Below are 70,490 nucleotides of genomic sequence, written 5' to 3'. Positions count from 1 at the left end.
AGGCAGGGAAGAGCCTGATCGGGGCTTAGGCCTCCCGCTGACCCCCACGGCCTGACACAGTCCCCTGTGCCTCCTTCTCCAGCCACCCAAGCTCAGTACGTGTGTGCTTGGAAAGGGCCATGGTGGCTGGGAAGCTTTTAAGAATTGGGAAACACATTTACTGTGCTCTCAGTGTGAGCTTGGGGACATAAGCAAGTCAGGCATCTGATGAAGAAAGAGAAGATGGAAAGATGTTCCCCAGGTCCCACTCACCTTCTTAGTCTAACACTTAAGGCCTTTTGTGATCTGGTCCAGCCCATGTGTCCATCTGCAAATCCTGCTATGCACTGACCCTTTCATATATTCATTCATTCATTCAGCAAGTATTGACTGAGGATGGCTATGTCCAGGTGCAGTATCAGACACTGGGGCCACGGCCACAGCTGTGCAGAAGACAAACATGCCCTTCTCGCCTGGAGTTCCTGAGCATGTGGTCCAGTGGCAAAACCCGACATTTAGCAAACACTCAGATGATGTGTAACCACAGGCAGCGTCCAGGGCTTTGAGGCAGAAGGCAGGGCCTCATGAGGGACTAAGAAGCAAGCTGGATTAAGATTGGGAGATGGAGGGGGCCTTCTTTAAGCGGTTGCTGAGCAGAGGGATGGACAGACCAGCCAGGCAAAGAGCTTCAGGAAGAGTGTCCTAGGCAGAGGGAACAGCATATGAAAGGGCCCAGAGGCACCTGGTGAGAGACTGGGGAACCTACCCGAGGTGAGGGAGCAGCAGCCATAGAGAGTGAGAGTGGGGGGCAACGGGGCTGAGGTCTGGACACACAAGACTCACCACCGGGGGCTGCTTACACAGGGTGACTAGAAGAGTTAGAAGGGGACAAGGAGAAGAGATTCCCCTAGGCTAGGGGGACAAAGGAGGGGTAGAATTACTGGAGTTTAAGGGCCTTGGAACCAGGCCGAGCATTTCCAGCAGCAGCTGGAGACTTGGAGGAGACACAGTCATGCCCAAGGCAGACAGAGAGGGAGAAATACCCCGACTTCTCCCTTCTTCCCATCCTCCAGGCTCCCAGCCATTGATCAAATCCAACTGGAAGCCAGCTGATATGGGACCCCAGGAAACACGGCCTGTGTGGGGTGTCACGAGTCATTTAATCTCTCTTTTTTGGCCTTGCCGCATGGCTTGTGGGGTCTCAGTTCCCCAAACAGGGATTGAACCCTGGCCACGGCAGTGAAAACCCGGAATCCTAACCATTAGGCCACCAGGGAACTCCTTCTCTTAATCTGTCTGAGCCTCAGTTTCTTCATCTGTGAAAGGGGCCCCTTAACACCTGCATTGTGGGTGTCGGCCTGGAGGGAGTGAGGCTGGAGACAGAGAGACTAGTGAGGGGGTTCTTTCTAGGGGATCCCCAGCCCGTCCCACACTGCCTTCCTGGGGCTGCTAGGTGATCCCTTCTCCCCTGCCCTGGAGCCCTGACAGATGCTGCTGCCTGGATTCTGGAAAGGTTCCCAGTTCCTGGACCAGCCCCACCCTGCTGTGGGTTGAGGCCACACTGCCACACCTCAGACTGGGCCCAGGTACTGATTACTTGTTGCCATTTCTGGGTACAATCTTGCCCGTATGGGAAGAGGAGAGGTGGAGGAGGCTGGGGAGGGGAGGGGAGGGGAGGGGGAGTCTGGCCATGAGAAGAGGGACAGCAAGTGGGCCAGGGGCTCTGCAGTGTGCAGCATGATGGGGTCCCCATGATGCTGTGAGAGGCTGGTGGGAGGCGCATCTGTCCCCTTCCCTTCCCCTGGCTCCACTGTCACACATCCCTGCTGCCCTCCACCCTCCAAGGAGATAGGCTACGGTGGGAGTGGGTGGGGTGGGCGGCAAGGTGCTTCTTCGGGGAGGAGAAGAGGAGGAGGGGAGGGAGACGAGAAGAGGCAGGGAGGAGGTGGGGGAGAAAAGGAGAACAGAAACTGAGAGCAGGCAAGAACTCTAGCGAGCCGGCAGTGACAATCAAAATAGGGACGGTTCACTGAAACATCCCTGTGTCTGTCTGCTTCACACACACACATCTCACAACACATTCAGGTACCAGTATTATTTCTAAAGTTCAATTTTGTAAATGTTTGCGTTTTATTTAATCTATTCATTGGAATTGCTAATGCATTTATATCTAAGTATTTAAAAGGTAAGTGTGTGTTAGCCAGGTCTCTGTCTTTCCGTCCCTTCCCTCGGAGGACCAGGCTTCTCTTCCTGGAGGCAGCCGGCTATGCCTGCGACTTTGCTTCCCTTCCAGGGTGTCTGCGCCGAGACAAGCAAACACGCAGAGGAAAGCAAATATATACACACACATTTCCCCTTTTCTTAACCCATTAAATGTTGGCATTCCATCACCGGTGTCTTCTAATTTTTTTTCCACTTAAATCTATACCGGAGGCCACTACTAAAGCTCAGAGAGGTTAAGACACTTATCTAAGGTCACACAGCAGGGACACAGAAGTGGGCCGAGACTGCGGTAAACCAGCCGGGTGGGGTTGGGGGCGGGGGAGAGGACCAGTTTCCGGAAAGAGACTGGGGAGGAGGAGGGGAGCTCTCCGTTAGCTGGGAGGCTGGCGGAGGCGCGCGAAGGGGGAGGGGTGGACAGCCGAGCGCGGAGGCGCTAGCTGGGGAGGGAGCGGCGGCGCTGGGGCAGGCGAGGCTCAGTCTCCCGCCGCCTCCGCTCTGGCGGGTGCTGGGGGCGCCTTCCTGGATGTCCTCCTACACCCGCTTCCAAACCCTCTTCTAAGTGCCGGTCGGGTCATTGCTTCCTCCCCTCATCCCTAGTCTCTCGATGAGGTCTGGCAACTGGGTGGAGAGCAACTTGGTTCTAGTCTTGCTGCCGCCCTAGGACGAACCACCTGTAAAATGGGTGTGTGGCGTGAGTGGGGGGACGCAGTAATGGGATGACGGAAAGTGGACGTTCTGGGGCTAGTCTCTGTGTTGGCACCGCACCCCGATTTGGTGTCCCCCCCATCCTCCTCCCCCAGTGCACTCGCGCCCTTCCCCCCGCCACCGCCGCCTGGCTTGGAGGAGGGGCGGTCCCCGAGTGTAGGGCACTCTGCCGCCCCGCCTCCTACCCCGCGCCCCCTTCCCAGCTGTTCTCCCGCCAACGCTGCGGGTCTGTGCCGGGAGCGCCTGGGCGGGGTCGCCGTCGGCAGCTTCCGCGTCGCTGAGCTTTAATGAAGGCCCCCGGGGCGCCCCGCTAACTAGCTTGGGGCCCGGGGTACGCGCCGCCCCGCCCCGTCTTCCGTGCACCGCCGGGTCCTAGAGCGCTGCCTCCACTGACTGAAACTGGGTTCGAATTTGGCCAGAGCCGATTCTCCCAGCTTGATCTGCTGTGAAAGATCCCTCCCTGAGCCTCACTTTGCTACTCTCTAAGGATTGGCGGGGGCAGGGGGAGGGTGGAGAAAAAGAGAACACCTCTTAGATGGTTGAAAGGATAGACAAATCCATGCCGATCGCTTAGTTCAGTGCCTGGACTTAGTAAATGCTCAATAAATGTCTGCCGGGGGGTGGGGGCGGGGGAGGAGGAGGAGGAGGAGGATGATTCCAGCTGGCCTGACTGCAGGACTCTGGAGCCAGAATGGACTTTGGAGAGACATCATGCGAATCCCCAGCCCCCTCTACATTCAGCGATGGAGGAGTGACTTGCTCAGGATCACAAACAACACTGGGGAGGGAAAGTGGTTCCAAGCGGAAATCTGAGTGTTCTCAGTTCTGGACCCCTTGGCAACACTTCCTCTCCCTGGCAGTGGGTGCCGCACCTGAGCCCCATTCACTCTGTCTTTGCCACCTTCTTTGAAGTGTTTAAACTGGAAGGGCTGTTAGGTCATCTGGCCTAACCCTCTGGTTTGCTGTGTGACCCTGAGCTAGACACTCACCCTCTCTGGGCCCACATTCACACCTGTCAACTGAGGGGGCTGGACTAGCCTGGCAGTTTCCAAATGCCCCAGCAGCATATTAGAGTCTTTTGGAGAACTTAAAAAAAAAAAAAAGTCAGCTCCTGGACCCCTTTTAAGACCTGGTGAGCCAGCATCTCCAGGATTTGAGCTAGTGAATGTGCAGCCAGCTGAATCCTGGTCCCTGATCTGTTCCTGGGAGGCACAGACCGAAGAGCCTTCTAGCTTTTGACTCTGCCCCTCCCCTGTCTCTTCTTGAGACAGATGAGGACCCTGAGACCCAGAGAGGGGAGGTTGGCTGCCCTCCTCCCAGTCTCTTCTCTCACTGGGCCCACTGTCCAGCCTTCTGCCCATTCTTTTGGGCTGAGCTGAAGCATCTAAGGACCAGACTGACCTGGTGGGAGTGGCGGGAGCATCTGCGACCCTGCCTGTGGCTGACCCTCCTTGTGCCCCTGTCATCTGGTTATTTCCTCAGCGCTGGGAGCCCTGCCTCACTTTCCTGAACCCCCAATTGTAGGAATCTCTTGGGTGGTACCTGGAAAGGACAGATGTGGTGCTGGTGGGGGAGGGGGAGGACAGGCATGTAGGAAGTAGGTTCATCTGTCTGTGGCCTTGAGGAGCTTGTGTTCTGGTCCTGGCTCCTCTTAGGAGGGATGGTTTGGGAGAGGAGCTGATTGAAATGTACTTTTCGTTTCGGGAAATTAAAGTCCTCAATTTGAGAGCATGGTGGCAATTAGCGTTTAATCATGGGACGGTAGAGCATAGGGGAACGTTCCCAGCACATGGATGGGTGGGCTGATTATCAGCCATGCTTCCTCCTGGGGGGGCTGAGGCTCATCCCTCCCCTTCCCCAGGACAGATTAAAGGTGTAATTTGATGAATCAATTTGTTTTCTGGAGGAGGGAAGAGGGAAGCAGAAACATGATAATAACTCGAATCACGTTGCTCCATCCTGCCCTACAGGAGTCATTAGGAAGGGGGGCAGGGAAAAGAGGCCGATCCAAAGGACGGGGCCCTGGGGTCTTCCTAGGTATTTGCACTGATGTGTCGGCCTTTGAAGTCTCACAGACCTGATTTCAAATCCTGGTTCTGGCCTATATCAGCTGTGTGACCTTGAGAAATCCACTTCACCTCTGTGTGCCTCCATTTCCTCATCTCCAAGAGAGGGACAGCTCAGCAGGGTGGCTGGACTAACATTTGTAAATGTGCCTCATGCAGTCTCTGGCACATATTAGGTGCTCAGGAAAGGTGACAAGAGAGAGATCACTGGGTTTGGAGTCCAGCTGGCAGGAAGGAGAAGGAAGCTGGAATCAGGTTGGGTGGGGCTGAGACAACTGGTGCCTACAGCTGGGCCTGCAGTGCTGGGCCAGATGGCTCTCTCTGCAGCACATTTTGGGTTCCAGCAGACAGAGCACAGTGATGGGGGACTTCTAGGCAGAGGGCAAAAAATCCAAACAGTGGGTAGCAGGAGCAGCTTGTGTGATGCTACTCCCAGCCTGAGGAGTGAAAATAACCTCTTCCTTCCTCCCAGAAGTCTCCCCATCACACTAAACCAGGTTTGGTCCCCCAGCGCATCTCAGCATCCCCTTGACTTCCCTTCTGTAGCCCTGTGAGTTGTGGTGGGCGCCTAGTGAGCTCGGCACACAGCAGGTCCTCAATCAGTGTTGAACACTGGGGAGAGCTGGGCAGCAGTGGCACAGGGTGATGGGCTCTGGCTGCAGGTGGACTGGCCAGGAGAGGCTGGGCTGCAGGAGAGAGGGCTCAGGTCTTAATCGGACAGACCTGGGTTCGAATCTTGCCTCTTCCTTGTTGCGTCGGGGGCGGGGCAAGTTGCTTCTCTTTTCTAAATCTCACTTGTAACTTACATTTTTCTGGGTTGGTTATTAATAACGGTAGCATTTGCCTCCTGTCTCCTCCTAGAGAGGGTACCCTAGAGGAGCCTTAGCTCAGCTCCAAGGGGCCCTCTCTCCACTTACTGAGTACAAGCCACATACCAGGCTCTGTCCTAAGGTCTATACACCCTTTGTTTGACTCCACCACTCCCCTGTAAGACAGGAATAATTATTCCCACTTTCCCAACAGAGAAACTGAGGCTCAGAGAGGTTACCTAGCTTGCTCAGGCTCACCAGCAAGGAGCCAGTTGTCAAACGTGGGGCTCACTCTGACTCAGAGTCTGGGCTCTGTCCAACCTGGCTGGCACTGTGTGGAAGATGGGAGATCGGGCTGGAGGCTGTAGCCGGGTGTGGGTGGGCAGCCCATAGATCTCGGCTAATGGTCCCTGATGGGCCTGGTGCTAATGGCTACTGCAAGTGTCAGGCATAGATTTAGTGGGAAGGTAGGTGCTGGCTGTAGTGGGGTCAAGAGCTCCTCTGCTTCCCCCTTTCCTGCTCCCACTCTTCTGGCCAGGAAGGAGAGGGTTGAAGGTAGGGTCTCAGGGAGGGAATATATGCCCAGTTTTGCCACCGACTCTCCAGCTGGGCCTCGGCTTCCCCTTCTGCCCAGGGGGCTAATGATCCCCACCCCTCAGGCCTGTTCTGAACACTGAGGGCAGTAACATATGGGAATGAAGCTTGTGGAAATCAGGTCAGAAGGAGTGGTCGCTCTGTCCCCCCACTTCCCCCCCCCCCGAAAATGCTCTCTCTTTTGGGATCCCTGCGTCTTGAGGATGCAGGCAGGTGCCCGCAGATTATGCCAGGGCCCCCTTGTCTCCCCCAGAGTAGTCCTAGGTGAGGGACCTGCACAGCCTGGCCTGAGTGGGTGGGTGGGTGGCTCTGGCTCAACCGTGAAGTGCCTGCTTCTGATTGGAGGGCTGGTTGCTATGGTGACCGATTGATTGCCTGAGCTGCAGAGACTCAAGGGGAATGAGCAATGGGCCTTTCTCCCAAGCTGGATAGCTCAGGCTTGGGCCGAGAGGCCAAGGCAGCGGAGACACCCACGACTCCTCTCAGGACTGAGGGATCCACTGGGAACAGAAAGGCACCTCAGCTCAGCCCAGGAGCCACTATTGGGCACATGCTGTGTCTGTGTGTGTGTGTGTCCTGAGCTACCAATGTGATGGAAGGAGGGGGAGGGACAGCATTTATGAAGCACCTACTGTGTAAAAATGAAGCTGCTGGACAAATGTCATATGATATCACTTATATGTGGAATCTAAAAAGAATGATACAAATGAACTTATTTACAAAACAGGAACAGACTTCGAAAACAAACTTATGGGTACCAAAGGGGAAACGTGGTGGGGGGAGGGATTAATCAGGAGTTTGGAGTTAACATATACACACTACTGTATATAAAGTAGATAATCAACAAGGACCTACTATATAGCACAGGGAACTCTACTCAATATTCTGTAATAACCTATATGGGAAAAGAATCTGAAAAAGAATGTATATATGCATATGCATAACTGAATCACTTTGCTGTGCACCTGAAACTAACACAACATTGTAAATCAACTACGCTCCAATATAAAATAAAAAATTCAAATTAAAAAATGAAGTTGCTGGGACTTGAGCCTGGCCCAGCAGAATCTCAAGCTGTTTGTGAGGACTAAGCACATTTATGGGGGCCCAGCATGTACCTTTGGTCCATCAGAATGTAATCCCAGTAGCATCAAGCTGTAAGGGTGAGGAAGAGACAGTCATTGCTGAGGGAGGTCAGGGCTGGAGTGTCTGAGGACCGGAAGAGTCAGGGCACACGGACTGGGGATGAGTTGAAGTGTTTGGAGTGGGGGAAATAAAGGCGTCCCTTACAGGGGGTGGGGGCACTGACTTAAGCAAAGGCAGGGAGGTGGGATGAGCAGGGCACGTGGCAGGAATCGGTCCCGCCACCTGTGATGCCGACTTGCATACGCTGAGAGGGATGGCATTGGTCTCTCTGGTTTGTTAGCCCCAGAAGTCTGTGCTGGTCCTACCCTGCCCCCTATCTTAGCCCCTCCCACTCCCCTCCTTCCAGCCTCCTCTCTGGATCTGGAGATAAGCTGGTCTCCACTGTGCTTCCCCTTTGCCAAGGCCCCGGTGAGTCCTTGGCCCTCTCTGGCTGCACTGGTCCCACCTGCCAAGGGAGGAGATTGGCACAGGTGAGACTGTCCCCAGGACTCAAGTGTCAGTGGCTTCCTCCTCTCCTCTCCCTGCTCTCACTCTCCTCTTAGATTCCTTTCCTCTCCACCTCTTTCTCAAACTGCTTCCTTCTCTCCCCTGACCTGGGAGGACCCCTAACTCTCTCACAGTCTCTGTTTCTGCCCCCCTGGTGGTGGCATGATTTTGTCCTGATCCCTGTACCAGCCCCATCTCCCCAGTGAACCCAAACCCTGCTCCAGCCCTTATGGTTCCTGCCCCAGCTCTGCCTCATCCCAGCCCCATTCTGCGCTTCTGCCAGCCCCTGCCCTGTCCTGCCCTGCTCTGCCCTCTCCTATGCAACCTCTGCCCCATCTTCATCCAGAACTCCTACCCCACCCGCTGCCCCTCTCCTACCCCTGCCTCAGTCCTGCCTCTCTCTGCCTCGTCTTCATTCTGAGGCCCTTTTCCAGCCTCGGGTTCCCAGATAGGCTTGCTTAGGTCTTGGCCTCATTGTCATTCTGTCCACCGCAGCATCAGTTGCTGGCTGCAGGCGCTGTCGGGGGTGAGGGAGAGAGGGGAAGAGAGAGGTTGGGGCTGCAGGCTGCGGGGACCTCTAGGTCTGCTCCCTGAGCCCTTTGTCTGGGCAAAAAAGCTCTGACCAGGACTGGAAGAGCTGCTGTTTATTGAACACCTACTATGTGCCAGAATTTTAGACCACAGCATCTCTAACCTCCCAGCAGCCCTATGAGGCAAGTGTTATTCTCCTTTTACTCCAAGAGGTGAAGTGATGTCCCCATAGTAGGTGGCAGGATTCACCCTGGACCCAGGTCCTCGTGGTCAGAGCCCCTGCTCACTGGCTTTTGCTGTGGGATCTGGGGAATGTGACAGTAGTTGGCTTCCCTACATCAGGTGCCCCTGGGTCCCTGAAGCCCTGTGAGGTCTCCAAGGTTGGCCTGGGCTCCCATAGGCACAAATGGGGGTGAGTGAAGAAGACGTACAGGGAGGGGGAAATGCATGGGCAAATGCTTGAAGGTTAGGGCTGTTTAGGAAAGACAGGCCTGGAGGACCCAGTTCTGTTCCTGCCCGTCCCCCCCCCCCCCCCAGGGGCGTATGTGATCAGAGCCACTTCATATAAGGCTTGAAGACCAGGCTGGGTGCCTGGCCTTTATATGGGAGAACTGGGGAGCCACTGAAAGTTGTTGAGCAAGGGAGGGACGAGATCCCATATGTATTAATCCCTTCCTTCCTTCATTGATGCATTTATTAAAAATTTTACTAAGAGTCTTCTCTGGGCCATGCCTTTGCTGGGATTGATGATACAGAAATACCAGTCACAATCTTGGTCCTCAAGGGGCTCAAGGGCTCACGAGGGGCATGCATATTCATGCTTTCATATTCATGCATATTCATAACGGCACTGAAATCCCACTGGTGCCAGGATAGCTTTGTATACTGGGGGCAGTGGAGGTGGGTGAGAGATCTGGAAAGTTTTCAGGAGGAGTTGGGGCCTGAACTGAGTCTTGGGGAGGGGTCAAGTAGGAGATGCCGGGCACATTGGATTGGAGGTAAGGAAGAAGATTCCAGGCAAGAGGGAAGAGCAGGAGCAACCGCCTGGAGGCTAGATCCAACCTTTTGCGTTCTGGGATGCGCTAGCGGTTCGGATATTTGGTAGGACTGAATAAGGGCGGTAGGTCAGCTCTTTGTGTGCTGCACTGGGGAGCAGGGCCTGAACAGAGACAGCAGTGAAGAGCCACGGGGGAGGTGTGACACAGGCCCGTCACCCTGTCTGTAGGGTCAGAGATGGAATGGAGAGAGCTCGACGGGGTCAGGGAGACTTGGCAGGAAATGACGGAGGTCAGAGCAGAGAGAATGGAGAAAAGAGAAAGACTGCAAAGTATCCACTCATCCATTTACCTAGACCGTGTTTGCTGAGCACCTACTGTGTGCCAGGGACTGTGCTGGGCGCTGATGGGGAGCCAGCCAGCCTTGGTCACTGATTGGATAGGGGGCTGGGGGCTCAGTTGATAAGGATGGAATGAGGACAAGCAGGATTAGGCAGTGGGAGGTGGATACTTTGAGTTCAAGGTGCATTCATCCAGGTGGCTGTGCTTGGGGATGGGAGAGGGAGCAAGTGGCAGGGGCTAGGAGAAAACGAAAGGTATTTCCAAGGTGGGGGGGGTGGGGAGAAAGGAGCTAACTTCCTGGTGCTTTGCTGGTCTTTTCATTTAATCCTCATTTAATGTTAGTCCCATTTGTTCAGTTGAGGAAACAGGCTCAGAGACTGCATCGCGTGTCCCGTTAGTGCAAGGGTGGGCAAACTTTTTCTGGAAAGGATTTAGGTTGTAAATGTCTTTAGCTTTGAGGGCCACGTCTCTCCGTCAAGACGTTTCAACTGGGCCCTTGTAGTGGAAAGCAGCGATTTCAGTAACCAATATTAAAAGGGTATAGCTGTGTTCTAATAAAACTATACGTATGAACATTGAAATTTGGATTTCGTATTATTTTCACATGTCAGGAAATCTTATTCTTCTTTTGATTTTTTTAAATATTAAAAAATGTAAAAACCATGCTTAGTTCCTGGCAGCTTGGTGGACAGGATTTGGCCGGTGGGCTGCAGTTTGCTTACCCCTGCTTGGCAGGTGGTAGAGCTGGGGTTCGAACTTGGTTCTGCAAGCCCGGTGGACTTCCAGACCAGATCAGCTCCAGGTGCCGTGCACAGCCTCGGCGTCCCTCCTGCGGGCTCTGCTCAGTCTGTCTCCAAGGTCAGCTCATCTTGGGATGCACGCGCGCAGCCGTGCTCTTGGGAGGAGGCCGCGAGCTCTGGATCTGCCAGCCGGGAAGGGGGTCCCTGCTCAGCCCTCATCAGCTGGGAAGACCCGAAACCTCTCCGGGCCCCCCTCTGTTAAGTGGGGCTTAGCAGAGAACCCACTCTCAGGGGCGCTGTGAGAACCTGCCTGGAGACGTGCCTCTGCCCTTATCTGCCTCAGTTTCTCTCCTCTGCTCCTGTCTCTGAGGCTGGTCTATAATCGAGCCTCGGCCTCTCCCGGCCTCCCCGCCCCCCCCCCCCTCGCCAACCCCCTTAATGGCGAGAGCGACGTCCCGGGTGTCTCGCAGCTGCCTCCCGAGCCCACTGTATCTCGAAAGCTTTTAAGAATGAGGCTCCCTCCGGGGTGGCGGGGTTGGTCGGGAGAGGGGCGCCCGCCCGCCGGAGCATCCTTGGCGGGCGGCGGCGGCCGCTCCCGGTCTTTTCGGAAGAACTGCGGCTGATTATTATGGAAATCAGGCCCCAGCGGCGCGCCTGGTGGCGGTGACGCGGGAGCGGGGAGGCGCGCGTGGCTTGTCTGCAGGCCGCTCGGCGCGGACTCAGCTGCCCTGGGGAGGTGGGGAGGGGCGCAGCCCCTCCGCCCTCCCGGCACTACTCTGGCCTCTCCGAGCCCCGGCGCCCGGGCGATGCAGTTCCCGGCCGGGGCTGATGGGCTGAGCTGTCCCTGGAGGGTCTGGGGTCGTGCTCGGAAGCCTGAACGCGCAAGGGCTCTTTGAGGCGTCGAGATTCACTTCTGCGGAGACCTGGGGACTTGGGACCCGCGGTGCTGGGTATTTTCAGTCCAAACAGAGGAAAAGGCTGTGGGACTCATGCCCCCGCCCTGGGAACAGAATTGGGCATAACGACAAGACCCATTTATTGAGTGCTTACTTTGCACCCAGCAGTGTGCTAAGCGCACTGTGGCTGGTGATCTATTTAAAATTTTCCATTCATGCGGGCATTATCACTCCCATTTTGTAGATGAGAAAATAGAGTCTCAGGCGAATTCACAGGGCAAACACTTGAGAGATCTGAACCCGAGGCTGTCTAAGGTCTATGGCCAGTTCTTACACCCTTGGTCATCCTGTCCCCTTGCATTTCCAGTGGCCCCATCCAACCCTGAACTGCCCAGTGCCTCTCTGGAGGGGGTCTCTGCAGATGGGGAGACAGACAACATGGCTGTGTCTGGGGCAGAGCAGAGGGTGCGGCGTGGTGGGTAGTGCTAAGAGGCCCTGGGTTTCAGCATGTACCCAATACTCTGAGAGAGGGTTTGAGGTGAGCCAGGAGGGCACCCGCTCCCCACTCCCCACCCCCACCCCCACCCCCAACTGTCAGGGCACACCAAATCCCATCATTTGAAATCCAGTTCCTTTATATTTTTTTCACATTCTGTGGAAGGGAGACAATCTCAGCTTAAAAGTGATAGAGGGAATAAAAATGGAAAAGTCAGATGGATTTGGCCACTCTGTAATATGACCAGAAAAATGAACTCAGTAGAAAGGCAGGCAGCAACCCTGGAAAATTTTTGTAGCAAACAAGACCAGCCATGGGGTGGGTCTGTCTGTTATCTTTGCTCTCTAACGAGCTTGGGTAGACCACGAGGAAAGACAGGGAAACCTGTGGGCAAAGGACAGGAGCTGACGATTCATATTTAAAAGGAAATACAAATGCTTCATCACCGCATGGAAAAAAAAATCATTCCCACTCAGAGACATAAAAGGCACGAAAACTTTAATAAATGCAATTCTATTCAAATTAACAAATATCTTAAAACATGAAGTTATTTAATCTACCGCTGAATAACTGTAACTATCTTTAACTGAGCTCTTGTGACACGCTTTTAAGAGCTCTCCAAATGTTAGCTGCGCTCATCCTCACAATGGCTCCAATTCACAGATGAGGCAACTGAGGCTGAGAGAGATCAGTTACGCAGTTTGCCCAAGGTTACACAGCTGGTGAGTAGTTGAGCAGAATCACCTGTCAAATTACAAAGCAGGGGCATTAAACCACTAGGCCAGTGGTTCTCAAAGTGTGGTCCCAGACCAGCATCATCATCACCTGGGAACTTGTTAGAAACACAAATTCTTGGGCCCACCTCAGGACTACCGAATCAGAAACTCTGGGGGTGGGGCCCAGCAGTCTGTTTCAACAAGCCCTCCAGGGGATTCTGCTGCTAAGATTGGAGAATGATTGCTCAGGGCTCTGGGTGAGTGTTCAGGAGTGGACCTTGCTTCTGCTGTCGAAGGCAGGTTGTGTTGTTCCAAACTCTTTTGAAATACGAAGGGACGGCGGGTATTCTGAGACTGAAAAATGGCCAGTAATTGCACTTCTGAGAAGCTATATGGACAAGGTTTTATTCATGAAGCTATTAAGATAGTGGATTTATAAACGTGTAAAACTGGAAACAATCTAAGTCTCCAACAATAGGGGATTAGGGAGGAAAACCATGACTCATCTGCTAGATGGACTGTTGTGCAGTCACTGAGAAATGAGTTTGTGAAGAATATATAACATGGTACAGGGTGGGTGAACAACTCATCCTGGTTTGCCCTGGACTTTCTCAGTTATGGCTCTGAGAGTGCATTCCAGGAAAGCCCTTGGTCCTGACAAGTGAGGACAATTGGTCATCCTAATTACAATGGGCATTAGTGCTGCAGTCCAAGTATTTCTATTCTCCCTTCTTGATAAGCACGTGGTAGAAGGGTAACTCTCTGGCTCCTTGACTTGCTTTGGCCAATGAAATGTGAGCAGAAGTGATAACATGTCCAGACAGTACTCCCAGTGGCCTGTGTCAGGGTGGCACCTCCCCAGCCTGGGTCCCTGAGTGACTGTGATAAACAGAGGCCCCTGTCCAACACCCCACTGAACATACAGTGTGAGCAAGGCGTAAACTCTTATGTGTGAAGCTGCTGAGATCTGGGGGTTATTTGTTACCACAGCATAAACTAGCCTGTGCAGACTGGTACACATGGGGAAATATCGATTCCATGGAGTTAAGGACTTGTTACAAACTTGTCTGTGCAGTAGAAGCATTGCAGAGATGTAACATATAGAGTGTATAGGTGTGCTGGAAATAATCTGAAATGTTTATGATATCAGGTAGAAGAACTCTTGATCTAAGTTTTTTTTTTTTCTTCTTGATCACTGCATTTTCCAATTTTCTCCAATGAACATGTTTTATTCTTTTTTAATAGAGGATATTTTATTCAAAAAATAATTTCTTTGGGTCAAAGCTGGGTCCTTTCTGGGCTCTTTCATTTTACTGAATGAAAATCTTTTGGAGGAAACAGGAAGAGAAGAGAGTTAAGCTTTAGTTTCAAGAGATCAAGGGGATTGTAAAGGTCATGGATTAATCCTCCACTTCTGCTGGAAACTCCCTGCAGGTTCCTGGCTCCTCCTGGCCTCAACAGCTCAACAAAAACAAGTTGATCAGATGCTGCTTCCTGGCCATGTAACTCTGGGCAAGTCACAAACTCACTGAGCCTCCACATCCTCATCTGTTAAATGGGAATAATCCTGTCTCCCTCGTGGGCTACTGGGAGGATAGATGAGATGAAGGATGCTCAATAAATGTTGGTACCTTCTGCCTCTGTCTTCCTCGCGGAGCCTCCGTGGTGGCTGACCCCTTAGCACATGTCCTTTGACCTCTGTGAGCCTCAGTTTCCTCATGAAGAAGGGGAAGGATGATTTTACAGGCCAAGGAATTCCTGGATGGAGCTGGAGGTCTCTTTGCGGAAGCAGAGAGATGGGGAGAACGAGGGGGCTTGTGGGCCTTGGAGTCCAGCAGCAGAATCAAATCTCACACCCTCCTTTGAGCCTGGCAGCCCCAGGCTATGAAGCCAGAAGGACTACCTGCAAACAGCCTCCAGCCCCGCCTGTCTCCTGCTGTGACCTCTTCCCCTTCCCCATCCAGATAGAGTGTAACTGCTCGCTGGCCAGCCTGGTCCCAGCTTCTGTTCAACTCCAACTGCTGCTGTTCTAGGCACAGGCCCCCTCTGTGCCCAGTGAACAGTTCACCGCTCCCCAGCCGTGCCACGCTGCTGTGTGAGGGCTCCAGGCATTTCCCTGCACAGTCCTTGCCATGTCCCCCCAACTGCCTGGCAGATGTCCCTCCTCACCCCCGACAGCCCCTCTTCCACTGGTCCTCCCAGGCGCTGCAGGCCCCCTTCCCACACCCCTACTGCAGCCCCCAGCCCTCTGCCCCGCGAGGAGATCATTCCTGCCTCCTCTGTCTGTCCTGCCTCCGGCCTCTGACTCTGATTCATTCTTGTTTCTCCTGGAGCCCAGTACCAGCCTGGAACCTGGTACCGGAAGAGCATGTTCTCTGGAAATGAGGCCCTGTGGAATCTGGCTTGTCTCCTGGAGGGAAGTTGGTAGATTTCAGGCAGAGGAGGCTGTGCTCACAGCTGTCTGGAAGAAGCCAAATTAGGTAGGAATGACACTGCCAGACAGGGAGAGGGAGGAAAGGCCCTGGCTTGGTGGGCATCTGTCCTCCCTGGTGAATGTGGGACCAGAGAGGGTCAGCCACTTGTCTAAGGCCACGCAGCAATTTGGGGCCAGGCCAGGACTTCGACCCAGATCTGTCTCACTCTGAAGCTTCGCTCTTCAGCCATTCTGGGGAGGTTTGGTGGGGTGGGGGGCGGGCAGGGGATGCTGGCTGGAGTGGCTAGGTCTCTGCTGACCCTTGAGGACCAGGCTCTCAGGACAGTTGGTGTGGTCCTTCCATTGCCGAAGGACGGCTCCAGGCTTGCAGAGCCCGGGTGGGAGGAGGCCTGTCTTTGATTCTTTGATGCTCACACTTTGTGGACCCCTGGGGAGCGCCTGAGTCATCGCTGAGCTGGCAAACATATTTAGCTCCTTTCATCGTCTCTAATAAATCAATTTCTCCAGGTCTCTCACACCTGCCGCTCGACTCCTGGCTGCCTGCCCCCCATTTCCTGGCCCTGGGCATCCGGGAGCAGGGTCCCAGGGCCAGCTCTGCGCTTCCAGGCCAGAAGCGCTCCTACTTCCCAGGCACTGGGCAGGGGTCCCCCTTGCCCCCTCCTGCTCCACCCCAGACCATCCAGTGCCAAGCTTGTTCTCCCTCCTTCTGTGATGGCCTAGTTCAGCAGCCATGTTACTGGATCCCCAGCCAGAGCTTCATGACAAGGGGCACGATGGCCTTGGAGACGCAAGGGACTGCAGCATCGTGCACACAGCTCAGCCCCTGGCAGGGCCCAGCCCCCCTCAACCTTTCTTCCTCTTGCTTTGGGGGCTTGTTTTGGGGGCTCAAGGCAGTTCCAGAAATACATTGCCTTATCAAGCATCTTTGTTTTGGCTCCTCCTGGCTGGAAGAGCCAGGCCTCCATTTATCTTACCTTTCATGGGCACTTCTGCCAAGAAGCCTACCCAGGGCTTCCCTGGTGGCGCAGTGGTTGAGAATCTGCCTGCCAATGCAGGGGACATGGGTTCGAGCCCTGGTCCGGGAAGATCCCACGTGCCGCGGAGCAACTAGGCCCGTGAGCCACAATTGCTGAGCCTGTGCATCTGGAGCCTGTGCTCCGCAACGAGAGGCTGTGATAGTGAGACGCCCGCGCACCACGATGAAGAGTGGCCCCCACTTGCCGCAACTAGAGAAAGCCCTCACACAGTAACGAAGACCCAACACAGCCATAAATAAATAAATAAAATAAAATAAAATAAAAATTAAAAAAATAATACAAGGTGTTATAGAAGCACTAGAAAAAAAAAAAAAAAAAAAGAAAAAGAAGCCTACCCAGATCTATGACCCCCCAACCCCTCCCAAATCTTTCCTCCTCCAGTGGTCCAGCCTGTTTTGTATCTCCATAAAAGCATGTACCTAGGGCTTCCCTGGTGGTGCAGTGGTTGAGAATCTGCCTGCTAATGCAGGGGACACGGGTTCGAGCCCTGGTCTGGGAAGATCCCACATGCCGCGGAGCGGCTGGGCCCGTGGGCCACAATTGCTGAGCCTGCGCGTCTGGAGCCTGTGCTCCGCAATGACAGAGGCTGCGATGGTGAGAGGCCCGCGCACTGCGATGAAGAGTGGCCCCCGCTTGCCGCAACTAGAGAAAGCCCTCGCACAGAAACGAAGACCCAACACAGCCATAAAAAAAAAAAAAAAAAAAAAAAAAAGTCAAATTCTCCAGAGAATTCCCCTCTCAATTGCTGTATTAGTTAGGGTAACACTAGCTGCAAAAACAAACAAACCCAAAATAATAAAAACAGCTCAAACACAATAGAATTTAAAAAAAAAAAAAAAAAAAAGCATGTACCTAGTTTGCCTTGTGATGGATAATAATAGTAGCATGTAACCCTGAGTAGGTACTCAACACTGTTCTAAGTATTTTGCATATATTCTATCATTATCATTTTATAGATGGGAAATCTGAGGCTCAGAGTGCTTAGGAAACTTGCTTAAGACACAGGGTAGAGTTGGGCCTTGAACCCAGGGCCTCCGGATGGCCTCACTACTGCCCCCTGTGGCCTATTACAGTACGTGGCTTTTGTGGCACCTTCTCACTTGACACCCACCCTGCCACACACAACAGTCTCAATTCATCCCAGGGCAGGCGCTGCCTGGTACCCATGTCTGAGACTCCCTTGCACAGAGAAGTCCCCGCTAAAGGTTTGTGTCCTAGAACTCACCTGTCCTAGAACCCTTCAAGGAGGAAGATCACATCTAGAGAGGGTAAGCTACTAGTTCAGGGTCCCACAGCCAGAAAGCCAGAGCCCAGGGTATCCCGACTCCTAGGCTGTGCAGGGCTGACTGCGCCTGGCATGAGGGGAGAGGGAAGGCCCATGCTTATCTGTGCCCGTGGGCGTCTGGGCCTGCTCGAGCCCGCAGGTCCTAGTCGACCAGGTGCATCCCTCTCCGGGAGGCCCAGTTCAAGGCTCTACTCTGGGTTGAGGCCTCATCCCTGAAAGGGGCAGCCGGTCCCATCTCCGGTCTGGCTGCGTCGTGGAACCTCTCATCCACGGGTGGTGGGAGCCCCCTGCTGCCCAGAGTGAAGAGTGGCAGAAGGGTGGGAAGGTGGGCAGAGGCCATGGGAGCAGGGGAGTCCTGGGCCAGCAAGTCAGAGCTGGACCAGATTGCGATGTGGCCCTGCCCGCCTCTCTAGCCACGCCCCCACCCCTCACCGCCGCACCACCGTTCCCACAGTTCCCTGCACCCCCAGATATTTGCATCTCCTGATGTGGAGCCCCAGAGGGCCTTTTCAGTTGACTTCAGTCTAATCAAGAATTCTTGTGCAACCTCCTGTGTGCCAGGCACGGAGCAGTGACAGTCTGGCGTGTGAGGAATTTGCAGTCAGTGTGTGTGTGGTGGGGAGGAGCAGACATGAGGTGAGCTCACTGCAACATCAAGTGTATGTCCTTTCTCCCACCTGATTGCCAACACTCAAGCACAGCTCCTTTGTGAAGCCCAGCCCAGCCCAGCCCTCCACCAACCCCTGTGCTCCACTCTATATAACAGGCAAGTGTTGGCCTGGGCTGTCACTGCTCGTTTGCACCTGTCTTCCCCAGCAGACCGAGCTCCCTTTGAGGGCAAGGGCTTTACCTTCATCATCTTTGGATCTCTGGTTCTGTGTGTGGAACCTGGTACATAGTAGGTGCTCCATAAGCCTGGGCCAAATGAAAGCATGTTGATCAGTCCAACACCTTAAGGTCTTCAAGGAGGGGCTCAACGGTGGAATTTCAGGCAGGGGGCTGGGTTAAGGTGTAGGGGCCACCTCAGTGCCTTACACATCTGAGGGTGCTGCCTAGAGTCCTAAAATTCAGGACCACCAAAATGTAAGCTCCATGCGGACAGGGATTCTGTCTTGTTCCACCAGTGCCTGGAACACTGTAGGTACTTAATAAACATTGTGGAAAGTACAAATAAATGAAGATGACCAAATTCAAGTCCCTCTGTAACACCCCAAGTGATCATTGGAGCCAATCTGTACTTGCATCCTTCTGCAGACAGGGAGCTTATTACCTATCTCCTGAGCAGCATTCTTTCTCTCTTTAGACAGCGCAGCCTATTGGGAAGTTCTTTTGCTTTCCCCCGGCCTTGGCAGAACCAGTGCACTCCTGCCCATGCTCGGAGGGACCTCTGACACAAATCCAGCCCCTGGAGATCTGCCCAATGTGGCAGCCCCAGTGCCCAGAGGATGAGGGTCCAGGGTCCTTGGAGTGTCCACTCTTCCCTGTCTGGCCCTCCTGCACTCCGGCTGGGAAAAGGATGAAGGTGAAGGGGCAGGGTGGGCTCAAGGATGGGAGATGTAGTCACAGGCAGGACAGAGCCCCACTCACGAGTTGAATCATGAGCTTTATTCTCTATTCTGAGTGATTCCCAGAACAGCCACTCATGCCCAGAAAATCCCCTGTTCCACCCTCTCAATGATGGGGGCGGGGGGAAGCTGAGGACCAGAGAGGGGAAGGAAGTGGACTAAGATCACACAGCCAGCGTATAACCAGGGGCAGGAGAGAACCTCAGAGCCCACGACGCCTGGCTGCCCCTTCAGGGGCCAAATGAGGCAGCAGGGGTGGCGCTCAGCTCCCGGGCTGACATGGAGTCTGTGGAAGGCCTCAAACGTCCTGTAAGGCTTCTTCCTGCAGGTGCCCCACCAGATCCTCCTCAGTGCAATATCATTACCAGGTTCTTGCACACCTCCAGAGACAGGGGTCTCACCACTGCAAGGCAGCTACTCTATCCTGACACCCTGGAGAGTGTGCATGTGTGTGGGAGGTGGAGGGGAGGAGAGGTTGCCTCCCTTCCCGGGGGGAATCCACCTTGCTCCGGCTTGCCCACGCAGGCTGGGAGTGGGGCAGAGGTAACCCCATATCCTGCTTTCCTGCCAGGGAACTTCCCTCCAGACACACCCCCAGGGCCTGTGCGACGGGGTGAGAAGTGCTACTGAGAAGAAACCTGTTCGTGGAATCCTCCTCCAGGCTGGAATCTCCCTGGAGAGCTGCCTGCCTGTGGGCTGGGAAGTCAGTTCCACTCTTGATGGTGCTACTCCCGAGGATCTCAGGATGCTGGAACCCTGCTCACCACCACGGGAGCCCTGGGCAGTGGTCCAGCAGGGAAGCTGTAGCTGAGACTCTGCTACAAGCTTCTGTGTCACTCACTGGCGTGGCCGCTGCCTCCAGGCAGCCCTCTTGGTAACCACAGCTCACAAAGCTCTCTTCTTGACTTCTTGGTTGTACCGCCAGTTCCGCCTGAGTACATCTGTCTGGGATGCTGTCTGCCATTTTCTTGAGGAGTCCCACCCGCCCCTTCTCTAAGATGGACATCCTTGAGGATGGAGCCCACTCTGCTCTCTGCCTCCCAGCAGCCTTCAGTCCAGAGCCCCCTCCAGCTCTGGTGCAGACATCTCCAGCCAGAAGCTCCTTGGGAGACCCAGTCCAATCCTGTCCTTCTACCGAGAGGAAGCAGTCTCAGAGGAGGGAGGTGGCCAGCTCACGCCCTACTGGGACCTACCTAAGGCCATTGCTGGCAGGTTGGAGGTTGCAGTGGGGGCGGTGCACAGAGCCAGAAGGGCCAAGACATTTTTCTCCAAACACCGCACTTTTCCAGGAACCAGAGAAGGAGGGTGACTTGGCCGAGGGCACACAGCAAGTTGGAGACAGAGCTGGGACTGAGACTGTGGCATCGGGGCTTCTAGTCCAGTGCTCTCGGGTCTCCCAGAGGTCTTATCGGTGGGTCTGAGATGTGTACGTGTGTCCCTTGGGCAGGGAAGGCCAAGCCCCAGCTGAGGACGGGGGAGGGGCTGGCCGAGAAACGCCCTAAGCAGAGGGAGGAGGCATCACCATGGCGGAGGGTAGGAAGCACGCAGGCCCCTCCTGCTCTGAGGGCTGACAGCATTTCAGAGGGCAAGGAGACATCTGACAGGAGAGGAAACTGAGCCCCAGAGAGAGGGCCGGGTGCCGGGTTCTGGGCTGCTTTCCTCACCCCTTACTGCGGTGGACTTGGGGCTGGGGCGGGGCCTTTCCTGGGTGTCCAAGGCCAGCGGCCTCATGGTTGGGCTTTGAGCCCTCGGTGGTTCCCACCCACCCTCTTTCTTGAGCCCTTCCTCCCCTCTGCTGTCAGTTTGAAGTGAAGGGGGTTGAGGGAGGATGTCTGCGGGCCAGGAAAGGGTGCCCTGGGGTGGGAGGTAGGTCTCCAGGTACCACAGGTCACGGGGTTCCCAGGACGCCGGGCACCACCTCCCAGGAAGCTCATTGCTTGCTGGCAATCTTCTTCTTCCGAGCAGAGACCAGGTCGTAGAAGGGGACACGGGTGATGCTGGCTCTGGAGTGAGAGTAGGTGAAGAGATTTCAGGGCTGGGCAGGCTGACTTAAAGAGTCTCATATCCCAGGGAGGGGTCGGCCTGCCCTGCCTCAGGGGAAAAGCCAGATGACCCCAGTAAGGACCAAGCCAGGGTGTGTCCAGCTTCGAGGGCCTAACCCAGAGTCCCACGGGCGGGGCCGGAGCGGGTGAGGCTTGAGGCCTGAGAGCCTTGGGAATTCTGCCCCCAAATGTCTTTGGACCCCTCTCCAGGCTCCCATCAGACTCTCAGAAGGAGGTGACAAGAGCCCAGGTGGAACCAGCAGAACTGCTTGCTGGTCCCAGCTCTGCCCCTCACTGGCTGTGTGGCCCTGGGCAAGTCCCTCCCCTCTCTGGGCCTCAGTCCTCATCCGTAAAACGGAGGTGAGCGTGGCTTTGGCCTGACGTGCCCCCTTGTTTTTGCCTGCACTGCTCGTTCCACCTAGAAAGGCCTCCTCTCCACCTCCATCAGGTCTTTCCAGGGCCACTTTGGATCCTGATGTTAACAGGCGCTGGGCAAAGAGCTTTACATGCAACATCTCCTGTGATCCTCCACCATCCCTATGAAGTTGGTGCCTCTCTCCCCTGTGTCCTGGACCTGGCACTGTGCCGGCCCGGAGGGTATGCTCACAGAATATGTGTGGAAGGGATTTGCATGCCAGAAACAGGAGGGAGATTCTAGAGTTAGCCCTCTTTACAGACAAGGAAACTGGGCTCCAAGAGAAGCAGGCGCTTCTGGAAGGTGACAGGAGACACCTCCCCACCAGTCCGGCCACCCATTACCGAATGGCCTTGATCCATTGGTCCCGCTCCTCAGCGCTGGAGGCTGAGATCCGGTAGGACTCGTGCTTGCCCTCCACCACTTTGCCGTCGCCATCTGTCTTGCAGGCCTTTATCTTCTGGCCCCGGCAGCTGGGGTTGTAGAGCTCCAGGCAGAACTGTGGGGAAGTGGCCAGGTGAAGGCAGGGCAGGGGTGGGAGGAAAGGGCTGCTATACTGGGCTCTCCGGGAGGCTCAGACAGGCCTAGACACTTGGGCAAGACCAGTGCTCGGATGAGCAGTAGGACATACCCGACCCCCGGGCCTTCCTGTGAGAGGCAAAGGGGCAGAAGCTGCAGCTCCTCACGTTGAGAACTTATTACGTGCCTGGCTCGACCTAAATCCATGATTCTTCTTAAAATCCCCAGTTGACAGATGGGGAAACTGAGGCTCAGAAATGAGCAGAGACTTACTGAACGTCCCTGAGCCAGCGTCAGGAGGAGGCTCTGAGAGTCAGCGAGGTCAGGCCCCCTTGATGCCATTGACCTGCCCCCAGGATCCACAGCCCCAGGAGGGAGACTGAGGCAACCCTGAGCCACCCGGAAGGTGTGATGGGCACGCCCTCTCCTCCCACCCTGATTTGGAAATTCCGCAGCCGCTCCGGCCTCGGGCCTGGGCCTCCGTACCGATACCTACTGGCTTCTTGGGGTCATCCACCTTCTGCACTGAGAGGTTCTCAAGGGGTATGATTCCCCGGGGCTCCTTGTCCTGCAGGGGGACGGGAGACAAGGTCAGGATCTGCAAATGGAGCTTCAAAGCCAAAGGCAGGGAGTGACCTTGGGGGCTCCCTAGACCCAGAGAGAAGTGTGCCCATCTCCCCAGACTCTGTGCAGTCCTGGAGAGGGCAGGGGAGCAGCACGGGAAGAGCCCCGGCTGGGAGTCAGGAGGCCAGACGTTAAGCCCCGGCTCTGCCTTGCACCTTGGCCCAGCCCCTTCCCTTCTTTGTAGCTCAGTTTTCCCCATCTGTAAAATGGGTATGGAGGAGATCCGAAAGATCTCAAGGGGCCCCAAGCTCTGTCAATGGACCGCTTAGTGGGAGTCTGGAAAGGGTTTGGGGGGAGGGGCGGGGCAGGGTAAGGCTCACAGTGGTGAACTCAAAGTAGTAGAGGCAGCTGTCCGTCAGGATGAACCAGCGTCGTTTCCACGTCTTCACGCGGCCGCCTGCGAAAGCCAATGGCGGAGTCAGTCAGCCCTCCTCTGCCCTGGGCCACCAGCACTTCCCTCCACGGAAGAGCAGGGCCTCAGATACTCTCCTCTGGGCCCCCACTTGAGCAGCAAGCCCCCAACCCCTTGCCTGCCGCATCTTCCCCCTTATCTATCCCTTCCCGACTTAAAACCTGAGTGGCTCTATCACCCCCGCACTGCCCCTGAGCTGCCTGACCCAGGCTCCTCCATGATCAGGCCCTGGGGCAGGCTGGTCATTCCCTGCACTTTCCTGCTGCCCTCACCCCTCCGTTCATGCCTTGGCCCGCTCCCTGCTTGGCACTGTGCTAAGCCTTTCATCTTTCATTTGCCAGGCAATGTTCTAGAGATTTAAAAAAACTTTCACTTTCTAATCCCTATAACCACCTATGAGGAGGGGACCATTATTAACCCCATTTCACAGATGAGGAGACTGAGGTACAGAGAGGCTACGTCATCTACTCGAGGTCTGGCTGCAGAGCTGGGATTCGAGCCCCAGTGTCCCAACCCCAGAGCCCAAGTACTTGGCTTCCCACACATTTAACTGTCCCAGGGATGATTATCCCCATTTTGCAGCTGTGGAAACTCAGGCTGAGGATGGGTGGAGGAGCAGGGATCTGTGACTTAGAGCCGCCCCGGGACTGAGGACAGTCAGTTGGGCAAGAAAGGAGGCTGCAGTCTGCAGGGGGGTCAACTGGGAGGTGGGTCTGGAGAGATGGAGGGCTTGGATGGGCACCCCAGGCCAGGGCCCCTGCTCCAACACGAGGCGTCTGTCCTCCCCTGCCCTGGAAGACCACTGTGCCTGGCTGGGCTGCTCCTGCTGGGGCGGCGCCCAGGAGTGTGTGGGGGTGGCAGGGGCATGCGGCCGGGCCCTGCAGTTCCCCTGCCAGATCCTCCAGCTGCAGCTGTGGCACCCGCCACAGCTCCCCTCTGCAGGCCCGAGGCCCTCCGTGTCCCCTAGTCCCATTGAGGGGAGGCTCCCCGAGCCACATCCTGTCACACTCCCTCCCTCTGTCTTTCAAGGACACCCAGCACTCTGCCCACCAAAATCCGCCACTGGCTGGCTGTGTGGCCCTGGTCAGATGCCCTAACCTCACTGGGTCTGGGCTTCCTCAGAATCGCTGCAGGAAGAATGACCTGCGGTTGAAGCGTTTATCTATGAATCAGTCAGCTTCCCGTCCCCACTTCCTGCTTATCGTTCCCCTCCTGCACTGTCCCCTCATCCCCAAGACAGACAGATGGACGGATGGGACAGGCAGACTGCTGCTCCAGGGGTCAGGAGACCTGGGGCTGACCTGACTGCACCCCCGAGGCTGCATGTCAAGTGCATGAGTGTGGCAGCCGCGTTGCGTGAGGGTGCAGGCACGTCGGTGCATGTCCCCCAGCGTGCATGAGCACGTTCTCACCCAGCTTGAGCAGCCAGCCCTCGCGGTCGGGGTTGAAGAAGGTGTGAGTGAGGTCGTTGCCATCGTCCTCGGGGATGGAGAAGGGCTCACTCTTGATGCTGTCGAAGAGGTTCTGCCCCGAGAGAAGGGAGGGAAAGACCCGCTGTGACATTCATCCCAGTCCAGGGCCTGGGTCCAGCCTGTGTGGCCTCGGGCAGGTCACTGGCCCTCTGGGCAAACTCTTTCCCCTCCTGTTAGCTCCTCGTTGGTCCCTGGCTTTCTTGGGGGAAACCCTCCCTGGTCCCCCCAGGCCCAATGGTGCTCCCCTGTCCCCAACCCCATGTCATGCCTCCCCCTGTGCTATTGTAGAATGGAGCCGGTGGGGTGAGCCCCGCAGAGAGACCGCGCTGGCTGCCTCACCCATGGTCCCCACGCTGTCAGTATTTTGCTGTCAGTCTGCTTGCTGAGGCTGACTTCCCCAAGTAGATGGGGAGCTCCTCCAGGAAAGGCCTGGGCGTCATAACCCCAGAGCCTCCCCCAGGGCCTGGCCTAAAGCAGGTTAGCAACTGTTTGCTGACCGAGTGGCTGATGGTTCCCATCCCCCACCTTCCCGCTGGAATCCCAGCCAGTGGCAGGAGAACGTGGCGGAACAAGAGCACCTGCTCAGTGTCAGGCCACCTGGGTTGAAATCCCAGCTCGGTCACTTGATGGCTGTGTGACCCTGGGCACATCCCTCAACCTCTCTGAGCTGCTCTGTCTTCATCTGAAAAGTGGACAATGCTGACCCCCAGTGCTCTAGGGAGAGTAAATGGACTACACTGGGGTCAGAGCCCCCCCCCTGCCCCCAAGTCAAGGGGAAGGTGATGATGAGAAGCCCCCACCTGCACCCTGACCACCCAGCACTGCTTAAGGGTCAGATGAGTGAGTCAGGGTCCATCGCCCCCACGTCTGAGAGTGTTGGAGACAGGATGCTTGGCTGGGATGTGTACACCCACACACAGGTTCACCAGTGTGCATGCATGTGCACGTGCGTGCGTGTGCGCGCACACACACACACACACTCACTCACTCTGGGGCACAGCAGCCAGATTCAGGGCCTCTTTGGACAACATCTAAGGGGGAAGGGGTCTCCTCTTCTCTTAGGTGCAGTAGCTAGACTTCCAGGTGTACCGTGGGTTAGGGGACACAGACGACCTGCTAGGGAGCTGGAGATTGGCTGCCCATGTTGTGACTCAAGATGGGATGCTGACCTAGGCTCTTAAAGCCCCCTCTCCTAGGCAGAGACCAGAGACCTGTTCTAGGGGGTAGGAATTTTCCAGAAAGCAGATTTTAGTTCTCTATGGAGGACTTTCTAGAAGTTGGAGCTGCTAAAATATGGAAGGAGCAACCTTGTAGGGGTAATGAGTTCCTTGTCACTGGAAGTATGCAAGCCAGGGCGAAGACCTCCCTGTGGGAGAGTTGTGGATATTGGCAACAGATCACCCCTGTGTGTTTTGAACCCCCTGCCGTGGGGCACTGCGTTCCATAGATGACCTGCCCAGATTTCCGAGTGTTTGGAAAAAACATTCTAAATTGTCTAATTCTGCTGATTAAAACCAGACACAATGCTGGGTCTCTATCGTTGAGATAATGAAATCATTTCCTTCTGTTGCGGTTGTCTGTGCTGCTGTTCAGATGGTTTCCTCGAAATTTTAAACGAAAATTTTCCCAAGTACTGTTCGACTCCCCAAAGTTTTAGAAATGGTGTTTTCTGGTTTTTAAAGGTCCTTTCTGATCCAGGAGCTTAGGGGTGGCGGAGGGGTAAGAGATGGGGGCAGGAGAGTGCCGGCTGGAAGCAGGTTGTCCTGGGTTTGATGGAGTGGGCTCTGCTGGCTGTGGTGGGGTGAGTGGGGAAGAGCGGGGACCACTTTCTCTGTTTGGAGCCCCTGCATCCCTAGAGCAGCCGGGAAGCCCCGCTTTACCCCTCCTGCCCTGGCCCAGCCTGGCCCTGGGATTCCCCAAGTGGCGGTGGCAGGTTGAACAAGGTCTGTGTTAGCAAGGCCTTGTCAGTAAAGCTGGCAGCACAGACAAATATTCCGAAGGCTCAAGGAGGTGAGCAGGGGGACAGAGAGGGCCTCATCCTTCATGACACCCACAGGGAGCCCCATGGCAGCTTTGGCGGGCGCCCTACAGCCTACACATTCTGCCCCCATAAGGGAAACAGCTCAGTTCACCCACATTTCCTGTACCTTGTACACCCCAGGCTCCCCCCGCCCCCGCCCCCTGTACTAAAACATCCTTGCACCTGGACTTTCTGTCCAGGTAGCTCCGGGGGGTTGACACTCACTGCCCACCTGACACGCCCCCAGGCTCCAGGAGACTGTGAATGACTCCCATCTGGCTAATCAGAGCATTTCATCCTACTGGTCATAGCAACGGGTTCAGAGAGGGACCTGTGACCCATGCCAGTCAATAAGCCTTAATTCAATAAGCCTTAATTCTGGGACTCTAGTTTAAAGTATAAAGCAAGATGGAAGCCTGGAGCTGCCCAGGCCATCTTTGCTGCAACTTGGGGAAAGTCCATTTAAGAGGGAAGCCGACTTGGAAGAGGAGGTTGCTCAGAGATGGAGAGACCAGACTGCGCTCTTCTGACCTCACTGAGCAACTGGATCTAGCCGAGCCTGAAGCCAACCATCAATCCCCCATCTTTTCCATGATATGAGCTGAGATTCCTCCAGCCAGGAAGAAACTGGAAGCTGGGAAACACGGCCAAGATCTCCATCCCCTAATCTTGCTTTCTGGTCTCTGCAGAGGGAAGGGCTTTGGAGTCAGACAGACATGGGTTTGAATCTGAACTCCTCACAGACTGAGACCCTTGGCCAGCTACCTCTGTTGGAGCTCAGTTTCCTTCGCTGTAAACTGGGGATGGTACCTGCTGCCTAAGGTTGTCGAGATGACTTAATGGGCCCAGTATATGGTCAGTTCTGATGGAGATGCTTGGACAGGAACCCAGGAAGTCCGGCCTTGCCTGCAGCAGAAGATGCCCTGAACTGGGGGACTGTTCCCTTGCCCGGACCTCGGTTTCTCCACCTGTGACACTGGAGAGTGGACAAGCCCTCCTTCTGTCCTCTCTGCTTCTTCCCCTCCTCCACCCTTGCTTCCTCTCTGGGCAACCCTGTCAAGGTGAGTGGTGCCAGGTGCTTGAAGTGCTTTGTCTGCTTCTCAGGAGAACAATGTGAGGTCAGTGTCATCAGCCCACTTTGCAGATGGAGAAACTGAGGCCCACACTCAAGGGCACACAACCATAAGGGCAGAGCTGGGATTTCATCTCCCATCTTCTGAGTCTACACCCTGTACCTTTGGGCTGAGTTTCTTAGGCACTCGCCCCGTCCCCATCGGGGTGGCCAGGGCAAGACCCGCTCAACATGCCTGAGCCCCAGCTCCCATCATGCACCTCTTTGAAGCCTTTCCCAGCTGCGCACCCTCATGGTCACGGGGTGACCTCTCTTTAGGTGATGTATCTGTGTCAATTTAATTTCATAAATCAGGTCACTTAAAAATGTTATGTGTCCTGGAGAATCCTTCTGCAAAGCTGCAAACTGAATACCTGAAGGTGCTTAAAGCTGAGTCCTTGCTTTGCACATGGGGAAGATGAGACCCCAAGAGAAAGCAAGAGGACCCCCGGTCCTGAGCAGCTTCCTGTGAAAGCCTTGAAGGGCAAGGACCAGGCCAGTGTGGTTCACTTTGTGTCCTGGGAAGCTTCTGGATTAATTAGCCAGTCCAACGACATAGGTGCTGTGCTAAACACCTTACTAATCCTATAAGCTTACCTACACTAATCCTATAAACCGGGAGCTCAGAGAGGTCAAGCCACTTACCTAAAGTCACACAACTTGAAAATGGGGGAGCCAGGACTTGGATGTGGCTGTGACTCCAATTCTTTTCCCTGCTCAGTGCCTGCCCCTCTCGGCTGCCCAGGAGGATAATAAACCCTTCCCAGACCTCCCAGGAAGAGCTTGAAGCTAAATTGAGATAATAGACCGGAAAGCCCTATGAGAAGAAAGTTACAAGCTCTATACAAATGCAGTGCATTGTTATTAACAAAAGGCTTGAATTGGGAAAAACACCTAAGGAGGGAGCTGCTGAAGGAGGCTCTTTGGGGGCTGAAGCAATAAAGTGGCACCTGGGAGATCCAACAGGACTGGTGCTGGCATGTCATTAACTCATTACCTGCTGGACAAGGTGCGCCCAGCTTCCTGCCCCAAGTACCACAGTGAGATGCGTTACCAGTTTTCAAATGCTTTTCACGTTTTAGGCATTTTACTAAGGGCTGGGGATTTTAAATTATTATTAATTACTCTTAATAGCGACCTAAGCTACCATTTAGAGCTTGTGCTATGTACCCGGCATGGGCTATGCCCTTTACATTTTTAAAAATTACTACTCACAGCGGCTCTGTGACGCAGACATCATTATCCCTGTTCTCCTGGTTGAGGAAATGGTGGCTCCGAGAGGGTGAGTCATTATTTAAGGTCACCCAGCAGGCAAACGGGGAGATGGGACTTGACCTGGGCTCTAACCTACTCTCAAGCCCTCATTTTATGTCGTGCCCCCCGCCCACCAGGATAAACTGTCTCTGGGGACCAAGGAGGGGGGTGGGCTAAGGGCGAGGCTGTTCTCAAACACCGAGGGGCACCAGAATCGCTCCAGACTCAGGCTCTCCCCCCACCGACCAGACTTCTGCTGTCGGAGGTACACAGGGTGCTGAGCTGCCAGGGTGGGGTTCACACCGTCTCCTCCCCTCCTGCCATGCTCTGACCTGGAGGGAACTGAAGCTGTATTGAGCTCTGGGGCGTCTCTGGTCCTAGAAATGAATCGTCAATTCATTTTTGCAGAGCCAGGCTTTGAATCTCACTCCTGTGTTTCTAAAACAGCTCCTGGCTCCACTTTGCCCATAGGAAGTAGGCAAGCTCCTAAGGCTGTCGTTCGAAGCTATGGTCTCTCTGGCCCAACCTTGGTGCCCATCACTGTCTGTATGTATCCAGCTGGCCACTCTGGAAGCCCCTCCCTTTACCAACCAGGTCAGGTGCTGGCCAGTTCCTCTTTCTGGAATGTCCTTTCCCTGCTTCTCCTCTGGGCAAACTCCCACTCAACGTTCAAGGCCCAGTTCAAAAGTCACCTCCTCTGTGGAGTCTTCCAGGATGGCACCCTTCCCCTGCTCCCAGGAGAGTGATAATAGTGTCCTCTGTGTCTCCATAGCTGTGTCTCCTACGGTCAGCGCAGCATGAATCACGCAGGGTTATAATTCACATGTGTATCATCCTCCCACCAGACCCTGAACGTGGGTGTACTCATCCCTGGGTGCCCCATGCCAGGCACAGGGCTCGGTGCAGTGTAGCAGGGGTGGCGGCTGTTTGAGGAGGGGATGGGAGGCCTGGGTTCTGCTCGACTCTCAAGCTGATGTGTAGCCTGTGGAAGACCTGTTCCTTCCTCTCTGAAAGAGGGAGGGGTTTGAGCAGAGTCTGGGGATTTTCAGCCCTGACCCACTGAGAGTCTAAGAATCTGGGATTCCAAAAAAGTAGACCTAGGCTGTGTGAGGCACCCTTTCTGGAAGGTGTGAATGATGGGTGCCCAGAGTTCCCCAAAGGCTGAGCTCTGGGAGGACCTCCTGGGTGTTCAGTCTTGGACCTCCTTCTTAAGATGGGCCCACTTGGGAAAGCCCTTCTGTGGACCAACCTCTTCTGTGATGGTCCCTCTCAAGACAGTTACCAACCTGGGAGGACCATCTCAGCAGCGCCCTCTCCTGGAGTGACCTATCTTAGAGGAGCCCCTCTTGGGCCATGGACCTAAGGACAGGCTCTTCCTGGATGCCTGGGGACGGGGCTGGGTGGGGCCACACCCTTCTTACCCGCAGCTGCTCCTCAGGCAGGTCACTGCCGTCATTGATGCCACGGTTCATGGACACAAAGCGCTCGAAGGGCGGCCTGTCCCGGACATTGGGGTTGTGGAGGCTGGTGTTGAGCATGATGATGGAGAAGGACAGGACGTAGCAGGTGTCTGCGGGACGGGACAGCGGTCACAGTCTTGGCCCTGGCCACTCCCCCCTCCCCTGCCCCAGTCCCTTCCAGGGGCCAAGAATGGGCCGTTTCAATGTCCTGAAGGTCCACTCTGTCCTCCCGGCTTGGCATTTGACGCCTGGCCTCGCCTCCCACGCTTATGGGGCTCCCTGCTCCAAACAAGCTTCAGTTGTCAGTTCCCGAGCCCCTGTGTGCCTTCCCACCCCCCGCTGGGCCCCCTGCCAGGCACTCCCTCCTCTTCCCTTTCTACCCACTTAAACCCTCCCGCTCTTTGGGCTCCAGCTCCAGCCCTCCTCCCCACCGAGCCCTTCCAGCTCCCCTGCCCACTCTGTTCTCTGCCTTCTTGGAACTCAGAGGATGCTTATTGCTGGCAACACTGTTCAGGGCTTTGTCACGTGCCACTTGGTAATCTTATTAGCATTGTGGGGCTCCCGGAGCCGTGCTCCTGTTCCATTATTCAGACTTTCATGTGCTCGGGAGCGAGGCTGGGCTGAGCGTTTGGGAAGGAGGTGATCGCTACTCTATGATGTTTTAAAGCCCTGGGTCCAGAGCCAGGGAAGTCCAGCTGTGTCCCCAACTCTCCGGTTGACCTTGGAAAGTACCTGAGTTCCCAGAGCCTCAGCTTCCCCATCTGCAATATTAGGAGGTTTAACTTTGAAGTAGCTTCATGTTCTAGAACATCGATGATTCTACCTCTGGTAGCAGTGGCACTAATGTTGGTGCTTGCCCTGTGCTAAGCTCTTTACAGCCCTTGACAACACTATGAGGTAGGCACTGTTACCACCACCATTTTACAGATTAGGAAACTGAGACACAGGGAGAGTGAGTTACACGTCCAAGGTCACAAAATTAAGTAGTGAGACTGTGATTCAAATCTGGTGCTTTAAAATTCCTTCCTTCCTACAAATATTTATTGGGTACTTCCTAAGTGCTACAGAATGGGGATTCACTGGTGAAAAAATCTGTATGGTCCCCACCCTTGTGAGACATTTAGACTTGTGGGGCTGACAGATAACAAACAAGCAAATCCCTAATTTGTATATAACTACAAGGTAGGCAAATGCTCTGTAGGACTTGCCCATGGATATACTGCTGAAAAGCTCCCTTCACGTCTCGGAGTCTGTGTTCTGCAGGGACGAGAACACTGATGACCTTGTAGAGTGGATGTAAGGATTACATGACTTTGCATGGGTAAAGCACTTAGCACATGGGGAGTGCTCAATATGTGGACTTGGTTATTGCTATGGTATCTTGAGACCCAGAGAAGAGGCCAGGACAAGCCTGCCATGATGACTTTTCGCCCACCATGTTGGGGGATGTGGAGGACTGAGCTTTGCTGATATCTTTCTATACCCCTTTGCGCCCTGCACTGCTCAGGCTGTTTCATGCTTCTGTGCCTTTGCTCAAACTAGAACTCCTGCCCAAAAGGCCATTTCTCCCCTTGACCTCCTGGAGAACTCCTATTCATCCTTCAAAACCCCATTCAGACCTCAGGACCTCTGGGAAGCCAGCCTGGACACGCTGAGTCCCCCATCCCTGCCCTCAGATGAGGCACTGATGCCTTAGCACCCTGTGCCATTATTTCCTGCCTTCTCTCCCAAGGATCATGCCCTGAGGCAGCTCTGCCTGACAAGCACCCAGCAGAGGGCCTGGCACAGAGTTGGCACTCAGTGAGGGTTCATGAGGAGATCTGGGCTCCCAGGGTCTGGGTGCTTGGGAGAGACCTGAGGGGGTAGAGAGGCCGAGGTGCCTTGGAAGGCAGATTTGTGTCTGGCAGGGTCCCCTCCCACACTGGCACCTGTGGATTGGAAGACACCTGGGTTGCAGAGGCAGTATCGGGTGGCAAAGGTCTCCATCATGCGGTCGATCTTCTGGGCCTCGCCTGGCAGTCGGAAGCTCCACAGGAATTGTCTGGGGGAAGAACAGAACCATGGGCAGTGGAGGTGGGGGAGGCTCTCAGAGGGGGCTTAGGGGCTTCCCCATCCCCCCACCCCCTAAGCTGTTCTGTGTCTCCCAGGCTTAGTCTCTTTATCCTGTAAATGAGAGACTCTGCACCTGTCATCTAGGCTCATGGGTGTGTGGGGGGGTGGTCAGTGGAATTTGTTCTTCGAGCACCAAGACTGCAGGAGGGATCCAAGAAATGCTTTTTCTTCTAGAATACAGGAGCTGAGCGGGCACACCCCTCTGCCCATCTGAGACCCAGCACCATTTACGTGCCAGTCCACCTTAGCCCTGTGGATTCCCGGGTTCCGAGGCCCCTCCCCGCCTGGCCACTGGGCCCTGGGATTTGACTGTGGGACCCTGGAGGAGTGTCTTCCCTTGGCTGGGCATCCCTTTCTTAGAAGTGAATGATTTCCACAGCTTCCAACTAAGTTCCCCAAGGGCAAGGGCAGTGCCTGCTCCTCTCACATCTCCTGCTGAGCTGGGACAGCCAGTAACTGCTCAGTAAAGGCTAGCTGAGTGAGTGAAAGAATGAACAGGTGAATAAATGAACGAATGAATGTTGGAGACTCCCAACCTACCCATCTCCTTTAAAAAGCATGGGAGTCAGAGGGAAGGCCACATTGCTTAGATGGTGGTGGCTTCTTCCTTCTCTGCCTAGCAAACTCCTAATCATCCATCAAAGCCCAGAACAAATGCCCCCACTCAGGAGCTGATTTTCCAGGCATCATCTGCAGCAGCAAGACTTACTAAGCACTTACTGTGGACCAATTCTAAGCATTTTCTCACTTAGTCCTCACCCCCCTATGAGGTTGGTACTGTTAGTATCCACATTTTACAGATGAAGAAACTGAGGCACGGAGAGGTTTTTTTTTTTGTGTGTGTGTGTGTGTGTGTGTGTGTGTGTGACTTTCCCAAGGGGTGAGTAGCAGAGGTAGGATATGAACTGAGCAGTCTGGCTCCAGAGCTTGTGCTCCTAACGCATATACTGTAATGCCTCCCATTGTTGTAAAAATGAGTAGCAACAATAATATCCTAATTAGAAAATAATAAGTAATAATAAATGCAGTACACACTAAGCTGCATTAATAAAATAAGTAAAACAAGCACTAATCCAAAGAGCAGTGGGATGGGAATGGCATCATAATAGTACTAATGATTATGATTAAATATTATTATAATAATGATGTAATATGATAACAGTAGTAGTGGTAACAAGCCAGGTGCTCATCCAGGCAGCCCACACCTATTATCTCATCTAACCTCAGCTCTATGTGGGGGATGATGTCATTAATTAAGTTTATTTATTTATTTATAAAAAAATTTTGTTTTTGGCCACACCACGCAGCTTGCAGGATTTTAGCTCCCGGACCCTCAGCAATGAAAGCGCTGAGTCCTAACCACTGGACCGCCAGGGAGTTCCCTCATTTATTCATTCTTTCTCCTGATGCCTTGTTTGTGCTGTTAGCCACGTGGAGGGTGATGCCCCAACCCTTCCTGCCGTACCACCCTCGAGGGTCAGGCCCCTGCCCCCTGGACCACTCACCTGAGGGCCTGGACGAGGTTGAGGTTGGCGAACTCGTGGCAATCTACAAAGGCCTGGAGGACCTGCAGGTTGATGGGGTCCCTGGCGAGGAGGCAGAAGGGAGGGCGGGACACACTCGGGCATTTGCTGGCACCCACCTCCTGGGGCCGGTCGAGGTGGGGGAGGCCAAGGAGGGGAGAGATGTCCTCCTTCTGAATCCAGCCACCATCTGGTCTGTTCACATCTGTCTGAGCCCACATCACTGTCCCCCCGCCCCCTCCCACACACAGCAGACGCCCCACCCCCCGACGGCTCACCAGGACTGTCCTCACCCGGGAGGGGAGCTCTGGTTTCAGAGCAGCCTGCCCTGAGTCAAATCCTTCCTCTGTCACTTCCTTCCTGGGTGACCCCACACAAGCCACTTGACCTCCCCTAGCCCCAGTGTACACATCTGTAAAATGAAGAGAAAATGCCCACCCCCATTTCCTTCCCCTTCCCAGATCTGAAATCAGAAAGCGCTGCCCTTCTTGCCACCTGGGCTCCCTGCTTGCTTAGGAGAAGGAGAGTGTCCTCTGGGGAGCCTGGGGGAAGGGTTCCTGGCTTGCTGGCCCAGCTCCACGCCTGTCCCCTATAGTCTATCTGCCACCCAGCAGCCAGAAGGGTCCCCTCAGACCACTCCTCTGCCCAGAACCCTCTCAGGGATCCCCACCTTGTCACCTACTACTTTCTCCCTTCCTCTCTCTCTTCCAGTCTCACTAGCCTGCTGTTCTTTAAGCAGGCTTCTGCCCCAGGGCCTTTGCATGCACTGCTCCCTCTGCCTGAAATGCTCTTCCCCCAGAGCTACACTGCTCACCTCCTTTAAATTTCAGTCAAAGTTCACCTTCTCTGTGAGACCCTTTGTGTCCACACTATTTAAAGTCACAGCCTTCGAAGCGTGGTTCCCAGAACTTTCTCATCTCCCTTCACTGCTTTATTTGTATTCCAAAGAATTTATAATTTTCTAACTTATTTTACATATTTTGGGATCTGTCTTCCCCATTAGAATGTACCTCCTTGAGGGCAGGAGTTTTTTGATTTTGTTTTGTTTTTGTTTTTGGCCATGACACGTGACTTGCGGGCTCTTAGTTCCCCGACCAGGGCTGAACCCAGGCCCATGGAAGTGAAAGTGCCGAGTCCTAACCACTGGACATCCAGGGAATTCCCAGTAGTTTTTTTTTTTTTTTAACTGAAGTATAGTTGATTTACAACAGTGTTATTTTCAGGTGCACAGCAAAGTGATTTGGTTATACATATATATGTATATATCTGTATTCCTTTTTTCAATTCTTTTCCATTATAGTTTATTACAGGATATTGAATATAGTTCCCTGTACTACACAGTAAATCCTTGTTGTTTATCTATTATATATGGTAGTGTGCATCTGTTAATCCCATACTCCCAATTTAACCCCCCTGCCCGCCCCCCCGACCAGGAGTTTTGCCTATCTTGTTCACTGGTGTAAATCCAGGGCTTGGAACACTGCCTGGTACACGGTAGATACTAAAAATATCTACTTGTTTTCTAAATGAGTGAAGGAAGGAATGAAGGCAGGCAGGCAGGCCTTGGTTCAGGGTCTGGAGGGGCGTGATCAGTTAGCCTGCTCAACCCCAGGAGTTATGACTTTCCTAACATGACTCATTCCCTTACTTACCTGCACACACAACCCCCTCACCCACACCTATGCACACCTGCACACCCTCATTCTCTGCCTCCCTAAGGCCCCACCCTCCTTACCTCTCCCCCAGGTAGGTGCCGATGGCCGTCTTGTTGAGGCCCTCGCCCTTGTACAAGAACTGGGCGATATCTTGGACATCAGGGGTTAGCAGCTTGTGCTCAGTGAGATACTGGATGCCCTGGAGGTGGTACACAGAGCCTGTGAGTAGCCCCGCCCAGCGGCTGGCCTGGGAGGAGGGAGGGAGGGAGCCCCCGTGGCCAGAGCCCTGGGCCTGGCATTCTAGCATTGGCAGAGCTTGTTCCGGGATGTTGTGTCCCCTCCATAAAAGAAGTTGCCTTTGTAAGGTGGTGAGTTCCCCATCAGCAGAGACGTGCAAAGAGAGATGGGGTTCCTGCCTTGAACCAGGTTCATGCCAGGTGCTCCCCAGGGTTCCCTTCAGTCTGACACTCTTTTATGATATGCTTCGGTGATTCTATGAATTTATAATTTTAAGATTGAATGATTCAGCCCTTCCTTTTGTCCCCCTTAAAATTCATATTATTTAAACATAGTGTTTCATTTTTTCTTACAAGTAATCTATGTCCATTGTATAAAAATTAGAAAAAAACTGCTCAGTCAAAAGGAGAGGAAATTGCTCAGTCCTACCACTTGGAGGTAGATGGTTTCCTGGGTGGTCCTTTCCTCCCTTTTCTGTGTGAAAATGGGAGTGTGCCTCGCCCGATTTTCTGATTTGACAATATCTCAGACATCTCTCCCCACAACCCAGGCACTTGAAGTCTGTCATCTAATTTTAGGAGTTTGAGGGGTTGGTGTCTGGTTTTCCGTGATGATGCCTTCCAGCCCCTATCCCTTTTGGAGAAGAGGCTGCTGGGATAGGGGGGACAGGTTGTAGAGGGCTCTGAGTGACAGGCAGATGGCCCAGGGGACCCCTCAGTGGCCCCTCCCTGAGGGGCGCTCAGGCAGGATCAGGTAGGAAGTGAGTTAGCGCATGCGTGCGTGTGTGTGTGTGCGTGTGTATGTGTGTGTGTGTGGTCTGTGTGGTCCCTGTGGATGGGGGCAGGGGTTGATTGCTGTGCCAGTGGGACATGGGAGGCCTGTGATGGGGAAGAGGCAGCCTTCTAAGCGAGAGCAGTGAATTTCCAGGGATCCCTTGGCTTCCCTGACCCCACCTCCGTGTGTCAACTTGTGGCTTCCTCCTGTCTCAGCTCCTACAGGAAAGGAGCCCAGGGCCACCTGGCTGGGCAAGGGGTGGGGACTGGGGGTGCTCTGGGGCCAGTGGGGGTGGGGCCGGGGGTGGGGTTAGAGCGTAGCTGAGCCCTGAGCGCTCAGGGCTCCACGCCAGTGTCCCAGGACTGGCTCCCCCAGCTGAGGGGCTGGAAGACACTTCCGGAGACTGAGCCCCAGAGTTTAAGGGCCCCACTGCCCAAAGTCCAACTCACAGAGCAGGGGACAGACATCACAGACCCCACCCCATCCTCCTGGCTCCCACCTCATGCCCTGGGGCTACTATGCTGTGGGAAGGCGGAGCCCCCAGCCATAACAGGCGCAGGATAAGATGCTGAGCCCGGCAGGGCTTCAGTTTCCTCATCTGTAAAGTGGGTAATTGTGTCAGTTGAGGGGAAGAAGAGGACATTGTGGAGGGACCCAGCATGTAGCTCTCCCGGCCCCTTGACTCGGCCCCCGCACTGCCTACCTTCACGGGGTCCATGTTGAATTTCTTGCGCCCGATGCCCAGCTCCTTCTCCTTCTGGGCCATGCGGCTGTAGACAGGAAGACATCAGCCTGGACGCCCCCGGACCCTGGGACACCCCTCCAATCCCCGAGGATGCTTCCCTCAGCTAGAGCCAGTATTCCCTAAGGGCCTCCAAGTGGGGCTGGAATCACCGGGGAAAATGTGAGAAATGCAGGGTCTGGGCCCCTTCCTGAGCTACGAGACCATATTTCCAATGGGCCCAGCTCTGGAGCTGTGGCCTCAGGAGCCAGAGATGCTTCTGGGGGGGGATTTAGAGGGGTCCCGTGCTTAGAGGGGGAGCAAGATAACAGGGAGGTTGGGGGTGAGAGCACAGGCTCTGGAGACAGGCTCCTGGTGCAAATCCCACTCATCTCTCTGGGACTCAGTTTCCTCATCTGTAGAATGCGGTGACTCTACCACCTGCCCCCCAAGCATTGTTGAGAGGTTAAAGCATTGAAAATAGCTAGTGTTAGGTGCCATGTAAATGTTATGTTGTTGTCATTGTTGGGGCTGGAGACACAGGGGCAGTGCACGTGTGTATGCGGGCATGAGTGCATGCACGTGTCCGGGCTAGGAAGGTGGAGATCAGAGGCATCAGAGAAGTGAAGGCTGGCAGGGGCAGGGTGGGGATCTCCTGGGACACCGTACGGAGGAGTCAGTGCCCTGGGGCCCTAGGGGATTATGTAGGGACCAACCTTCTCATTGTACAAGTGGGGAAACTGAGGCCCAGTGAGGGGAGGACCAACCGCAGGTCACAGAGCCAGGGGCAGTCTTCCTATAGAAGGGGTGGGGTTGTGACATCTTATGGGTGGAGTGAGGTGGACCAGCCTCGGCCTTGCCACAGGCCAGGCTCCTGTCCCCGTAAGGCCCCTGGCTTCCTTGTCCTCATCCTTGGGGCTGAAATTCCCCTCTCCCTGGCCCAACCCAGGATGCTCCTGGCCAGCGATTGGTCAGGGGCTGGGTCAGGGTGGGTTGGGAGAGACTTTGGGTGGAGGAGGTGGGAGAACGGGGTTGCTGCTGAAGAGAGGGGCTGCTGGAAGCAAGGACCAGACCAGACCATGGGATGGAGTGTCAGGGCCGCCCTGTTCCTATTTCACCCCCCTATGCCTCCCCTCTCGGGGTCCGACCCCTGATTTCACCAGGGCCTGGGCTCATTCACTCTCACTCATGGCATGTGACATCCTCAGGAAGCCACTGTGGCAGCTTCCCAGGGTCCCCTGTCGGGCCCCTCACCTCTCCTCTGCTGTCTCGAAGCAGTCGATTTGAGCAAACACATCTGCGATCTCGTCCTTCAGCTTCTGTGGGGTGGCGGGGGCAGGGTGGGGAGGTAGAGTCAGGGGGCGGAGCCTGGGACAGAAAGGGCTTCACGACCCCCCCCCCCGCACCCCAAACACAACCATTCCCACTTCCAGGCATGATTCCCAAACCTCTGTCTTGAGCTGCCACTAAGGGACCCTCCCCCTGGTGGATCCCTTTCCCGAATATCTCATATCCTCAAAATCCCAAGCCAAACTTCTTGCCTCTGTTTATACCTAGTTCTCCCGGGGCTCCTCTCTTGGGGTGAGAGAGTCCCCAGTCCCTAGCCTTTCCCCCACTCTATTTCTGGTCTTCCCATCTCTCACCTCTGCAGCTGAAAAGTGTCCCACCCTTGAGCCAAAACTTCCAGACAAGCCCTCCTCCACCCAGCTGCCATCTTTCTGAAGCACAGCTTGGTGCCGGCCCTTCTTCCGCTCAAACTCCATCCATGGCTCCTTACTGCCTCCCCAGGCAGGAGGTACAAACTCTCACCCAGTGGTCAGGCCCCGGCTCCTCTCTGGTTTCCCTCCATCCATCCATTTACCCTGTCCCGCTCCCTAGACTCTGTGGCCACTACGAGCCAGGTGCTATGGGTCAACAGGGTACAAGATGGCACAGGACCTCTTCTCAGGGACTTTGCAATTCCTGTGAAATTTACAGGACACTGAGGCCCAGAGAGGTGAAGGGACACGTCCAACATCTGACTCCAAGCCTGTGCTTTCCCTGACACCCCCCAAGCCTTTTCCATCTTGACCCGGCGGGAGATGCCCAGTGGCAGAGGAGACTCTCTAACTCTTGGCAGCAGCAAGAGCCCCCAAAGGCACCCCAGCCTTCCCTCATCTCCCTCCAGATCTTTGGGATGGGGGTAGTCCTAATAGGGGTTTGTCCTGGGACCCAGGAGCAGCATGGGGCCTGGAGCCTCTTTCTGAGCCGAGTCAGCTCCTGTCCATGTGAACTTGACCAAGTCACTGAGTGGCTTCCCCACAAATAAAATGAAGGTTCACTCGTAAGTATTAACTGAGTACCTACTATGCTCTGACTATTGGACTCGGGATATAGTGGTGGGAAACAGACCCAGGCTCTCCTTACATGGAGCTCACCCCACTGGACTTTGGATCATAGGGCAGATGAAATGACCATGCAGAAAATGGTCAGAGTAATGGTCTAGAAAGAGCCTGGCACATGGTAAGTACTTGCTGAGGGAGTTATCTTGTGCCTTCATCTTTCTCTGGAATCTTAGGTGTACACGTGTTGGGATGGGAGGTGGGGTCCCACCAACTGCAGCCAGAGTGGACAGGGCGGCCCCTAGAAGGAGAGGCATTTGGGCTGAGAATGAACTAGGAGAAGAAGGAGCCATGAGGAGGAATTAGGAGAGTCTCAGGCAGAGGGGACCGTGAGTGCAAAGGCCCGGGGGCAGGACCGAGCATGGTGGCACATTCCAGGAGCAGAAGCAGGGCCTGTTTCAGAAGGTGGCTGAGAATCAGATGAGCTGATGCCTGAGAAACTGGTGAACTGACAAGTGCCGGGCAGATAATGGTGTTATCCTGACCAAATGGTCTACATTTTTGGGGGGGATGAATCTGAGGTTCGGGTTGGAGATGAGACCAGACTGAGTCCATGCAGGTGGGGCTCTGCACATAGTAGGTGCTGAACTGATTGTTCCCTTTCTCTCCCCTGCTCTCCTGGCTCTCTCTGAGCCCTGGCAGCTGAACCCAGGAGTGGGGACTCCCCTGGGAATTCTGTTCTCCCCACTCCTGGGGGCCGAGGCTGAGGCTACATGTGGGCTGGAATCTGGCCCCGCTCTTGGCCCAGGCTGGGTCAGGAGGTGTGCGAACGTGTATGGCTGCTTGCTTGTGGGTATGTGTGGTTTGAGGGTGTGTCAGCACGAACATGTGGGTGGACAAGAGCATGTGTATTTGTGAGCGTGAGTGTGAGCACACCTGGATGTCCTCCAGAAGCTGCTTCCGATGCCATTTGATCCGCTGCAGCTCCTCCGCCTCCCCGCTGCTCAGCTCCCCTGGGTCTGGAGAGGAGAGAAGAACTGGTGGTCCCTGGCTCATTCCCCGCCCTCACCTCCATCACTCGGCTCCGGCCACCCCAGCTAGCTCTCACTTCCCCAGGGCCCTCTTCCTTCTAGAAACCCATGACTTGCTTGCCCTCTTCATCCAGGCCTTGGCTCAGATGTCACCTCCTCCAAGAGGCCTTCCCTGACTGCCCTGTCTAAAGCAGTCCCTCCCCACACTCCCCTCCTACCAGCTTTATGTTTCTTCTGCCCCTCTGGGTACAGGCTGCCTAAGCCATCTTGTTTACTTGCATCTTTTGTGTTCTACTCATTCCACTCAGCCCCATGAGAATAGGCACTTCAACAATTTTGCTCACTGCTGTATCCTCAGCACCTAGAAAGAGCCTGACACATAGCAGGCGCTCAGTGCAATACTTGCTGAAGGCATTCATCGTTTGCTGCATCTTTACTTCTTCACTGGATCGCGCATCTGTCACTTATTCATTTGTTTGTATGACCAGGAAGTGGTGATCATTTTGCCTCACATCCCATTGGCCAGATGTAGCCACACGGTTACAGCTACCTTCAAGGGAGGCTGGGTAATGAGCCTTTAATAGGGTGGTCCTGATATCCTTACTATGTAAGATGGGGAAACTGAATTTGGGGGGACATTTCACAGTGCCTGCCCCAGACACTCAGGCGCAGAGAAGTGAGGTGACCTGGCCAGGGTCCCAAAGGGACAAGTTGCTGAGCCAGGGTGGGACTTGGGTTGGGATGACTACAAAGTCTGAGTTCTTTCCTCATCACCTGGAAATGAATTAAAGGAGACACAGGGGTGCCAATGTTCTGGCAAGATGCTATGACCATTTCCCCACCTGGGTCAGCTGACTTACCTCTACCCACCTCCCCCACCCCCCCCTTCCTGTCCCATCCATAACACTCTCCTGGTCAAAATCTCCATGGAATCCTTATTCCATAGGGGGAAAAGTCCTCATCCAGCCAGCCTTATCCCCACCATTCTCAACAAGAGCCTGCCAGCCCAGCCTGCCTGCTCCTCACTGCCCCCAAATGGTCTAACCCTCAGTCTTACTTCTCCACATTTGCCTCTACGGCTCCTCCAACCTGTGATGCTTTTTCCTGTCTGCCCATCCAAATCCTCTCGACTCTCAAGTCCTCGCTTTGGGAGGCGCCTGGTCACGTTTCTTAAAGGTTTTGCAAGGACAGATATGATCTCTTCCAAATAAAAGCAGAGAATATCAAGAGGTCCCTTTCCCTTCTTCCCCTCCTGTTGACTGAGCAGTCATCTTGGACTTTGAGATGTTAGCTGGGTATTGAGATGGCAGAGCACCAAGCTAGAAGGGGGCTGGGCCCTGGGCAACCATGTGGAGAAGAGACATCATGTGCACCTCCACCAGCTACCCACTTGGACTTTTCAATGAGAGAGAAATAAGTTTTGAGAATGTCTCAGTCACTGTTATGCTGAGTCTTTTTGTTACATCAGCCACACCTGAAACTCAACTTATACAGTGTCCTTGTCTCTGAAGCATGAACCATAACCTAGACGGTGGTTGTCAGGATTAAAAAAATCTGAATTGTGTCAAACGCTCAGTGAGGATCTGACGTGCGGTAAGGGTACAACACACGTATAATGGGAGCCATGTTGTGTCACCCAGTTCTCCCCCTCAGGACCAAGGCACCCACTCCCTCAGCTGCTGGGTGTGTGTGTGTGTGTGTGTGTGTGTGTGTGTGTGTGTGTGTGTAGCCTCCTGATGACTCACAACTGAGTCCCTCCTCAGGAACTTACCTCAGCCCAAATGGAGCTGCCTCGCCCAAGGATACGCCTCTCCCAAAGGGCAGTCACTACATGAAAAGCCAAGAGCCCTTGCCTGGTTTGTGGACCTGAGCAGGTTTTAGATCCCAGGCCCTATTGACTGAAGGAGAGGCCAGGCCCCTGGAAGGAAGGCTCCTGCAACACTGTGGCAAGTGTAAATGGTAATGATTCCCCTGTCAAGCAGCCAAGATGGGTCTGACCCACCGAGTCATAAAGTCGAGTGAGCCCAACAGCAATCCTTTGTAAGTGGTTCACCCAGGAACAGGTGTGAGCAGAGACAGAGACAGATGGCTCCAGGAAGCCCCAGGGACAGGTGACACAGACCCCCATGTCATCCACTTGCTGTCATTCTGCTGTACCAGGTCCCTCAGCTCATACTATGTCTTTATGGATGGGTCCCTTGTGACCTCATGACAAAGGAGAAAAATGCCTGAACTTGGTTCCAGGATGGGTGGCTCAGTGTTTGTGTACAAGTAAAACTGGACAGCTATTGAACTACAGACCTGCTCAAGGTGTTCCAGAAAGAGAGTGGTGAGAAGTCCTCCCAGTGAGCAGAGCTTTGGGTAGGGCACCTGGTCATCTATTTCATGTGGAAAGAGAAGCGGCATGAAGTAAGAATATACATGCATTCATGGGCAGTAGAAGATGCCTTGACTTCTCGGTCAGGAGGAAGGAAAGAAGGAAGTTTGGGAACAGAGAGGTCCGGGGAAGAGTCAAATGGGTGGCCCTATGGGAGTGGGCACAGAGTATGAAGATTTCTGTAAAGCACACTAATGTTCCCCAGGAAACAGCCACCACAGGAGAGGCACTAAATCACCAGGCAGATAGAATGACTCAGCCAGTTGACATTAGCCAGTCTCTGACTGGCTAGCTCAGTGCTGGTACAACGGTACACGAATGAATGTGGCCTCTGTGGAGGTTCTGTGTGGACCCACTCACCCAGGCTCTCCAAGCTACCACCACTGCTGAATATCAGAACTGCCAGCAACAGAGACCCGTTGTTTCTTGAGAAGACCAAACAGCAACTTGGTGGCAAACCGATTACATTGGATCCCTTGTTCTGGATATGGTGGCCTTTCCTGCCCACAGAATCTTGGCCAGCACCATTATCCAAGGGCTTGATCTGCTGACTCAGAACACTGCAACATATCACATTAGACTAAAGGACGACCCTCTTTACAGTACAGGAGGTGTGGGAGGAGCATGTGGCCATGGGAGCCAATGGTCCTCTTACACATTTCACCACCAGAGGATGCTGGCCGGATGGAGGGATGGAGCAGCCTATGGAAGGTGCTGCCGAGGTGTCAGCTTGGAGATGATAAACTGCTTGGATGGAGCATGGTCCTCCAAGATGTACTATACACCCTAAATCCATGACCATTAGATGGCGCTCTTTCCCCAAGAGGTAATCTCCTGGGATTCAGGGACAAGGAAGGAATAGGAGTGGTACCATCCTTCTAGTGACCCACTTGGGAGTTTTCCTTTCTGTCCCTGCAACTATGAGGTCTAGAGATCCTGGTTTCCTGGGGGGTGGGGGGAGGTGGCACTTTCACCAGGGGACAAAGCAAGAGTCTCATCAACCTCTAAATTCAAACACACCTACTCCATGCCAGCAGCTCCATGTAAATTATGGCATTTAATCCTCACAACTCTTGCAAGTGGATCCTTCTCAGTTTAAGACACTGAGGGTCAGAGAGGTGAAGTGACTTGCCCTGGGTCACATAGCCAAGAAGTGGCAGTGCTGGAATCAAAACATTAGTTTGCCAGCACCTAAGCCTCCATCCCAGGAGAGGTGGATTCTGCATGCCTTTGGGGACATGCAGGGACAGAAGGAATGAGGGGCCATCCTCACGGAGACAGGAGCAGGGCCATAGCAAGGGAGGCAGCATTAGAGGCTGGGACCTGGAACTCCTCTGTCAGGAGTGAAGGGAGGCTGAGTTCCAAGGTGGAAAAACCCAATCACCTCTAGTTGACTTTGGGGTGAAAGAGCAGACTTTTGTGTTTTGTTTGTTTGCTTGTCATTGTTTTCCTGTTGGCTGGGGCTTGTGTCCTGAAGGCCTGTTTCTGGCCCAGGGCACACCTGCTGCTGGAGGCCACATGGATTCCAGACAGGCTGCTTGTTGGAGAGAAGCTGGGTAGGAATTCCGTGTTTCTATTGATAATCCCCGATGTGGATCCCATGGCTGGGTCCCAGGCCGACTTCTCCTCTCTCCCCGCGGGGTCTCATTAATCCCCCTCTCCCCTCCTGGGCCAAGGAATCACACACATACCCTCAGCTCCAACCCCTTCCCCGAGCTTCAGACCCTTCCATCCCCCTGTGTCCTGACCATCAGCCTATTTGTCACTGTGACTGAAACGGAACTAGAATTTCCCGTCAACCTGGCCTTCTTCCTGAGTTCTCAAGCTCTGGGAATGGCCCCCCAGATACCCCAGCCAGAACCCCAGGAGGCACCTTGACATGCACCCCCTCTCTCAACCTTGTGTCCATCACCAAGCCCTGTCCATCTTCTTTCTGTTTCCATGGCCTCCACCCCCCACACAACCCTGGACTCCGCTGTCTGGATGACTGAGGGCCTCCTGAAGTCTCGCTGCCTCCACTCTGCCCCTCCCATTGTCCTGGGGATAAAGCCCCCAAATCTTACCGGGTCCACCGGACCTGCTGGTGCCCCACCCTCATCTCACATTGGGCCCGCCCCTGCCCCAGGCTTGAGGCCTCCTGGCTGCCCTTCATGTGTTCCAGTGCGCTCTCTCCCTCCACGGGCCTTTGCACATGCTGTTCCCCCGTGTCTGGAATGCCCTTCCTTCTCTTTTCTGCCTAGCGGCTCCTACTCATTGTCTCCATCTCCTCCCAGGGGCCCTCCTGTGCTCCGTCTGGGCACACCCCCTCCCTCACCTCCTTCCCATCCCCGCAGCAGTTCTGGGATCTTGCTCCCTAAACAAGCCAAGCTGTTGGCTAAGGAAAGGCATGCTGGTTGAACACCTACTGTGTTTCAGGTCCTGGGGGCTCCAGGCTCTTGCCATCCACTCTCTTGTTTGATCCTGACCACAGCTCTGGAGGAAGGTATTTCTAAATCTCATTCTATAGATGAGGCACCCAAAGCTCAGAGAGGTTAAGTGACCTGCCCGAGGGGACACAGCTGGAAGGGGGCAGAGTTGTGATTTACACTCATCTGGGGCTCCAAGGCCACAACCCTCACATCGATCTTCAGAAACCAGGTATCTCTGCGCAAATCATCAAAACCCCATCAAGACGCTAAGCTTGGATATTCTGACACAGAAATGTTGACCACGGCTGACCACCAAGGAGAATGAAGACAAGATGCTGGATGATGTCTACAGTCTGAGCCCCTTTCTCTTTTTGGGTAAGAAATAAAACAAGGCCAACATGGTAGAGCTGGGGAAAGTGCTTTTTTCTTTTTCCTGGAAGAGTGGGTTGGCGTGAGGGTAGACAGGGGTTATTTGCCTTTTTTCTCATGCAGCTCTTTTCGTGGTTTGACAGGCGCATTCCTGAACCCTCTCAGTCCACTGTCCCCTTCTGTCAGGTCCTGACCCCAACAGGTGGCAGCTGGCCGAGTACATCTGAACCCTGAAACAGTGCTGACAGCCCCGAGCCTGTGGCACTCATCCCATGGTGCATGGGGGGATCTTCCAACCCTTCACCTATTTGTTTAAAAGCGGGGATTTCTCTCCATTTCAGAGCTGACGACACTGAGGTTCAGGGAAGGTGACAAGGACACAGCCTGAGGGGGGTCACTTCTGATTCCAAGCCTGATGATGGAGTTTCAGGCACTGGTACAGCTCATGGGAGATGGATTTTAATGATAATAATAGTGACAATAATGATAAAAAACACAAAGGTATTAAAATGATGGTAACAACCGCCACCACCGCCACCACCATGAGCTCTGTTTACTCCTCACTGGGCTGTGCTTCCCACACCTCGTGAAGGCCACCCTTGGACACCGACCCACACACCCCGCGGCTGGGCTGCCCTCCGCACCCCGTGCCCAGGCCAGCTGAGTGTGCCCAGGTGCCGCCCCGGCCATCTCCCCAGCTCCTCTCTACTTCCCCTTTGTCCTTCCTCTTTCCCATCATATTTTTAGAAATCTGCTCGCAGCCCGGCTTCCAGGACAGCTGGCCCCGCTTCCCCTTTCCAGGGCAGGAGGAGGGTGCGATCCTGGGGCCCTGAGGCAGAGGATCCTCAGAGTCTGGGTGCGAGGGGGTCTGAGATGGGGGGCGGCTAGCAGAGCTGCACCCCGCCCCAGCCCCAGAGGGCCTCAGGCGCATCAAATCGTGTGGCTTCCTCCCCCAGCCCATCTGCCTCTATTTTTAATCTGCAGTCTTGCTGCAGCAGCCCCACGGCGGTCTTTGGTCACACTGGGGCTTTGTTGCCTGGACCTCTCAGCTTTTCAGCAGACGTAGGGCGAGGGGACCTGCTTCTGGGTGTCAGACACCCACAGCTGGAGGAGGGCAGGCTGTCCCTTTGCCACCATCCTGTCCATTGTATGAGCAGGGAAACTGAAACCCACAGAAGGAAGAGGCCCATCATGACCACTGGCAGGTTGGTGCACAGCTGGGATCTGAGCCAGGTCGGGCTGACTCCAAATCCTTGTTCTTTCCCCACTTCCCCGGGGTGAGGCCAGGATGATGGTGCCCACTTAGAGATGACAAATCGGAGCTCAGAGAGGGAAAGTCACCAGGCTGTGAAGGACCTCCGAGTAAGACCCAGTCTGGGTAGCAGAGAAATGACCTTCCCTCCCTCCACTTCCTCCAGGAAGTCTTCCCAGATCTCCCTTGCCCCGGGTAGAGAGAGTCGCTCCCTCCCTGGCTGCAGGTCTGTGCCCATTTGCACATCTGCCCTGGGTCGCTGTCCTATAGGGTTTTTCTCCCCCTCCCTCCATTCCCGAGCCAGCAGCTCCCTCAGGGCTGGGCCTGTGGCTGGGTCATTGCTGTCTCTAGCATTGCACAGCCCAGGACCTGCACACCAGAGGACTGCTTATTGAATGAATGAATGAATGAATGAGTAGATGAACTGATCAGTGGAGTCCTCACATCTCCCAAGAGACTGCCTGCAGTGACTCCATCAATCCCTGTCGTCCCAGGACCAGCCTGAAGCAAAGCAGTGACGCACCTCTTGGCCTCCCTGGGAGGCCTCGCCCCTCCCCTCCCTGACAGCCCAGGCTAAACTGGGGCTCTCGCTCCTCTCAGATCTTGTCCTTATTCTGCCACTTATTGGCCGTCCGACTTTGGGCAATTCCTTCCTCTCCTCCAGTTCACCTCTGTGGGCCTCAGTTTCCTCTTTGCATTATGGGAACAACCATCCTAAGGACTTCTGTACATGAAGACCCCAAGAATAATGGTGGAAAGACAGGCAGTGTGTGGGGGGATTACTTCACTGTTTCTTGTCACCCTCGCATCTGCTGAGTGACCTTGAGCCAGGCACTGCTCCTCCTGGGTCTCCTCTTGCGTCCCTACTTGCCCCTAAGATGTGTTCACTGAGCCGTACAGTCTGTGAGCCACCTGCCCCCAAAAGCCCCCAGGAGAAGCATGGGGTTCGGGGAGAGAGCACTGGACAGGGAGCTAGGAGGTGGGGAGTCATCCTGCCTCCGCAAGACTGTCCCTCTCCTGGCCTCCTTTGTTCCAGCTGTAAATGGGGGCTGTTGAAATGGATCAGTGCTTCTCTGTGTTCCCCAGAACACTTGGGGCGAGGGGAGGCGCAGTGGGTGGGCTCAGACTGCTTTGTTTTAGGTTTTGTTTGAAGAAAGGGGTCTGTTGCTAGCAGGGTTCACGTCATCTGGACCTGGGGAACTGGACAGCTCCTGGCACCCCTTGTCTTCTGGAGTTCCAGGCCATGCTGGAACATTCTGAGATGCAGGTCGCAGAGACTTGGCCGCTCTCCTCTAGGCCTCACAGAAACACAACACAACACAGTCCTGTCCTCTTCCTGTACCAACTGACAGCCTCCTCTCCTGCTTACCAAGTAGGGTCTCAGCCATGGTCCCCTGCTGCTCATCCCCTGCTGGCCCCTCCACTGGCAAAGGTGGTGCCCTCAGCCTCCCCAAAGGCCACTGTCACTCACCAGAGGCCAAACGGGCTGCAGGGCCCTTGTGCCACCCAGACAGTTATCATTCTCACAGACATCATCATCTTCGACACAAACAACCTTTCTCAGTCCCACCTCAGGGCCTTTGCACTGGCTGTTCCTTTGCCTGGAATATTCTTTCCCCAGAAACCCACATGGATCACTCCCTTCCCTCCTACAAGTCTCTGCTCAAACGGTGTCTCCTCTTGAGGACTTCCAGCCACCCACCTTCCTTATCTCACTTTACTGGTCTTCATCCTGCTTGTCACCACCTGACATAGTACATTCATATATTTACTGTCTGTCTCCCCCTCTAGAGCGTAAGCTCATGAGGGCAGGGGCCACGCCTGCTTTGTTCGCGGGACTCCCAGCATATGCAACACAGCTTGGCACCTAGCCTAAGCTCATAAATATCTGCTGCCTGCTTCTGCATGTCCCATCTGTGTTATATCTATTTACACACCGATTCCTGTGAGGCAGGCACTATTATCCCCATTCTACAGAACAGGAAACTGACAGGGCGGCCCAGGTGCTTACCTGGGTGGCACAAGTCCATTCTGAAGCCCCCGGGGAAAGGTGGCCTGTGCTCCTGAGGCCCACTGACCCAGCTGCGGCTCGGGCTGCTCAGGCAGGGATCCGTCATCTCAGCTACAACAGGCCCCTTCCCGTCTGCCCCGCCCAGCACAGTGTGGGGAGGAAGTCCCGTCCTGCTGGGGTCTGGTGCGTAGTCTCTTGATGTAGCAGCACTTCCTAAAAACCAGCAGTTTTGAATAGCGGGGACTCTGCATTTTGGGTGTGGGCAAGGGAGGGACAGAGGCAAAAGAGACAGAGAGGGATAAAAAGAGAAAGATGGTGACACAGAGAAAAACACACACACACAGATACACACACACACACACACACACACACACACACACACACACACACACACACACACACCAGAGGAAGATGATTACTGGAGGACAGAACCTCCCTGCATATAAGCTTAAGGATCATTCAACTTGGACTGTCTAAGCTGAGCCCCATCAATTCCACCCCACAAGCTCTCTTTCATCAACTCTCCCTTGAGCAAAGAAAAATTAATTGAGTGCTAGGAAGGGCTTTGCTTCCCCTCAGTGAAATGCCTGGCTTTTTCCTGTCTAGTGATCAGTCGGGCATTATGTTCAGTTTCCCTTTTCCCCCAGGCTGCTAGGAAGCTCAGTCAAATCTGAAGCTCTTTTACAGCTGTTCTGTTGTAGCATACAGACTTTAAGGCCAGACTCAGCAGTGTGATTCAGCTCTGCCACTCAGGACCTGTGTGAACTTGGGTGAGTCACTTATCTGCCATGAGCCTCAGTTTGCTTAACTACGAAAGGGGAATAATAATCCTCACCTCAGGGTTATGGAAAAGATGGAGGGAGATAATGTGTGTAAGATGCTTGGCTATTCAATAAACACTATCTTCTTTACCCTTTTGGTTTAAATTTTCTTTGGGGGTTAAAATTCATAATTTTATTGCTTGTGCCTTTTTTTGGCAGGCTGATTCCATACTTTATGGAAAAAGGTGCAGTCTAAAGAAAGATCTATAAAGTAAATGCTCATTCCTTGTAACTTTGTGGCACATATCGGTTTATTCATGTTTCCCCACCAGTCTCGAGGCCCCATGAGGACAAGGTCACCTCTGTGTCCCATGTCTGGTAAATGCTGGGAACCTAGGGGGTGTTCAAGCGTGCAATGAATGAATGGATGAATGAATGAATGAATGAATGAAGGGCACACAGGAGAGATGGTGTGGTTGATGCATAAGTTGGCTACAATTTCCACCACTTCCTGTCTCCACACCCCTTTGCACTGTGACGCTGCCACTCTTCCCATCAAGAGGTGGTGTCTATTTCTCTTCCCCTTGAACCTGGACTTGGCTGTGTCTTCCTTCGACCACTAGAATGTGACAGAAGTAATGTTACATGACTTTCGAGGCGAGGCCTTAAGAAACCTTGTGGCCCAGCTGCCCCGGGTGGCCTGCTGAGGATGGAGACACGTGGAGAAGAGAAAACTGAGGCTCCTTTCGGGGACACGCTTGACCAAGTTGGAACTTGAGTGAGTAGCCAGCTCAGGACCAGCAGCTGGGCCGACTCACTGCTGGTCTAGAGCTCTCAGGCTCTTCAAACCTGCCCCCACGCCAGCACCCCCTGCCTGCCACTTCTTGCCTAGCTCAAGGTTATTTCCTAGGAAATTTGTTGAAATTATCTTCATGGTAAACTAGAATTTTCTCAACACATCAGGGCCTCAGGCACAATAAAACCATTTCCTGGGTCACTTCAAAAAGAGAAATGGAGAGAAAGGTGTCATTCCCTGTGCAGAAAAGTGTTAACGGTGGGTCTGAGACCATTATTTGTTAAAAGGCCTGCTTGCACTACTTACAATAGTCAAGACAGGGAAGCAACCTAAGTGTCCATCGACAGATGAATGGATAAAGAAGATGTGATACACACACACACACGCACATGCACACACAATAGAATAGTACTCAGCCATAAAAAAGGAAATGAAATAACACGGATGGACCTAGAGATTATCATACTAAGTGGAGTCAGACAAAGAAAGTATCATATGATATCATTTATAGGTGGAACCAAAAATAAATGATGCAAATGAACTCATTTACAGAAGCAGACTCACCAACATAGAAAACAAACATATGGCTACCAAAGGGGAAAGGGGGGAGGGGGAGGGATAAATTAGGAGTTTGGCATTAGCAGATACATACTACTATATATAAAAGAGATAAACAACAAGGTCCTACAGTACAGCACAGGAACTGCATTCAATATCTTGTAATAACCTACAATGGAAAAGAATCTGAAATCTGAAAAAGTATATATCTATATCTATATCTGAATCACTTTGCTGTACACGAGAAGCTAACACACACTGTAAAACAATAATACTTCAATCAAAAAAAACCCCATAGGAGATTAACCAAGATGGCGGAGTAGAAGGACGTGCTCTCACTCCCTCTTGCGAGAGCACCAGAATCACAACTGGCTGCTGGACAATCACTGACAGGAAGACCCTGGACTTCACCTAGGAGGATACCCCACGTCCAAGGACAGAGGAGAAGCCACAGTGAGACGGTAGGAGGGGCGCAATCAGAGTAAAATCAAATCCCATAACTGCTGGGTGGGTGACTCACAGACTGGCGAACACTTATACCACAGAAGTCCACCCACTGGAGTGAAGCTTCTGAGCCCCACGTCAGGCTTCCCAACCTGGGGGTCCGGCAACGGGAGGAGGAATTCCTAGAGAATCAGACTTTGAAGCCTAGTGGGAATTGATTGCAGGACTTTGACAGGACTGGGGGAAACAGAGACCCCACTCTTGGAGGGCACACACAAAGTAGTGTGCGCATCGGGACCCAGGGGAAGGAGCAGCGACCCTGGGGGAGACTGAACCAGACCTACCTGGTGTTGGGGGGTCTCCTGCAGAGGCGGGGGGTGGCTCTGTTTCACCGTGGGGACAAGGACACTGGCAGCGGAGGTTCTGGGAAGTGCTCCTTGGCGTGAGCCCTCCCAGAGTCTGCCATTAACCCCATCATAGAGCCCAGGTAGGCTCCAGTGTTGGGTTGCCTCAGGCAAAACAACCAACAGGGAGGGAACCCAGCCCCACCCATCAACAGTCAAGTGGATTAAAGTGTTACGGAGCTCTGTCCGCCACAGCAACAGTCAGCTCTACCCACCACCAGAGCCTCCCATCAAGCCTCTTAGATAGCCTCAACCACCAGAGGACAGACAGCAGAATCAAGAAAAACTACAATCCTGCAGCCTGTGGACCAAAACCCACAGTTACAGAAAGATAGACAAGATGAAAAGGCAGAGGGCTATATATCAGATGAAGGAACAAGAAAAAACCCCAGAAAAACAACTAAATGAAGTGGAGATAGGCAACCTTCCAGAAAAAGAATTCAGAATAATGATAGTGAAGATGATCCAGGACCTCGGAATAAGAATGGAGGCAACGATTGAGAAGATGCAAGAAATGATTAACAAAGACCTAGAAGAACTAAAGAACAAACAAACAGAGATGACCAATACAATAACTGAAATGAAAACTACACTAGAAGGAATCAATAGCAGAATAACTGAGGCAGAAGAACGGATAAGTGACCTGGAAGACAGAATGGTGGAATTCACTGCTGCGGAACAGACTAAAGAAAAAAGAATGAAAAGAAATGAAGACAGCCTATGAGACCTCTGGGACAACATTAAACGCAACAACATTCGCATTATAGGGGTCCCAGAAGGAGAAGAGAGAGAGAAAGGACCAGAGAAAATATTTGAAGAGATTATAGTCGAAAACTTCCCTAACATGGGAAAGGAAATAGCCACCCAAGTCCAGGAAGTGCAGAGAGTCCCATACAGGATAAACCCAAGGAGAAACACGCTGAGACGCATAGTAATCAAAGTGGCAAAAATTAAAGACAAAGAAAAATTATTGAAAGCAGCAAGGGAAAAACGACAAATAACATACAAGGGAACTCCCATAAGGTTAACAGCTGATTTCTCAGCAGAAACTCTGCAAGCCAGAAGGGAGTGGCATGATATACTTAAAGTGATGAAAGGGAAGAACCTACAACCAAGATTACTCTACCCGGCAAGGATCTCATTTAGATTTGATGGAGAAATCAAAAGCTTTACAGACAAGCAAAAGCTAAGAGAATTCAGCACCACCAAACCAGCTCTACAACAAATGCTAAAGGAACTTCTCTAAGTGGGAAACACAAGAGAAGAAAAGGACCTACAAAAACAAACCCAAAACAATTAAGAAAATGGTCATAGGAACATACATATCGATAATTACCTTAAATGTGAATGGATTAAATGCCCCAACCAAAAGACACAGACTGGCTGAATGGATACAAAAACAAGACCCATATATATGCTGTCTACAAGAGACCCACTTTAGACCTAGGGACACATACAGACTGAAAGTGAGGGGATGGAAAAAGATATTCCATGCAAATGGAAATCAAAAGAAAGCTGGAGTAGCTATACTCATATCAGATAAAATAGACTTTAAAATAAAGAATGTTACAAGAGACAAGGAAGGACACTACATAATGATCAGGGGATCAATCCAAGAAGAAGATATAACAATTATAAATATATATGCACCCAACATAGGAGCACCTCAATACATAAGGCAACTGCTAACAGCTATAAAAGAGGAAATTGACAGTAACACAATCATAGTGGGGGACTTTAACACCTCACTTACACCAATGGACAGATCATCCAAAATGAAAATAAATAAGGAAACAGAAGCTTTAAATGACACAATAGACCAGATAGATTTAATTGATATATATAGGACATTCCATCCAAAAACAGCAGATTACACGTTCTTCTCAAGTGCGCACGGAACATTCTCCAGGATAGATCACATCTTGGGTCACAAATCAAGCCTCAGTAAATTTAAGAAAATTGAAATCATATCAAGCATCTTTTCTGACCACAACGCTATGAGATTAGAAATGAATTACAGGGAAAAACACGTAAAAAAGACAAACACATGGAGGCTAAACAATACGTTACTAAATAACCAAGAGATCACTGAAGAAATCAAAGAGGAAATAAAAAAATACCTAGAGACAAATGACAATGAAAACACAACGACCCAAAACCTATGGGATGCAGCGAAAGCAGTTCTAAGAGGGAAGTTTATAGCTATACAAGCCTACCTCAAGAAACAAGAAAAATCTCAAGTAAACAATCTAACCTTACACCTAAAGAAACTAGAGAAAGAAGAACAAACAAAACCCAAAGTTGGCAGAAGGAAAGAAATCATAAAGATGAGAGCAGAAATAAATGAAATAGAAACAAAGAAAACAATAGCAAAGATCAATAAAACTAAAAGTTGGTTCTTTGAGAAGATAAACAAAATTGATAAGCCATTAGCCAGACTCATCAAGAAAAAGAGGGAGAGGACTCAAATCAATAAAATCAGAAATGAAAAAGGAGAAGTTACAACAGACACCGCAGAAATACAAAGCATCCTAAGAGACTACTACAAGCAACTTTATGCCAATAAAATGGACAACCTGGAAGAAATGGACAAATTTTTAGAAAGGTATAAACTTCCAAGACTGAACCAGGAAGAAACAGAAAATATGAACAGACCAATCACAAGTAATGAAATTGAAACTGTGATTAAAAATCTTCCAACAAACAAAAGTCCAGGACCAGATGGCTTCACAGGTGAATTCTATCAAACATTTAGAGAAGAGCTAACACCTATCCTTCTCCAACTCTTCCAAAAAATTGCAGAGGAAGGAACACTCCCAAACTCATTCTATGAGGCCACCATCACCCTGATACCAAAACCAGACAAAGACACTATAAAAAAAGAAAATTACAGACCAATATCACTGATGAATATAGATGCAAAAATCCTCAACAAAATACTGGCAAACAGAATCCAACAACACATTAAAAGGATCATACACCACGATCAAGTGGGATTTATCCCAGGGATGCAAGGATTCTTCAATATACGCAAATCAATCAATGTGATACACCATATTAACAAATTGAAGAATAAAAACCATATGATCATCTCAATAGATGCAGAAAAAGCTTTTGACAAAATTCAACACCCATTTATGATTAAAAACTCTCCAGAAAGTGGGCATAGAGGGAACCTACCTCAACATAATAAAGGCCATATATGACAAACCCACAGCAAACATCATTCTCAATGGTGAAAAACTGAAAGCATTTCCTCTAAGATCAGGAACGAGACAAGGATGTCCACTCTCACCACTGTTATTCAACATAGTTCTGGAAGTCCTAGCCACGGCAATCAGAGAAGAAAAAGAAATAAAAGGAATACAAATTGGAAAAGAAGAAGTAAAACTGTCACTGTTTGCGGATGACATGATACTATACATAGAGAATCCTAAAACTGCCACCAGAAAACTGCTAGAGCTAATTAATGAATATGGTAAAGTTGCAGGATACAAAATTAATGCACAGAAATCTCTTGCATTCCTATACACTAATGATGAAAAATCTGAAAGAGAAATTATGGAAACACTCCCATTTACCACTGCAACAAAAAGAATAAAATACCTAGGAATAAACCTACCTAGGGAGACAAAAGACCTGTATGCAGAAAACTATAAGACACTGATGAAAGAAATTAAAGATGATACCAACAGATGGAGAGATATACCATGTTCTTGGATTGGAAGAATCAACATTGTGAAAATGAGTATACTACCCAAAGCAATCTACAGATTCAATGCAATCCCTATCAAATTACCAATGGCATTTTTTATGGAGCTAGAACAAATCATCTTAAAATTTGTATGGAGACACAAAAGACACCGAATAGCCAAAGCAGTCTTGAGGCAAAAAAATGGAGCTGGAGGAATCAGACTCCCTGACTTCAGACTATACTACAAAGCTACAGTAATCAAGACAATATGGTACTGGCACAAAAACAGAAACATAGATCAATGGAACAAGATAGAAAGCCCAGAGATTAACCCACGCACCTATAGTCAACTAATCTATGACAAAGGAGGCAAAGATATACAATGGAGAAAAGACAGTCTCTTCAATAAGTGGTGCTGGGAAAACTGGACAGCTACATGTAAAAGAATGAAATTAGAATATTCCCTAACACCATACACAAAAATAAACTCAAAATGGATTAGACACCTAAATGTAAGACTGGACACTATAAAACTCTTAGAGGAAAACATAGGAAGAACACTCTTTGACATAAATCACAGCAAGATCTTTTTTGATCCACCTCCTAGAGTAATGGAAATAAAAACAAAAATAAACAAATGGGACCTAATGAAACTTCAAAGCTTTTGCACAGCAAAGGAAACCATAAACAAGACAAAAAGACAACCCTCAGAATGGGAGAAAATATTTGCAAACGAAGCAACTGACAAAGGATTAATCTCCAAAATATATAAACAGCTCATTCAGCTCAATATTAAAGAAACAAACAGCCCAATCCAAAAATGGGCAGAAGACCTAAATAGACATTTCTCCAAAGAAGACATACAGACGGCCACGAAGCACATGAAAAGATGCTCAACATCACTAATTATTAGAGAAATGCAAATCAAAACTACAATGAGGTATCACCTCACAACAGTTAGAATGGGCATCATCAGAAAATCTACAAACAACAAATGCTGGAGAGGGTGTGGAGAAAAGGGAACCCTCTTGCACTGTTGGTGGGAATGTAAATTGATACAGCCACTATGGAGAACAGTATGGAGGTTCCTTAAAAAACTAAAAATACAATTACCATATGACCCAGCAATCCCACTACTGGGCATATATCCAGAGAAAACCGTAATTCAAAAAGACACATGCACCCGAATGTTCATTGCAGCACTATTTACAATAGCCAGGTCATGGAAGCAACCTAAATGCCCATCAACAGACGAATGGATAAAGAAGTTGTGGTACATATATACAATGGAATATTACTCAGCCATAGAAAGGAACGAAATTGAGTCATTTGTTGAGAAGTGGATGGATCTAGAGACTGTCATACAGAGTGAAGTAAGTCAGAAAGAGAAAAACAAATATCGTATATTAATGCATGTATGTGGAACCTAGAAAAATGGTACAGATGAGCCGGTTTGCAGGGCAGAAGTTGAGACACAGATGTAGAGAATGGACATATGGACACCAAGGGGGGAAAACTGCAGTGGGGTGGGGATGGTGGTGTGCTGAATTGGGCGATTGGGATTGACATGTATACACTGATGTGTATAAAATTGATGCCTAATAAGAACCTGCAGTATAAACAAACAAACAAACAGAACAACTAATACTAAACTTTCATTGGGTTATTTGTATGGAAATATGTTAATATAAATGTTTCAGACATTACATGAAATTTCTAAAAATCTTATATTTGTATTTGTATGGAAATATGTATGGAAATATGTTAATATAAATGTTTCAGACATTATATGAAATTTCTAAAAATCTTATATTTGTATTTGTATGGAAATATGTATGGAAATATGTTAATATAAATGTTTCAGACATTACATGAAATTTCTAAAAATCTTATATGTTCTGGTATAATGTTATAAGTAATAATCCTAGTTATTACTTTAAAATGTATATCTCAGAAATAACTAATGTTCTTGTCAACTGCATTATTATGAACTTTCATCAAATCTTTAACAGTGGTCATTTTTAAGTCTTTTGTCATTTACAGACAGTTCTGGGTGTACTCTGATGCTTTTGCAAAAATGTTCCTATAAAAGGGTTTCATCTTCAAGAAATTCATGGAAAAGACTCTGACAAGTACAGGTTTCTGGTAACTGACTACTGCTGAACTGAATGAATAAGCATTTTCAGAACTCTAATGAAAAACTGATGAACTCATAAAAGTGCTAACAAAAGATCAAGATGAAAAAAAAATTAATTACATGGGACTGAGTGAACTGATGAGGATGAGTATAATTTTTGTGACTTTCTGTCTGAATTAAAAAAAAAAAAAATCCCACAAGGACTCAGAGGCAAAGAATATACAAATCAATTTTCACTGCAAAGTAAAGGAGCTGTTACAGTGGAGGATTACTGGACTGAATGTCAATATTATGACATAGTATGAGTGTGTTTCATGTTTGGTAATTGCAATCATTGTTGCTTTTGTTGTGGTCATCCATGTACAATGCTTGGTGTCAGTCTATTTATCTCTTGTAAAAATAAAATGCAGTGTGTGTGTGTGTGAAAAAAAAATAAGTACGCTACAAGGACATACTGTACAGCACAGGGAATGTAGCCAATATTTTATAATAACTTTAAATGGAGTATAATCTATAAAAATTTTGAATCATTATGTTGTACACCTGAAATTAATATTACAAATCAACTATGCCTCAATTAAAAAATTTAAAAAGTAAAATGAATGTAGATCTATATTAAATGAGTGATATCCATGAAAAAAAAAAAAAAAAAAAAACCCCATATATACATATATATAAAAGGCCAACTTGCATTTTGGCCCCCGGCTGGCATCTGGGAACTTGGATTTCAGGAGGGTTCCTGCTGTCCCCTGGTAAGAGTGGCCCAAACTGTTTGTGCAAACAGTGTGGTTTGTGCTGAACTCCCGTTTCCTCCCGGGACTCTGGGATTTGGATACGTGCTAGGCAGAGAGTGCCTACGCGAGCAGCTCCCAGTAAAAACCTGGGGAGCCGAATCTCTACTGCGCTTCCCTGGTTGACAACACCTCTCATGTGTTTTCACAAGTTTTTGCTGGAGGAATGAAGCGCCTCCTGTGTGACTCCACTGGGAGAGGATGCTTGAAAGCTCATGCCTGGTTTCCTCTGGACGTCACTCCACGTGCTTTCACCGATTTTGCTTTGTATCCTTTTGCTGTAATAGAGCACAGCTGCAGGTAAGACTATATGCTGAGTTCTGTGAATCTTCCTGGTGAATCGCTGAAACTGGGGATGGCTTTGGGGACCGCTGACACATGTTCTAATGCTACAGCCAGGCCCAGTAGGTGTCCCTTGCCCAGGGCCACAGTTTGGCATCTGGGACTTCACTTTTTGTCTGAAGGACTGGTTGAATGGTTCAGTATTATTACTATCTCTTTCTCTAAGACTCAACTCAAATACCACCTCCTCTGTGAAGCCTTCGGTGATTACACCTTCCTTCGCTCTTCCCCTACAGCCCCGATCATGTCTAACAGCTTGTATGCAGGTAACCTGGGAAGGAGGGTACTCTCACTGTGGGTGGCAAAGGGTTTGGTAGAGTCAACAGTAGGGGAGCTATGGAGACCTGGATTCAAATCCTGACTCAGCATCTGCCAGTTGTGTGAACTTCTACCCTCTGAGCCTTGCTTTTTGTCATCTGCAAAATGGGGACAGATAAGATTAAGTTTGCTTGGGCTTCCTTGGTGGCGCAGTGGTTAAGAATCCACCTGCCAATGCAGGGGACATGGGGTCGAGCCCTGGTGCAGGAAGATCCCACATGCCGTGGAGCAACTAAGCCTGTGCGCCACAACTACTGAGCCTGCGCTCTAGAGCCCGCGAGCCACAACTACCGAGCCCATGTGCCGCAACTACTGAAGCCCGCACGCCTAGAGCCCATGCTCCACAACAAGAGAAGCCACCGCAATGAGAAGCCCACGCACCACAACGAAGAGTAGCCCCGGCTCAACGTAACTAGAGAAAGCCTGCGTGCTGCAACAAAGACCCAACACAGCCAAAAATAAATAATTAAAATAAATAAATTTTAAAAAATAAACTTGCTAAAAAAAAAAAAGATTAAGTTTGCTTACATGAAAAAGAAAACCCGAATAACAATGGCTTAAAGAAATTAGAGGTATATTTATCTCCTATGAGAAAGAAGCCTGAGGTAGGTAATATAGGACTGCCCTCATGGAAGCCTGGTAATCAGGGATCCAGGCTCCTTCTAACTTACCACTTCTATCCTTAAGGTCTCCTCATGGTCCAAAGTGGCTGCCTGATCTCCAGCCGTTATGCCTGAATTTGAGGTAGGAAGAAGGATGAAGATGGAAGGGCTCCCCTTAAAGGGCTCTTCCTCTAGTTCTTTCTGGGCTGAGGTCAGAGTCTCTGCTTCCTTCATGTACACGAGGTGGAGGTCCATAATTGGTTATGGGACAACACACAACAGTCCCCAACCATGGCGTCTGGGAGGTCCCCAAACAATCACCACAACCATTTATGGAGTGCTCACTACCTGCCAGGTGTTGTGCTAAGTGCACATCTCACTTAATCCTTTCCACAACCCAATGAAGTGTATTACAATCCCTATTTTATAGTTGGGAAACTGAGTTCAGAGAGGTTAAGTCACTTGCCCAAGGTCACACAGCCAGGAAGAGGCAAAGCTCAGATTCAAGCCCTGTGCTCACTTCATTCTCGTTCTGAATTTGTGCAAGCATCATTTTAAACATTTAGAAAGAAACTCAGCGGCCTGCCCACCCCTCAGGGGAGAGATAAAAAGGTCCAGCACTTGAATTGAATTGTAGCAAAACTACATGAGTGACACTCTCTGCTTGCCCCAAAGCTCAGAATTCTTCACCTTGATACCGATGGCTCTAAGGAAAGAGATCTAGAAGGAGCTTAGAGGTGGTCTAATACAATGACCTAATTTTACACGTAAGGTAACTTAGACCTGGAGAAGGAAGAGACTTAGAGTGGGTAAGGGCTGAACCCTTGAACCCCTTTGGGCTGCAGAGAGTACTCCATCCATCCATCCTTCCATCCATCCATCCACCCACTCATCCATCCATCCATCCACCCACCCATCCACCCACTCATCCATCCATCCATCCACCCACCCATCCACCCACTCATCCATCCATCCATCCATCCATCCACCCACTCATCCATCCATCCATCCACCCACCCATCCACCCACTCATCCATCCATCCATCCATCCATCCACCCACTCATCCATCCATCCATCCACCCACCCATCCACCCACTCATCCATCCATCCATCCATCCATCCATTTGTCCATTCATTCAGTTGGTGTTTACTGAAGACCTACTATGTGCCATGTGCTGTTCTTGGCATTGGCACATGACAGACAAAAATCCCAGCCTTCCTGGGACACATGGTTAAGTCAGTTGGACTGGGTGGGACGTGGTAGGTGGTGGGCAGGGTGAGTGCCTGGGATGAATCATCTCTGAAGTCCCCCCATTTCATAATTTTCTCCGATTTCTCATTTTATCTCATGACTCAGAACTGTAGATAGCCTCTGTCTGGTGGGTGGGGCATCCCTACATCCTGGGGCTGCTGAGGGTCTTGCCTATAAGGCCCAAGTGGCAAGCAGGTCTCCAGAAGCCCACGGGCTCTCCAAATGTTCCTGATTTCCATCATACCTGTCACTCCTCATCTGGGTTTGGCCACAAGACTTACTGGGAGCCTGTAGGACAGAAGGATAGAGGGAAGCTAGACCTGTGGGAGGGTCCACGGCTCAGCCAAAGACAGGGGTGGGGGTTAAGGGCAGTGAAGCACACTTTCATGTACAAGTTCACATCTAGAAATTGCCCCTAATGAGATGATTGCACGTATGTGGGAAGGGGTGAGCAAGCACACAGCATCACTGATAACTGGGGACTTTGGGAAGAGTCAAAATGTACATAAGGGACTAAATCGTTAATAAATTATTTGGGGTCCAGATGATGGGCCAGTGTGAGTCATTAAAGAGAATGGTGATATTCCAGAATTCAAGCATCTTTTGTTTTTAAGGAAATATAACTCAGTCTGGCTTAAACTGGAATTTACTGGCTCAGTTCCTGGAGAGTCAGGGATGGGGTTGGCCTTGGTGATATGGATACCAGAGACTCAAAATGTCCTTGTTCTTTCCCCCTCTCTCTTCTCTCTCTCTGTCTGCCTTAGCTGTTTCTGTCTCTGGTTACAGATGGGTTTTCTCCATGGGGCAGTCAACCTGGCCACAGAAAGCTCCAGGCTCACATCAAATTACCTTTGACTTCAGAAAGAGGGCCTACCCAAAAAGATTCTCAGGGAAAGACTTTGATTGGCTAGGCCTATTTCATGGGCCCATCTCTGGACCAGTCATTGCCACATCACTCAGCAAGGGCTTCACAGAGCAGGGATGCTTGTCTGGAGTCTTGGATATTTGTACAAGGAAGGAAAGAATCCTCTGGAAGATCAAGCAGGAGTTTGTGCTTCAGAGAAGGTGAGGGAAGGGTGTTCCAGGTTGGAGGAACAGCATGAGCAAAGGCTCAGAGGCTTGAGATGGAATGGAGGGTGGGACTTAGGATGAATCCAGGCCTGGATCTGGTTTTGCCTGGGGTCTGTCCCTTCCCTACACCTCCTCCTCCTCCTAGGCCTCTGCCCTCCACTCAGGGTCTCCCTGACTCCCACTTCCCCTTTCCAACCCTCCATAATTTTCTCTGATTTCTGATTTTGGGGTGGCAGTAGTTTGGGGACAGTAGTTTCTGCTGGGCACAGGAGCACACACTTGCACATCAAGTGCATGTGTGCATATCTCACACACACACAGGAGGTGGCCCAGGCTCTACCCTCCTCCCAAGCTCACAGAAGCGGGGGCCTGGAGGAAGCAGAAGGTCTCCAGTAGGCCCGAGTGGCCAGAGGCCACGTCTCCCTGTGTCCTGCCTCCCTCGTTGTCACCAGATGGCTGCAGCAGCTCCAGGCATCTCATATCTATTTGACCGTGCCCACCGGGGCTCTGCTCATCCCATTTGGCCAAGGTGGACCCATGCTCACACCTCGATGCAAGGGATCCCAGGAAACAGAGCAGCTGGTATTTGCAGCATCTAGGTGGGTGGTGGACGCCCCCGGCCAGGGAGGCGGCTGCTGGTGGGAACCAAGGCGTTAACCTGTGGGGCCCTGGAGAGAGATGTCACCACAGGGAAGGAGGGGGAGCAGTCAGAGAGACAGGAGGAAACCCAGGAGTGGTCAGAGACCCCGAGATGAGGGCTTTTTAAAAAAAATAAATTTATTTTAATTTATTTTATTTTTGGCTGTGTTGGGTCTTCATTGCTGCGTGGGCTTTTCTCTAGTTGCAGCAAGCAGGGGCTACTCTTCGTTGCGGTGCGTGGGCTTCTCATCGTGGTGGCTTCTGTTGTTGAGGAGCGTGGGCTCTTGGTGTGCGGGCTCAGTAGTTGTGACTCGTGGGCTCTAGAGCGCAGGCTCAGTAGTTGTGGCGCACGGTCTTAGTTGCTCCACGGCATGTGGGATCTTCCCGGATCAGGGCTCAAACCCATGTCCCCTGCATTGGCAGGCAGATTCTTAACCACTGCGCCACCAGGGAAGCCCAAGAGATGATGGCCTTTTAAGAGTTGGTCATCAGTGTCCCCGGCAGGGTCAGGGGGCGGGGGGAGGTGAAGGTCCCTGAATGTTCACTGCATTATAGCCGGGTGACTGGGGTGGGAGGTGGCCAGGCAGGGGCCACAGGCCGGGGAGCTGAGGAAGTGGAGGCAGTGAACGGGGGTGTCGAGGAGGGAGTGAGAGGTGGGGTCCGCTGATGGGCAGAGGAGGGCGTTTTTAAGAAGGGAGTGGCTTCGCTTGAGCCAAGCCACCAGAGACCCAGGGCGTTTGTGTCTGGAGAGGGTCCTGGGCAGGAGGAGAGGATGGCCAAGAGTGGAGGGGCAGCCTGAGGGGGGAGGGCCAGAGGAGTCCCCCGGCCCGAGGGCGCCTCGGCTTCCCGCTCTACAGACCAGGAAATGGGCTCAGAGGGATGCTGCCACCGGTGCCCCTGTCGCCGCCAGCAGGCTGGGATTTGGCTTGGAGTTTGGTTCTGACTTTTGGGTTATTGTGGTTGACATCGAGTCATCTTCCTGGGACATCAGTTCTACTTACTTTGGAGCCGCTCCTCTTTTAGTTTTTGTCAGCCCTTCAAAAGATGGAAATCTGATACTTCGTATGTAAACTTGGGTCAGGTTCCGTCTATCGTGGAGTCTCATTTTTTGCTCAGAAGTGTAATTACAGAGCTTTACCAAAGCGTTCTGTTTACACGTGTCCTCATGGGTGCCCCCCAGTCCCCTTTTCTGCCATTTTGGTCTCATCTCTTTGGCTGTCGTGTCCATGTTCGTGGGCCCCGTGGCATGGGGGCAGGCCAGGGCTACCCAGCTGCACCTGCTGGGTTTGAGTCCTGGCCTCTGGGGTTGCCACACCATCTAGAATCACCCCCACCCCCGGGTAGAGCTGGGGCTCCCCGGGACCTCCTGCTTTGAAAACCAACTGGTCAGAACCGTTTCTGTGAGCTCAGAGGGCAGGGCTCGGTGTTTTTTGTTTGTTTGTTTTATTTTATTTTATTGGCCGCACCATGCAGCATGCAGGATCTTAGTTTCCTGACCAGGGATCGAACCTGCACCCCCTGCAGTGGAAGCGCAGATTCTTTTTTTTTTTTTTTTTAAACATCTTGGAGTATAATTGCTTTACAGTGGTATGTTAGTTTCTGCTTTATAACAAAGTGAATCAGCTATACATATACATATATCCCCATATCGCCTCCCTCTTGCGTCTCCCTCCCACCCTCCCTATCCCACCCTCCCCATCCCACCCCTCTAGGTGGTCACAAAGCACCGAGCTGATCTCCCTGTGCTATGCAGCTGCTTCCCACTAGCGATCTATTTTACATTTGGTAGTGTATGTATGTCCTTGCCACTCTCTCACTTCGTCCCAGCTTACCCTTCCCCCTCCCCATGTCCTCAAGTCCATTCTCTACATCTGCGTCTTTATTCCTGTCCTGCCCCTAGGTTCTTAAGAACCTTTTTTTTTTTTTTTTTTTAGATGCCCTATATATGTGTTAGCATACGGTATTTGTTTTTCTCTTTCTGACTTACTTCACTCTGTATGACAGACTCTAGGTCCATCCACCTCACTACAAATAATTCAATTTTGTTTCTTTTTATGGCTGAGTAATATTCCACTGTATATATGTGCCACATCTTCTTTATCCATTCATCTGTCGATGGACACTTAGGTTGGGAAGCACAGATTCTTATCTTAACCACTGGACCGCCAGTGAAGTCCTTGGCTAGGTGTTTTAAAATGTTACCTGGGATTTGGTTTTATTCAGGTATGGTGAGGCCAACAGAACAGGAGATGACTGTCTGAAAAGACGGTTTGTTATACGCACAGGTTCCCAAGAGAAGGGGGCACGGCAGGCCACGCAGGGCCACACAGAGAAGGAGCAGGGCCAGCCGAGGGGGCGGAAGAGTGAGAGGAAACATGGACAAAAGCCTTTATTGTGGTTTTCCAGGGAAGAAATGGGTGAGGCAAGGTAAGCATGGAGCAGGGTTAGGATTGGCTAGTTGGAATACTTTTGGCAGGCTCTGGGCAATCGGGGTGGTTGCTGGTTGTCTAGGAAAGACTATTACATCCTGGAATGTAAAGCCAGACAGAGGAAACAGATGGGGATACGGACCCAAGATTGGTTGGTTTGCATCTGAAATTCATGCTGGCAGGCCTCTTCAGTTACTAGCTCTAGAAATTAGCTAACCCTGGTGCAGTGGAAGTCGCTTCCCAGCAGTGAGGCCCCAGGTGCCAGAGCCTCAAGAATGCAGAAAATAAGGAAATATGGTTAGTATATAAGTTAATACACTGGGTTGGTTTGGTTCCCTGCTGCTTCCGAGGGACTTAGAACAGACTGGGCACACAGTAGGTGTGCAGTGCATGCTTCTTGAAGGAATGAATGTGACACTGTCACCGGTGAGGGTCAGGATGTTTATGAAGGGTTGATGTGTGTTTCAGCTGGGAAACTGGCCTCTTCCTGGCGTCAGCCTGTAGCTCAGTGGGTCCTGGCTTTGAACCTCAGTGCCTCCACCTATGAGCTGTGGCAGTATCCTCTGGGACTCAGCATTCTCATCTGTAAAATGGGGATACTGCGGAGCGTCACGCTGGCTTGTAAAGATTGGAGGGCGTGGTTGTACAGTGGAAAGGGCCTCAGTGGAGGCAGCTACTGGCCCTTGTCTGTCTCCCCATGGCTCGTCTAATTTCCAGAGTGCTCCAGGACCCCAGTGCACAGTAGGCCCTGCTTTACTGTCTGTTTTCCTGAGATTTAGGAAAGATTCTCTTTGGCAGGTGACCCCTGGATATGTCCCCCTGGGAGCCTATTAATGTACAAACTGCCAGGCCACTGACTCCTGGGTCCATCCTCTGATGGAGGGGCCTGAAATCATTATTTTAAATATATGCTCAGATGCTTGCAACCCCGGCAAGGGAGATGTTGTCCTTCTCTCTGTAATGATGTCAGGATACACTCCAGGCTTCAGAGCTCTGGGGTCAGCCTTTAGCAAAGAAGTTATTACAGGAAATAAGGAGACCACTTCTGTATTTGCTGTTGAAGGCATGATGTCACTCAGCGCTCCTTACATCAAGAGCACACAGAGCTTTCTTCTAGCGGGGTGTTAGGAAAATGCAACTCACCGGAGAACTGGCCTGTTTCCCCTTTTCCAGTAAGGAGAACTGAGTACTTGCCCTGTTCTCTTTTTACTCCAGCTGCCCGGAAACTCAAGCAAATCTGAAGCTCAACTGCAGCATCATTTGGCACATTTGCCTTCTTTTCTCCTGGACCTGATTGTATACTTTCCTATTCCTAGTTTTTTGTATATATGGGCAATAGTCTGGGAGATACAAATTCTCATCATAAAAGAAAGGAAAGAAGGAAGGAAGATAGCATAGAAATCTCGGGCAAAACCCAAGTATAGTGGTCAGAGGAGACCAGACTTAAAGTTTTGGCCACCAGTCTGCTGTGTGCCCTTGGGCCACTCACTCACTCTCTGACTCCTGACCTCCTAATCACTTCCCAGACACCTCTGCAGGCTCCCCTTTCTCTATGTGTCCTGAGATGTCTGTTCAACACATTTATGAAGTGCTGATTGTTCTGCTACGTAACAAGCCACTCCCAAACTTCCTGGTGGATCTAAATGACATTTATTCTGCTCATGAATCTGCAATGTAGGCAGGGCTCAGTGGGGATAGCTGGTCTCGGCTCTACTTCGTGTCAACTGGGGCAGCCCAAGAATGGCCCTGGGATACCTGAAGGCTCGCTGTCTTGCATAGTTGGCGGTGGGTCTGTGGGCTTGAACATCTAGAACTACTTGGCATCTCTCTCTTGCTCTCTGTGGGCTCTCCACGTGGCCCCTCCAACATGGCGGTTCCAGGTAGCCAGTAACCTTGGGAGCCATGAGAGAGCCAGGTGGAAACAGTCGCCTTTTATGACCTGGCCTTGGAAGTCTCTCAGTGTCACTTCCACCATAGTCACGGGGTCACATTGTAAGATTATGTGGATGGGAGATGTTGGTGCCGCCATCTTTGGAAAATACCACTTGCCACTCTTCCTCATGCCAAGCAACGCGCTGGTCCCTGGGGACATGGACACAGTGGTGTGTAGGATGCTGGGGTTCCTTCGGGGCCTGTCCCAGCACCTCTTTCTTTATCATTCAAGGTCTGACACTCCCGCCCAGTGCTCTGTTCTGACTCGTCCCCTACGTTTCCAGTTTCCCACCTGACAACTCCATTTGGGTGTTTCCTCCGCTCAGTGGGTCCCAAACTGGCCCCTTGTATGTTTTCCAGCTCAGCAAACGGCAGCACTGCTCCCCCGCCCCGCCCCCAGTCACCCAGGCGGGACCCCGGGCATCGATTTAGACCCCTCTCTTCCCTCCGCCCTGCCTGCATAATCAGTGTTCCCTAGAGTCTGGTGTCCCAAATGACTCTCGGAGCCATGGACTCCTCAGGCACCCTCACTGCCACCTCCCTATTCAGGCCACCATCACATCATCTTTCCTCTGGTGACAGCTTGAGTAGGTTTTTGGCCTCAAGCCTTGCCCCAGCCTCACCCCGAATCTTTGCCCTCATAGTACCCAGACTGATTTTTCTAAGACATATCTGGTCACGTCACTCTTCTGCCTAAAAACCTTCAGTGGCTCCCTGTTGCCTTCGGGATGGCATTGAGACTCCATAGCATGACCCACAAGACCCTCTGGAGGCTGGCTGCTGTCTGCTGCTCTGCCCTCTTCTCCCATCCACTCTGTGCTACAGCTCTGTAGGCCATCTTTCTTTACCTTGATCAGACCGTGTACTCTCATGCCCCAGGGCCTTTGCACATGCCACTCCTGCCACCAGATGTGCTCTTTCTCCTTGCCTTCTCTGGCCAATTCCTACTCAAGCTTCAGGTTTTGGCTTAATCTGTTTTCTCTGGGCAGTTTCCCCTGACCCACATGCTCACGGCTCTCAGCGCACCCTACCAGAATCCTAGGACCCATCACTATAATTACTTGCTCAATATTTGTTTTCATCGCTGGATTATAAACTCTAGGAGGGATGGGGCTGGTTCTATCTGGTTAGCCTGTGGCACATGGTGATGCTAAGTAAGTATTTGTTGTATGAATAAATGGCTGGGGTGAGTGTCAGGGTTTGACCAAATCAGCTCTGAGGGCCTTTTGATCCTTGACTTTCTACGTCCTACAACCGCAAAGTTCCATCTAACCAGAAGGCAGGTGGCCAGCCGGCACCTCTTCTCCACCTGCAAACCACGGTTTTGGAGGTGGTAACACTCCCAACAGGGCCCTGGGATGAAATGAGAGCTGCTTCTAGTGTCACTCTGAGGTTGGTCATCGCCATACGAGCATGGCAACTCTGTTAACCAGAATCTTCAGATATCAGGAAGACAGGTCCCTGGGCCAGGCTGGGCTGTGCAAGTCATGTCCAGGAATGGTGACATAGACCAGCTTGTGAGGGCAATGAGCTTGCAGTCCTGGAATCCCAGAATGTTCTGCTGGAAGGCCCCTTAGTGTGTCTGAGATCTCTCTCCTTGTGGTTATGGAAGAGAGAACCGCGGAGGTAGGGAGGTGTTCCCAAGCGCCCTGAGTCCTGGTTTTTATTCTTTTCCTCCTGTCCGTCCTATCCCCTCGGCCACCCCTCATCCTCTGCCCTTCTGCCCACACCAGGCTGTCGATGTGCTGGGAGGAGGCCCCACCTGGTTTCTGTGACCCCAGGCCCACAGGGTCCTGAGATGACCCTGGGACCGACAGAGAACATGACCTGGCCAAAGTCAGCACGGAGCGGGGAGGGACAAAGGCTGCTGACTCCCACCTGCTATAACTTTCTCTCTGGGCCCGGCTGAGTCTGCAGGCCAGGACACAGGGCCTCACAAGCGGGGGTCACGCTGGTGGGGTCAGGGCATGGGATGGTGCTGGGCAGTCCCAGGCTTCCCCTGCTTCCTCCGTCCCTCCCGGCTGTGTGACGGGAGCTAAGGGACTCAGTCACGCGAGCCTCGGTCTCCAAATCTGCAAAATGGGCCTGTTTGCTCATTTATTCCCAAGACCGCCCAGAGTGCCCTCTGTGAGGCATGGGGCCTCTGGACTCCCGGTGAGTGGTTGGCGCAGGTCAAGGAGCCCTGCAGACACGGCCAGGTCCCCACCAGCTGCCGCCCACTTTCCCTTTCTGGGCCTCTTTTTCCTTCTCTGTAAAAACGGGGATAATGACAGCACCTCCCACGAGGGACGGTGTGAGGGATTTCATGAAAGAATCCACGTCAAGCAGCCGGCACCCAGCGCGGCCTTGGGAGATCCAGGAGGCTCTGACCCCCTTCCCTTGTCCCCTTCCGCGGGTTCCTCGGAGACCAAAATCAGCCCACGGGCTCCACCCTGTGGTGGCCGGGGGAACGCCACGCAGAGGAGCCAAGGCCTGTGTGTGGGGTCTATGGGCGGTGACTGTAGGGGCGGGGGCGGGCAGGGCTGGGCGCTGGGAAGAGCGTGGCAGCCCCCTTCTCGGCCTTCTCTTTCATTCTCCATCACTTCCTTCCCCGACTCTCCATTGCCGGCCTCAGGGTGGCGATGGGGGTGGTGGTGAAGTGATGGGCTGGGGGTGATGGGTCGGGGGTGGGGAGGTGCTGCGATGGTAGGTAAGGCCTGGACTAGGGAGAGGTCGTATAAACGCTGGGGCAGATTTGATCTTTATTTAAATTAAAAAATATTAACATTATTTTTGATATTTTGTTCATTATGGTTTTTTTGCATTGATTTTGATTTCTAAAGATATCACCTAAAGGATTATTTATCTTGATTAGTGACTTTGACTTCCCTTTAGATTCTGCACTCGAAGTGAGTGCCTCACTTGCCTCACCCTATCCCAGCTCTCTTTGGGGGCTAGGTGGGGAGAGTCTGGGCTTCAGCTGGGAAAGCCTCACATGGAAGCCTCCTGATTCTATCCAGTGACTGGTCCACCCCGCCCCGCCCCCCAGCCTCCTTCCATCATCCACCACCCGTTCTTCCCTCCATCCCGCTACCACCTGTCCGTCTATCCATCTTCCATAGTGGTTAAGAACTTGCATTCTGCATTTAGATGACCTGAGTTTGCATCCTGGCTG

At 52.1% G+C, this 70,490-nt stretch overlaps 1 protein-coding gene across 3 annotated transcripts; it reads right to left on the bottom strand.

Moving 5' to 3' along the window:
* Nucleotides 1–19,070: 19,070 nt before the first annotated feature.
* CYTH4 (cytohesin 4) lies at nucleotides 19,071–58,389 on the bottom strand. Of its 3 annotated transcripts, none has more exons than XM_082348980.1 (13): nucleotides 49,166–58,389; nucleotides 40,654–40,736; nucleotides 38,651–38,715; nucleotides 37,379–37,445; nucleotides 35,745–35,863; nucleotides 33,992–34,072; nucleotides 32,303–32,415; nucleotides 30,336–30,484; nucleotides 24,470–24,581; nucleotides 22,966–23,042; nucleotides 22,518–22,589; nucleotides 21,847–22,001; nucleotides 19,071–21,048 (listed from the first exon to the last, which is right to left on the bottom strand). In XM_082348980.1, exons 1-13 carry the CDS (start codon nucleotides 49,269–49,271, stop codon nucleotides 20,976–20,978), a joined length of 1,272 nt encoding a protein of 423 aa, XP_082205106.1. In that variant the 5' UTR covers nucleotides 49,272–58,389; the 3' UTR covers nucleotides 19,071–20,975. The 3 variants fall into 3 exon arrangements, with proteins under 3 accessions (XP_082205106.1, XP_082205107.1, XP_082205108.1); XM_082348981.1 differs by having other exon boundaries at nucleotides 20,960–21,048; nucleotides 22,508–22,589; XM_082348982.1 differs by having other exon boundaries at nucleotides 20,960–21,048; nucleotides 22,514–22,589.
* Nucleotides 58,390–70,490: the final 12,101 nt, after the last annotated feature.

This window comes from Balaenoptera borealis, assembly GCF_965194805.1.
Source record: "Balaenoptera borealis genome assembly, chromosome: 13".
Lineage (NCBI taxonomy): Eukaryota > Metazoa > Chordata > Mammalia > Artiodactyla > Balaenopteridae > Balaenoptera > Balaenoptera borealis.
This window is presented reverse-complemented; position numbering and strand designations above follow the sequence as displayed.

Bases quoted from the DNA above. Each gene is read 5' to 3' on its own strand.
- CYTH4 (XM_082348980.1), bottom strand. From the start codon at position 49,271: ATGACGGATCCCTGCCTGAGCAGCCCGAGCCGCAGCTGGGTCAGTGGG. The intron at 34,073-35,744 runs GTAAGGAGGGTG...CCTCCTCGCCAG, and splicing joins GGCACCTACCTGGGGGAGAG to GGACCCCATCAACCTGCAGG. The intron at 24,582-30,335 runs GTAAGAAGGGTG...CTCTCGGGGCAG, and splicing joins TGCCTGAGGAGCAGCTGCGG to AACCTCTTCGACAGCATCAA.